The 53,098-nt window shown below is 45.1% G+C and overlaps 3 protein-coding genes across 5 annotated transcripts; 2 read left to right on the top strand and 1 right to left on the bottom strand.

Moving 5' to 3' along the window:
• Positions 1 to 319: 319 nt before the first annotated feature.
• LOC309830620 (uncharacterized protein C12orf76 homolog) lies at positions 320 to 5,542 on the bottom strand (the record flags this gene model as incomplete). The annotated part of the gene is made up of 2 exons (XM_082667244.1): positions 320 to 1,558; positions 5,410 to 5,542. The coding sequence occupies 2 exons, from the start codon at positions 5,540 to 5,542 to the stop codon at positions 1,473 to 1,475; spliced, it is 219 nt and encodes a 72-aa protein (XP_082523370.1). The 3' UTR covers positions 320 to 1,472.
• A 249-nt stretch (positions 5,543 to 5,791) lies between these two features.
• LOC309831304 (uncharacterized protein) lies at positions 5,792 to 17,943 on the top strand. Of its 3 annotated transcripts, XM_082668406.1 has the most exons (7): positions 5,792 to 5,878; positions 6,738 to 6,905; positions 8,285 to 8,380; positions 10,750 to 10,925; positions 15,029 to 15,136; positions 16,723 to 16,793; positions 17,532 to 17,943. In XM_082668406.1, the coding sequence occupies exons 3-7, from the start codon at positions 8,364 to 8,366 to the stop codon at positions 17,544 to 17,546; spliced, it is 387 nt and encodes a 128-aa protein (XP_082524532.1). In that variant the 5' UTR covers positions 5,792 to 5,878; positions 6,738 to 6,905; positions 8,285 to 8,363; the 3' UTR covers positions 17,547 to 17,943. The 3 variants fall into 3 exon arrangements, 1 of the variants encoding a protein (XP_082524532.1); XR_014297574.1 differs by lacking the exons at positions 6,738 to 6,905; positions 16,723 to 16,793 and having other exon boundaries at positions 5,793 to 5,878; positions 10,791 to 10,925; XR_014297575.1 differs by lacking the exons at positions 5,792 to 5,878; positions 16,723 to 16,793 and having other exon boundaries at positions 6,763 to 6,905; positions 10,791 to 10,925.
• A 13,910-nt stretch (positions 17,944 to 31,853) lies between these two features.
• On the top strand, positions 31,854 to 52,705 carry OASL (2'-5'-oligoadenylate synthetase like). Its single transcript, XM_082668093.1, has 6 exons — positions 31,854 to 32,245; positions 37,737 to 38,019; positions 39,442 to 39,617; positions 46,544 to 46,785; positions 49,022 to 49,169; positions 51,743 to 52,705. Exons 1-6 carry the CDS (start codon positions 32,048 to 32,050, stop codon positions 52,292 to 52,294), a joined length of 1,599 nt encoding a protein of 532 aa, XP_082524219.1. The 5' UTR covers positions 31,854 to 32,047; the 3' UTR covers positions 52,295 to 52,705.
• The last annotated feature ends 393 nt before the right edge of the window (positions 52,706 to 53,098 follow it).

Below are 53,098 nucleotides of genomic sequence, written 5' to 3'. Positions count from 1 at the left end.
GATGAGGAAACTGAAGCTCTAGAGAAGTTAAGCCTGTTTATAACTGGAGCTGGGACAAGAATCCAGGTCTTCTGGCCCCTGGCCCAGCCTGAGAGATTACTTACAGTCAGTTTTCTGAAATAATCAATAGCTTGCCTTGGGGCAGTAGTGTTATTTCACATATTAATTTAAAATTCCACTTCACAGTGCCTCAAGAGATTAAATCAGATTCAAGTGTGTGCACACGCGCACACACACCCCTACCTGCATTTTAAATGCCTGGAAAATAATTACTAGGAATAAAACAGCACATAAGATTTTACTTTAGTTTTAATGGACATTTTGCTCAAAAGCACGTTTCAGTGACTCAGTGTTAGGGTTACAAACAAAATCCTTAAGTCAGTTACTGTATCCCACATCAGTTATTTCACATTAAGTGCCGGTTGTTAAAAACAAAATCAGTGCTGTGCTTGAATGGAGCACAAACAAGACAAGCATTTTAATTTAACAACAAAGTTAAACCCAGCACCCTTAAAATAAAATAAATACTGTATGTACGAAAGTATTTCCATGGGGGAAAATTCCAGTTCACCAACAGTGCAAGTGAATAGCAGCATTTTCAAAGTTGAAATTAAACTGTGTAAACACACACCCACCCGCCACAGTGAACACACACTTCTGTAGCCCCTCCCCACCCAGGGCGGAAAAGAGGTCCTGCTGAGTCTCTTTTAGATTCCGAATCAGAAAAGCTGCCCTGACTTCTAGGCCAAGGGCTGGGAAGACTTTAAGTGCAGGACAAGGAGATCAACGTGTTTGAATGGGACCAATTCTTTTTCAGATAGGCCAAGTGCTAACACTTCCAGCCCCCCCCAGTGCCTCCCAGCCCAAGGGTGCCCGTGGTCACAGGCCTAGCTGGTGTGACCCCAACTTCAGTGGGGGCGTCTGAGTGCAGAGCTCCGTGCAGAGTGAGGAGTGGCGGCCTGTGTTCCCCACAGCTGACACTGCTTTGCAAACGGGGCATCTAGGCCAACTCGGGATAATTAAAAACATTTGGGATTCTTAACCCATTGTGACCAAATGGTTCTTAAGCAGGGAATGTCTACATGTTAAGTCTTACTCTTCTTAATATTTTCAAGCATTAATGATTATTCCTTTCCAGTGTGGATTTTACATCACTCACAAAGTCATGTTTTCTTTCTCGTGAACACTCCAACTTTACACTGAACCTTGGAGCTTCAGGTCTTACTTTCAACAGGTACAGCCAGATATAAAAAGAAACACTGAGAAGCAGGCTCAAGTGGCCAAATACTTGCATTACAGTGTTAGGATAAGGTAATGGCTAGATGTTTTTTCTGAATCATTCAGCATTTACCAACTGTCCAGACCGATGATCGTTTCCAAGCAGTTAAGTTCTGATTCCACCTTCTCCACTGACCCATGTGCAACACGACTTATTCTGCTCCCAAAGGCTCGTGGGAGGGCTGGCTTGGCCATCACCGGCGCCGAATCGGCTTGTAGACGCAAAATGCCATAAGGATCACGGTCACCAGCAGGATGCTGAAAATAGTTCCCATCAACACTGCAAAAGGAAAACAGGTTACCTCCTAATGGCAGCTTCAGGTTCTGTAAGTTGTCCACTTACAACGATCTGCCAAATGCCACTTGGTGCCAGGCACTGTGCCAGGTGTGGGGGAAGCAGCCATGACAGACCCTCTCTGGGGGTGTCGCCATGCACGTGAGGAGAGAACGTAAATGACAGCATTTCACACAGCTTTTAAGTGCCGTGAGGAAGACAGTAATGTGAGAGTGCTGGGAGTGGTGATGGAGGAAGCAAGTGAGGAGGGGACAGACAAACTGGGGCCTTAATGGGAGGAAGGAGCCGGCCATGTGGCGATCTGCATGCCCAAGGATCAGCTAATGAAAGCACCTGAGGCCAGAACAAGCCAGAAAGTCAATGAACAGGAAGGAGGCGAGTGTGGCTGTGAGGAAGGAGTGAAGGAAGAAAGGCGGGGAATGAAGCCAGAGAGGAAGGCTGGAGCCAGTTCATGCAGAGCCTTGTAGACCATGAAGGAAACATGGATTTTATTCTAAGTTTAAAGACAGGGTTGTAGGCAAAGAATGACATGATCTGATTTAGTCGGGAAATAAGATCCCTCTGGGACTTCCCTGGTGGTCCAGTGGTTAAGAATCCGCCTTCCAATGCAGGGGACGCGAGTTCGATCCCCGGTCAGGGAACTAAGATCTCATGTGCCACAAGGCAACTAAGCCAGTGCACTCTAGGGCCTGCATGCCACAACTACTGAGCCTATGTGCTGCAACTACTGAAGCACACGTGCCTAGAGCCTGTGCTCCTCAACAAGAGAAGCCACCACGATAAGAAGCCCACACACCGAAATGAAGAGTAGCCCCTGCCCGCCACAACTAGAGAAAACCTGCACGCAGCAACGAAGACCCGATGGAGCAAAAAATAAATTTAAAAAAAAGATCTCTGTTAAACAAAATCTATGACTTACATGAGTTAGATGTCATATCTCAAAATAGCCCTTGTTACCTAAATACCTGCCCTAATTTTTTTTTTAAACAAACTTATTTATTTTAATTAGTTGCTCCATGGCATGTGGGATCTTCCCAGACCAGGGATTGAACCCGTGTCCCCTGCACTGGCATGTGGATTCTCACCCACTGTGCCACCAGGGAAGTCCCTGCCCTAATTTTTTTTTTTCAGTACGAGGGCCTCTCACTGTTGTGGCCTCTCCTGTTGCGGAGCACAGGCCCCGGACGCACAGGCTCAGTGGCCATGGCCCATGGGCCCAGCCACTCCGCGGCATGTGGGATCTTCCTGGACCAGGGCACGAACCCGTGTCCCCTGCATCAGCAGGCGGACTCTCAACCACTGTGCCACGAGGGAAGCCCCTGCCCTAATTTTTAAAGTTCAGAATTCCATGAGTTTCTAAGGCTCTGACTACAATTGGACCTAAAGCTGTCTTATTCCATTTAAACCAATTTTTTTGCGTTTTGGAAAGGCTCTAAAAAAACAAAACAAAAACAAAAACCTCCAAAGCAGGAATGCAGGGGACTAGAATTGGAGAATGGAAGTCTTCTTAAAAAATACAAAAAATGAGCTTAAAACCAAGAGTTGTTAGGTACACGATATCCACTGGAATAGCTATACTTTTGGGCCTTGATCTCCCACTCTTCATCATTATCTTTTCTCCCTCCCTTTAGTTGCCTGAATGGCAGGCCCTCGCAGAACCGTTAAGACTACTTAGGTCCTTCCTTATGGTCACTTCCCCTTTTCGAGCCTCATTCTCTACCCTATAACATGGGGCAAATGAAACCCATCTCACAAGGCCTAAATATCAATGTCATTAAAATAATGAATTTCAAGTGAAATGTTTTTGTAGTGTTTTGGAACTACTCTAATACTGCATTTTTTTTTAAAGATTGAGTTAACACTGTCACATGGAATCTATTGTTTTAAGTATAATAATTAAAGTGGCCAGCATATTCTAAAAGAATCCGAAAATCTTAGCCTTGGAAGGGTCCCAAAAGACACTTGATCCAGCTTTTCACTGGATGTGAACATTTTTTCTACAATATTCCTGGCAGTTCCAACTCTTATTTGGAATACTTCTGTGACATTTGTTTGTCAACCAACCAAAATATTGGAAAATTAGAAAAGCATATCCACATCATTACTGTTTTATCTGTCAACTGTATCTTATTCAAATAAATCTCATTTTAGAGCTCAAAAATTTTTTCATATTTTTTATGAAAAGCGCTCAACCCAGTGCCGGACAGATAATAAGCACATGATAAATGAAAGCCATTATTACCACCAAGACAGGCAGTGCAGCACAGTGGTCAAGAACGCAGGGTTTGGGGTTAGACTGTCTGGGTTCCTGTCTACACTTACAGGCTACGTGACCTTACAGAAGTTACAGTCTCTCTGTGTCTGTTTCCTCTTCTTTAAAAATGGAGATAAAAATACCCACTGCACAGAATGGTCTAGGGCAGTGTTTCTCAAACAAAGCTGTGGTAAAGGACTAGTTTTTGTAACTTTTAGTCTGTCCCAGGCCACTACCTAGCCCTACTGTGTATGACTAATCAGCAGCTCCCTCTACCTAGAAAGCATTCCGGGTTAGGGACCTAGAAGTGGTTTCAAGTTGCTTGGATGTTGCAACAATGTCAAACCGTTAAATTTCTAAACAATCTCAAATGCTGTAAGACATCTCTTTGCAGATAACAAATAGTTTGCAGACTTCACTGCTCTGCCACCACACTTTGAATAGTACTGTTCTCAACCAGCGGGATTTTGCCCCAGTGGCAAAATCCATTTGGCAAATGTCGAGAGACATTTTGATTATCTGGACCGCGAGTGGGGTGTGCTACTGGCATCTAGTGGGTAAAGGCTGGGGACGCTGCTAAACATCTTACAGTGCTCAGAACAGTGTGTGCTCACAATAGTATGTTCCCCACCCCCTAACAAAGAATCATCTGGTCCAATATGTCAGTAGTACCTAGGTTGAGAAATCCTGTTCTGAAGGATTAAGCAGGATAATGTATGGAAACCACTTAGCAGAGTGCTACGGACACAGTTAAGTGGTCAATACATGACAATGAGTTCATGGAGAGTCAAGGTAATCCAGAAACAATACTATGTAGCAGCTTTGCAGATATACAGACATACCAATGACGTTCAGCGCAAAGAAAGGATTTGGGCAGAACAAGATTCAGAGTTATTGTGAAGTTTGCCAAGCTTTAAGCTCCAGGTCCCCTTCCAAAGCCATGTACGCCCATATGTATGTATGTATGTGTGTATATATATGTGCATGCTGATAACATCCTCCCAAAAGGTATGTTTCAAGCCCCACAAAACTTAGGTTCTCCTACTGGCCTCCACCACTTCCTAGCTGTGTAACCTTGGACAAAGAACTTCACCTCTGAGTTTCACTTCCCTTACCTGTAAACAGGGCTGAAAACCGTACCTTTCTGATTAACTTACTGTGAGGCTGAAATAAACTCACGTACGCAAAGTGCTTAGTACAACACGGTATATAGGAAATGCTCAACAAATGCCAGTTATCATCATGACTATGACTATTAGTTCCATTAGAAAAGAAGAAGGGATGGGGTACATATCATGCGCCGTATTGCCTAGCTTGGGCCCACACAGCCACAGAGGAGGGGACCCAGATTGTGACCCGGGTCATTCATGCAACCAGCATGTATCAAGCCCACCGAGGACCAGGCCTTCCGCTGAACCGCAGCTCAGGCCTCTGTCCCAGGCCTTCGGAGAGAGAGGGTCGCACCTGCACCGCCTGCCCCCACACGGCCCCCGCCGTCCACCCGCGCGTGCGAAGCTCCGGCTGCCTGGAACTGCAAAAGCGCAGACCCGACCCCGCCGCCCGCCCGCCCACGGCCGCTCACCCAGGTTCTGCCCACGCAGCACCGCATACGGCCGGCTCCGCTCCGGCGGCTCCACGGGGCTCGGGGCCTCCGCCTGTCCCAGCAGGAGGCTGCACAGTCCGAGGCAAAGCCACCGCCAACCTGGACGCAACATCTTGCCTACCCAGCAGTGGAGAGCTACCCACTTCCGCCGGAAGCCCCGCCCCGGTTACCTCTCGCGCACCGCCTTCCGTCGCACCGGGCGCGCGTCGTTGCCAGGGTAACTGTACGTCCCGGCCAGAGTTCGGCCCTCACCAAGCTTCCTCCCGGATCCACGTTCCTCCAGGACCAACGTTTCCGCCCGGGCCAATTTTCAGGGGGATCACCGTTCCGTCGCGGCAACGTCCCCTCGATCCCAGTTCCGCCCCGACCAAAGTTTCCCTCTTTCATAGAGTTCTAGGCGGGCCTCTTTGCAGAGAGGTTTCTTACGTCCATTTTGGACCTATCGAAGGTATTTTACAAATCCGTGTATTTTCTTACTAAATCTCCACCACAGGCCTGAGAAATAGACACTGTATTCCTATCTTACAAATGCCACCTTCTCAGGGAGTGTTTACCTGGACATCTTTTGCTGAAATTGCAGCCCTTCCACTCCCTCGATATATACACTCCCTACTCTTTTGCCTCTTTCATCCCCTCTTAACTTCTCCCCATTTACCCTATACATTTAACCTACATTTTGTTATTTTGTGATGTTGACTGGAGAAAAAAGAAATCACAAGGTGAGAGTTGTGAGTTAAGTTTTATTTGTGGCAAAATGAGGACCTGCTCTGAAGAGGTGGGGGGGCAGTTTGCTATATATATGATTTTAGTGAAGGGGGATAGGTGCAATCAAGCACACGTTTTGGCAGAAGGTTGCTGCCAGTCACGAGGAACAGATGTCTCTGTCAATGATTTTAGTGCTTTCCTAGATTTAAGATGCAAGAAATTGGGCTCATAAAGCCTTCTCCTGAAAAAGATCTAACTACCTGAAGGCCTGTTCTGCCAGTTTTTCCCAGAGCACAGAGTGCCACATTCCTGATCTCTTCCCTGAACTCCTTTCAGGGTGTGTTGAAGGTCAGTGACTGCAGTGGCTAGTGACGTCATCCTCGTAGAGGCAGATGGCGAGAGACAATTTTTAGTTGGCACTGGGTACCTGCTATCATCCTAGAATGTAAGGTCCATGAGGGCAGAGATTTGTTCTTGTGCACTGTTGTTTCATAGCCTGGAAGAGTAGCATATTATGTTCCATGAATGTTGGCTGAATAAATGAGGAAACAGCTTAGTTAAGTGTTTGGCCCAATGCTGCACAGAATAATACCTGGGTCAAGGTATTGTTGACCTAGGTATTGTTCTGCGTATTTTACCATTCGCTGAGACGATGAAACCAACACACAAGAAAGGAGCTCTGAGATGATTGCAGAGATGGAAATGAAGTCTGATGACACTGAGCATCTAGCCCCAGACACCTGGGCTAGACTTTGCAGTCACTTGACCCAGTAAATTTCTTTCTTCTTTCTTCCTTCTTCCCTTCCTTCCTTCCTTCCCTCCTTCCTTTCTTTTTTTGCTTTAGTTTCTTTGTTGAGTCAGGTGGCTGTGATTTTCACCCCAAAGGATCCTGACCTGGTAGACCTGCAGAAACCTGAGTTGAACAAGAAGTATCCCAACTATTTTAGCAAAGAGAGTGACTGTCTCAATTGTTGACCTGTCCTTTCAGCTAAAGTAGGACCCAGCCATCTTTGCTCTCACCTCCTCCCTCTCATGTCCTTAATTCATTTCAGTGCATGTTGACATGAAACAGGAATTCCACATATGACCTTCATGTCCTTTTAGACCATTTTTCTTACTTGGGCACTTGAGATTGCATTTTCAAAATGTTAAAACCCCAGGAGAAGTAGAGTGTCAAATAAGGACAAGAGACTGGCTTCCAAGAAACTTATATGTTTAAAATACAGCTGCAAAATGTATATTTTCACCTACATTTAGAGCAGGGAAGCAGCTGTCCTCTCCTGTACCATTTTTCCTTTTTATTGTTAATCAAGGTTGCCTTTTTCATTTTCCTCAAACAGAATCATGTTTATGCTCCTGTGTCCTGAGACAAGGTGAAATTTAGCTTCATCAACATTCTAATTTTAAAACCATCGACTTGGCAACTTTTGCCCTCCGTCATTTTGAGTACATCTACTTCAAGCACTTTGAAAGTTGCATCTATTTTTGTTTGTTTGATGACACTGAGTCACAATTCTATTCCAGAGAACTATGTTCCTGGCCAGGGGGATTTCTGTGTAAAGGAACATAAATGACCTTCCAAAGTTAGTGTTAAGACTCAGGAACTAACTCCTAAAACTAGTAAACCATTTGGAATCTGGGACTAAACACTTTTTTTAAAAATAAATTTATTTTAATTTTTTTTTTTGGCTGCGTTGGGTCTTCGTTGCTGTGCGTGAGCTTTCTCTAGTTGCAGAGAGCAGGGGCTGCTCTTTGTTGTGCTGCCGGGCTTCTCGTTGTGGTGGCTTCTCTTGTTGCAGAGCATGGGCTCTAGGCACGCGGGCTTCAGTAGTTGAGGGCTTCAGGAGTTGCGGGCTTCAGTAGTTGCGGGGCGCGGGCTTAGTTGCTATGCGGCATGTAGGATCTTCCCAGACCAGGCCTTGAACCCGTGTCCCCTGCATTGGCAGGTGGATTCTTAACCACTGTGCCACCAGGGAAGCCCATGTCACTAAACACTTTCAATCAACAGGAAACATTCTCCTCTCCCCCTAGTTCCAGGCAACCATTAATCTATGTTCTGTGTCTATGGATTTGCCTAATCTGGACATTTCATATAAATGGAATCATACGATATGTTATATATATTTTTTGACTGGCTTCTCTCCCTCAGACACATGAAGGAGACATGCTTATGTCCACCTGGAGGCCTGTACAGAATCATTCATCCTGCATTGTTCTGAGTAACCACCATGAGAAACGACACAGGGTATGTAAGACGTAGAGGAAGTAAACTTACTGTGCTTATACGTACAATGTTATATACTGAGACAGCAATTCAGAATAAATTCTTGCTTCTCATAACAACATCGATGAATTCCAGTACTATTCAGACATAATATTCAGCCAGATACAAAGGTGTTCATACTTGTGTTTCCATTTATTTGATGTTGAAAGCAGAGAAATATAAAGTATAGTGGTCATAGTCAGAACATTGGGTTCCTTTGGGGGGTTGCTGACTGGGAAATAGCAAAAACAATGCTGTCTAGGTGTTTCAGAAATTCTTTATATTGATTTGGATGTTGGCAGTACACACATTTATGTTTCTAAGAAGTCATCAAGTTGTATACTTAATATCTGTGCACCATATAATATGTAAAGCAGCCATCAAATAAAAAAAAATACCGAGAATATTTTTCTCACAAAGCAAACTTCTGGCCCTGGTGTCTTCCTCTGAATTCTTCCGAATATTTAAGATAGGAATAATGCCAGTCTTGAACACAATCTTCCAGAGAAGAGATTTAGAGGAACCACACCCATACTGTTTTTATCAGATCAGGAGAATTTTGATACCATCTTAGCAATAGACATTGCAGGAAAGGGGAATTACAGGTCAAACTCTTCTGAATGGTGATGCCAAAATCCAATACCAATTATTAGCAGCCTAGATTCAGAGATTTTTAGAAAGGAAAGAAAACTGGGATTTCATGGCAGGATTTCCATAAGGATCACTGGGTGTTTGGATGCTTCCTGGGAGAGTGGAGAGAAGAGACAGTCACGCCATCAGGTTAGTGGAATGAACATTTGGTGACCGAGGTTAGGAGGGCCTGGGTCATCCTCAGAGAAAGTCCTGGGGTAGGATCTCTAGGATGGGGCTATGGAGCGGTCCCTTTAGGAGGAGATGGGAGCCTGTCCTCTGCTACTGCAGGATCTAGGGACGATGAGAAGCTTGTAGGGCCTGGATTCTGGTGAGGAAGGATGAGCAGAAAAGGTGTGCACTCAGAGCCAGTGCAGCCGGGGCCCCTCCCCAGCCAGGCTGCTCAGAGAGTTGCTCACATCAATAGTCAGTGAAACACTGAGGGTCACAGACTCAATTCATTAAATTACCAATGCACCAGCCTAGATGCCCACTTTCCCAGTTAAGTCACATGAACTGCTCATCCAGGATTGGTCCGTTGAAAGGAAGTTAATTCTTGGCAGAGCTGTCATGTGACAGTTGGTTTGGAATGTCCTGAGTTCCGAGCCAGCTTGGGGGCCAAACAGACCACTGGTCATTCAGGGTAGTCCACACTGGTCATCAGGAAGGCTCAATGTGAGACAGCTGACAGTGGGAAGATGCTGGGGGAGGATGGACACATGGTTGTAATACTTCCCCTTGTCCTTCAGAGGGGCTCTGTTTGGAGGAATCTGCCATGTTTGGGGTCAGGAGTTGAAACTTAGAGGCAGGAGGCTGGGTCAGGGTTTAAGCCCTTCTTGTAGCTCAGGATCTCTTCCAGGGCATCAACTCTCTCCCACAGAAACCCTGGAGCAGGGTATTTTGGAAAAAAAAGAGGGAGAGGAGCCCTTGATTTGTATATAGGGCGAAATCTAGAAGTCTTAGGGGTTCAGGGATCTCTGTTCTCAAGGAACCAACTACATTCCTGTCCCAATTCCATTGTACATCATGTGACTGGACGAGGCACTTAAAATCTCTAAATTTCAGTACTGTGAACTACAGAATGTGGGTTTTACAGCTCCTGCACTGCCCATTCCACAGGGCTGACCTGGGGATCACAGGAGATGATAACAGATATTCTCCATGAGCTGTAAAGTGCCCTTCCCACGTAAAGGATGAAAAGTAAACATCCACCCTTCCCTGTCCTATAGCCATCCAAGTCCTCTCTCTGGAGGCAGCCCTACCTAGATTCTAACTTATTCTTCCAGACATTTAATGATCAAACACTTAAAGAGGATTTCTGAAGTACTCTTTCTTAATCTTTCCTTGTATTTAATCATTTCACGCCTCATACTATGATGCTATAGGTTCTATTTAAGGACAGTGCAGAGAACTCAGACACAGAAGGGTACATAATCTTCCTAGGTTCATGCAGCTTCTAGTGGGATTTGAACACAGATGATCAGGCACCAGCACCCATGCTCTCAGTCTATACTGTGCTGCCTTCCTATATTGCCCCATCTAAATAAAGGTATTTGCCCATGCAGTCTGTCTCTTGGGTGTTTTAAGTGCACGCCAAACTGCAAGATCTTCCTAAAGCCCAACTTTGATTCAGGAGGCTCTGCTAGGCAGCTGGTGAATAATGGGATCAAAATTTGAACTGTGAATAAGTTATCACTAATTTTCCTGTGCTCTTCTGCTAGCAAGGTGTCAGCCACTCTCTTTGTTGTGAAGCATTTCCCAGAATCTGGCCTGATGGATACAAGAAGAAAATTTGATCCTCATTCAAGAAGATATGCACCTCACCCCCAGAAGTGGGTCAGAAAAATGGGCATCCTGCCATACCCCAAAGTGCACCCTACAAATGAGTCAATTGAAGGTACTTTGGAAATTAAGTCATTAAGTAGATTGAAGAATAATGATTGAAGTTTATTCAGTGTACTATATGTAAGAGAAAAGTATAGAAATGCTAAGCCATATTCTTTTCTTTTTTCCCATGTGTGAAAATTTAGATATACTAAGTCAGTAATTGGTGCTATGACCAGAGAAGTAAAGATGCATTTACAACTCAGGTTTGGTTTACATTTAATAGTAAACAAGGTCTTAGCTAATGTTTGGGTATTAGCTGATTGCTGAACATTAGCAGAAGTAGGTCTTTCCATGGAATGGTGCAGCCAGATTTTTTTTTTCAGATTATTTTTTTAATTAATAGATTTTAGTATTTAGGACAGTTTTAGATTAACATAGAAAATGAGCAGATAATAGAGAAAGTTCTCATATACTCCCATCCCCCACCCTAGTTTCTCCTATTATCAACATCTTACATTAGTGTGGTATATCTGTTACTATTAATGAACCAGTATTGATATATTATTATTAACTAAAGTCCATAGTTTACATTAAGGTTTACTCTTTGTGTTATATGTTTCTATAGTTTTTGACAAATGCATAATGTCTTTATTCACCACTACAGTGTCATACAGAATAGTTTCACTGCCCCTGTGTTTCAGCTATTAATCCCTCTTCCCTTTCCAATACTGTCTCTATATTTTTGCCTTTTCCAGAATAGTCGGAATCACAGAGCATGTAGATTTTTCAGACTGACTTCTTTCACTTTGTAATATACATTTAAGTTTCTTCCATGTTTTTCCATGGCTTGATAGCTCTTCTTCTCTCTTTAAAATTATTGGATAATAACTCATTGCATGGTTGTATCAAAATTATTTAAAATAAAAAACCTATCCACCCATTGAAGGTATCTTGATTTAGCAGTCATGAATAAAGCTGCCATAAAATGTCCCGTGCAGGTTTTTGTGTGCACATAATTTTTCAGCTTAACTGGATTAATACCTAAGAGTGTGATTTCTGGAATATATAGTAAAAGCATGGTTTGCTTTGTAAGAATTTGGTAGAATTCACCAGTGAAATCATCAGGGCCTGGTGTTTTCTTATTTGGGGGAGATAACTCATTATTGATTTAATTTCTTTGGTAGAAATAGGTCTATTCAGCTTATCTATTTCTCCTTGTGTGGGTTTTGGTAGTTTATGTCTTTCAAGGAATTAGTTCAGTTCATTTAAGCTGCCAAATTTGTGGGCTTAGAGTTGTTCAAAATATTCCTTTGTTAACGTTTAAATGTCCGTAGGCTCAGTAATGATCACTCCCTCTTTCATTTCTCATATTAGTAATTTGTGTCTTCTTTTTTCTTTTTTTAAAAATTTTATGGACAGCCCAGCTAGAGGTTCATGAATTTTATTGTTCTTTGCAAAGAGCCAGCTTTGGTTTCATTGATATTCTCTTTTGATTTTTTGTTTTCAATTTCAGTGATTTTTGCAATAATTTTTATTATTTCTTTGCTCACTTTATATTATATGTCTTTGTTTAGCTTTCTAAGATGGAAGCTTAATGATTAATTTTATATCTTATTTTCCATTATGTTGCATTTAATTCTATAAATTTCCCTCTTAGGGCAGTGTTTCCATACATTTTGACAAACTGTATTTGCATTTCATTTGGTTCAAAATATTTTACAATTTTCTCTTGAGACTTTTTGTTTTTTTGGGGGGTGTGTGTGTCAGGTCTTCGTTTCTGTGCGAGGGCTTTCTCTAGTTGCGGCGAGCAAGGGCCACTCTTCATCGCGGTGCGCGGGCCTCTCACTGTCGCGGCCTCTCCTGTTGCGGAGCGCAGGCTCCAGACGAGCAGGCTCAGTAGTTTGTGGCTCACGGGCCCAGTTGCTCCGCGGCATGTGGGATCCTCCCAGACCAGGGCTCGAACCCGTGTCCCTTGCATTGGCAGGCAGATTCTCAACCACTGCACCACCAGGGAAGCCCCTTGAGACTTTTTACGACCCATGTTTTATTTAGAAGTGTATTGTTCAATCTATAAGTATTTGGGGATTTTCCTACTATATTTTTTGCTGTGATATCTAGTTTAATTGCATAATCAATTTCCTGACTTTGCCCATGTCTCCGTTCAGCTTTTTTAATATCTCAAGATAGTTTGTAGTAAATCTGCCATATTGTATTCCTTGAGGATGTTTTTTGTCGGGTTTTTTTTAGACAAATACTTTCTTGTTGGGCTTCCCTAGTGGCGCAGTGGTTGAGAGTCCGCCTGCCGATGCAGGGGACACAGGTTCGTGCCCCGGTCCGGGAAGATCCCACATGCCGCGGAGCGGCTGGGCCCGTGAGCCATGGCCACTGAGCCTGCGCGTCCGGAGCCTGTGCTCCGCAACGGGAAAGGCCGCAACAGTGAGAGGCCCGCGTACCGCAAAAAAAAAAAACAAAAACTTTCTTGTTTCTTCTTATGCCTTGTACTTTTTTTGTTGAATACTGGACATTTGAATCTTATAATGTGGTATCTATGGAAATCTGATTCTTTCTCTTCCGCAGTGTTGGCTGTTTTGTGTGTGTGTGTGTGTTTTAATTGTTATAGGGTGTTTCTGTGCTGGAATCACTCTGTGGTATAAGCTTAAGGTTTTCTCAGGTCTTTTCTGAGGCTGTGTCTTTCTCTGGGGATGTGCAGTCACTTTCTAAATTCTCCCATACATACGATTACTTTTGAATATCCTAATCTTTAAATATCTGGCTCCCACAAAAAGGGAAAGGAAAAAATGAAAGAGAGGAAAAAAAAAAAGATGCTTTCCCTTAAATACCCTGGAAGCCACTCAACTGGTGGGGTTTGAAACAATAGTGGCCTGCCTTTATGTCTGCACCTCCATTACAGAAAGCAGTAATCCACAGTCAGAACACAGATCCTCAGCGTTTAGAGCGCAAGGTTCTTATTGCCCATTGTAGCTCCCACAAGCTGATCTAGGAATGCTGGTATTGCTGCCTGCCGTGGGGGTCATGTTGGAGGATGAACTCATTAGTAAACTCTCTCACAGTTGTCTGACTAGTATGAGTATGGACAGCCACTAACCAATGAATACACGTAAATGGTACAGAACAGGAAGACTGGAAGCAAAAATATCATCTATTATTTGTGGCCCTTTTTAAATAGTAGGATGTCAGTATTTTCAAAACTTCTATAACTGATTGTATTTATGACAAAATGTTAGTGAATGAATATAATAGAATATTTTGTCTGGAATTAAATCCAGTCCCCCAATAAATGTTTGCTTTTCATCACTTGCAAAATTCTATACAACAGATGATAAATGTGGTAATAGCATATGTGATCCATGGAGGCTGAAATGGTTTTTGGAAGATGTTAAAAATGTAGCAGTAAAAAAAAAAAAAAAAAAAAAATGTAGCAGTAATTTAACTGGACTTCAAAACGGGCAGGATGAGTGATGGGACTCTGTCATGAATGATAGCATATAGTTTTGTAAATTGAATATTTCACAGTGATACAGGTTTCCTTCTGCTGAAAAGCCAAGGGCTGTGTCTTTCCCATCTTCTCTGCTCCTCTCCTTTGCCTTCCTTTGTCCACCAGGCAGGTGGCCCTGCGGCAGCTCTGTCCATGCTTGTTTACCAACCACATCCATGCAGCCTGTCTCCTTGCCCAAGTCAGCCAAACCTCCCTGAGGGCCTATTGGAGGAGCTCCCTCATGACAGAGCAGAGGAAGAAACCCTATCTAACACCAAGGCAGGGTTGCTTGATTTTGTCTGAGATCATTACGTTGCTTTGTTCATTTATTTCACGTTCAATTGAATTCATGTATTAAAATCTGACAATGAAGATTATAGATGGTATATACAGTTTCCATGCTGGGGAGAGTGTCACTTAGGAGTCTTTTACCAACTGACACGTGATTCAGGAGGGCATTCAAAGATGGTAGCGTCAATTACAGAACTCTGTGGTAGCAAGCATTTCCACCAGCAGCAATTTCTCCCCCTTGGACAAGAATTACGTAATTGCCAACTAAAATGGACTTTAGTGACATGTTCTCCAGGAAAAGCCAGTGCCTTTTGGCGTGAGGAGGTTTGGTCTGTTTTGCTTTGGTTTCCCTTGAGTCAACTGCTGTTTCCCATTTGGTTTTCTAGACTCACCAAGAGAACAAAAGAACTATGCAGGCAGTATACAGCATGATCTGACCCTCATAGCGTCGTCTTTTCTGTATTTGCAGTTGGCCTCAAGAACCAGTAAAAAGGGTACATTTTTTTGTTGTTGTTGTTTTTTAATTAATTAATTAATTAACTTTTGGCTGTGTTGGGTCTTTGTTGCTGCGCGTGGGCTTTCTTTAGTTGGAGCGAGCAGGGGCTACTCTTTGTTGCGGTGTGCGGGCTTCTCATTGCGGTGGCTTCTCTTGTTGCGGAGCACAGGCTCTAGGCCAATGGGCTTCAGTAGTTGTGGCACGTGGGCTCAGTAATTGTGGCTCACGGGCTCTAGAGCGCAGGCTCAGTAGTTGTGGCACATGGGTTTAGTTGCTCTGTGGCATGTGGGATCTTCCCGGACCAGGGCTCGAACCCGTGTCCCCTGCATTGGCAGGTGGATTCTTAATCACTGCGCCACCAGGGAAGCCCAAGGGTACATATTTTAGAATCACTCACTTGCTGAGGAAAAATCTAGAAGAAAAGGGAGGTGGGGCTTTCTTGCTGGTTTTAGTCTAGAAAGTCACCCTATTTCCAGCTTCCTGCTGGGATGAGGATTATGGGTGTGGGGTAAGGACCGAGTTTCCAGGTAGAGAACTATGGCCATGGTCTGCAGCCCCTGGGAGCAGCTCTGTTCCCTTGAGGTGGTGTGGGTCAGTGCCCATGGGGCTTTAGGGTTGTCTTTGTGTGGGTCTGTGTGATGTGATTGTGATTGTGTAGGCAATACGTACGGTTAAAAATACGTGTTTCCCCAGTAGATATGTCCCACTTAACACATCACAATCACAAGCGTCACCTTTCTCAAAGAAAGTCCTAACACCACTGCGCACTTTATGTACATTGTCTCGTTCAACCCTCCCCACAGCTGTGCCTGGGCATTGGCTTACTATCTCCACTCCCCTGGGAGAGAAACTGAGGTGCAGAGACGATTGACCCAAGCTCAGGAGCTCCTACATGGAAGAGCCAACGTGGGAGCCCGGGCATGTGGCTGGTGCTCTAGACCGCTGACCTGCACTTGTCACTCAGCCACGGGGTCATTCGTCTCAGGGCAGGAGCTTCGCAGCATCTGTGTACATCTACGGGGTCCCAGACACTGCCCACCATCAGGAGGTGTTCTCAGTGGGCACGGAGCCCAGGGCACTCTAGGTGCATTTAACAGCCAGCTTGGGCGGAGTCCTGAGTGTGAACGCACATCAGGAGCCTGGCGCTCCTGGTCAGTCCACAGCTTCTGAGAGGTGTGAGGCTCCATGTAGACGATGCAGGTCGGCATCTGTCAGTGCTGGGGTCACTCCCCAGCCTCTGGCCCCAAGCATATAAGAATCAGGGGTATTTTAGTGTATTCAATAATATTATCACCGCAAGTTCTGCAGGTGTCAGATGGTGTGAGCTTCATACCCTGGAACAGCGACAAATAAGAACTCAGTATATGGCTTTGTTATTAGCCTGGACCCTGCTTCTCATTTCTTTCCTGCTCCTCTCCTTTGCCTTCCTTCATCCACCAAGGAGGGTGGCCCTTAATGCCCAGTCCTTGCTTGTTAACCAGTCGCTGCCGTACACTCTGGCCCTGGGTCCACATCAAGCAAACCTCCCTGAGTGATTCCTGAACAGCATCACCAATGACTGACAGTCACTCTGCGTCCTTCCAGCTCTCCCCGAGGGCCTGGTGGAGGAGCTGCCCAGGGACAGGGCAGAGGAAGAGAGTCCATTTAATGCCAAGGTAAGCTCACCCTTCTTCGTCTGAGATAGAAGTGCTGCTTTCTTGGTTTCTTTCTTTCTTTTTTAATTCGGTTGAATTCACATATGAAAATCTGACCATGTGCATTAAAGGTGGGATTTATAGTTGCCTTGTCGGGGAGCGTTGAGTCTCTCCCCAGTGACCCCTGATTTAAGAAGCCATTCAGAAATGCCGCATCAGCTTATAGGTCACGCAGGGACCTTTCTTCATCAGAAATGTTTCCTCAGGGGACTTCCCTGGTGGTCCAGTGGTAAAGAATCTGCCTTCCAAAGCAGGGGACACAGGTTCGATCCCTGGTCCCCTGGTCAGGGAGCTAAGATCCCCCATGCCGTGGGGCAACTAAGCCTGTGTGCCACAACTACTGAGCTTGCACGCCTCAACTAGAAGAGCCTGCGTGCCACAGTGAAAAATCCCTCATGCCTCAGCAAAGATACAGGGTGCAGCAACGAAGACCGGACACAGCCAAAAAAAAAGAAAAAAAAAGATGTTTCCTCAGTGGATTAAGAATTTTGCAAGGGGCAACCAATATGCACTTGAAAGATTCATGGTGCAGGAAAAGCTTGTGCCATTTTCACCAGTGTCTCCTATAGTATCTTTTGGGACATTTGACTGGACAGTTTCCCATCTGTTTTTCTAAAGTCACCGATTGGATAAAAGATCCATGTCAACAACACACAGCGTGATCTGATACTCATAGTGTTTTCTTTTCTGTAATTGCAGGTGGCCTCAGGGTAACTGAAAATGGTACGTACTCTGGAATCAATCATTTGCTTGGGGAAAAAATGCTGATGATAAGGAAGGTGGGCTTTGTTTGCTGGCTTTCATCTGGAGAGCCACCCTGATTCTGAATTCCTGCTGGGAACAAGGGCTGAGGATGTGATGAAAGAAGCTGATTTCCCAGGCAAAGAACCATGGCCGTTTTTCAAGAAGCAGTTTCATTGCCTTTAAGTGGTGACAGGTTGTGTGCATAGCAGTGGGCTGTTGTCTGTGTGATCTGGGTGGTGTGATTCTGAGTGTGCATGTGCACATGTGTGTGTCTGTGTGTGTGTTTCCCTAGATTGCCTCCAGCAAGGCAACTGCCAGTGTCAGCTTCTAAATGAAAAATCCCATCGCTACTGTTTCATGTGATTATATCTGTTTCAAAATGTATCAAATTGTACACTTAAAATGTGTGCAGTTCTTGTATGGCAGGAATACCTCAATAAGCTCAGGGGAAAAATCCCATCACCAGCGAGGCAAATGTTCATAGGGTTCCAAGTGGACAAAAGTGTGTTTCAGAATCACTGTGATTGAGTCAATAACAACTTCTATTAATAATTCTCACCTCCGTCGAGCCCTTTATAGTGTCTTCAGGCAGTTTGATTGGTGGTGAATGAAAAGCAGCCATCATTGTCCTTATTTCACAGAAGAGAAAACAGAGGCTGGAGAAGGTGGGTGAATTATGGGGGGTCGCACAGCCCATGGGTGGGGAACTGGGTGAGGCAGTCTGGAGCCTTTGATCCAGAGCCTCTGCACTTTCTCCCACACGTCTGCTGCCTGGGAGAGACTGAAATTCTTTGAGTTTGGCATCAATTATGATTTTAATCCTTGTTCCTAAGCCTCTTTGTGTGGGATGCTCGCTGGACCTGAGATGCAGTAACCCCAGCCCTTGATCCCTCAGATACTTTAGTATTAAATGGATATTTCCCCCAATGATGCTTCATTCCTGCTTCTTCCCTTCTTCCCCCAAACCTTTAGATTACAGGCGGTCTCAGCATTAAACCTCCCCCATCTCGGCTATGGTGCTGGGGCAGGGTTCCTTCCTTTTGCTGGAGCCCCGGGGGGAACCCACATGTCACTCCCGGTTCTGAAGGAATCTGAGAAGGGAGCCTCCAGGAAGAGATTCAGCCCAACTTTCACCAACTGAGATCTCATATTTTGCTTCAGAAAATGTTGCCAAGAGTAGCAAGTGCCATTGTCGTGTGGAAAGTCAGAACCGTCGCTAATGCCAGGCCTAGTTTCTGTGTTCTGGGCATGAAACACTGGACAGAGATCTCCTTCAGGGACCGAGCGTCAGGAGCTCCCTTCCTGGGAGGATGAAGGGGAGGTTATGCGTTGCGAGGTGGGGAAAGAGGAACTCAGCAGTGGGATAGGAACTTCGCCACTCACGTCCCTGTCAAACCTGCCAGAGGAAATAGGGTCTGGGTTTCTTCCGAAGCCTTAACAAGTCAAGGGAGTTGTTTCAAGTCAATATAAAATGAGACAAAGTAGGGTTTGGGTTTCCTTTTGGATCATGAATCTTGTGTGGAATAGATTGTATTTTAATAGAATTTGATAGTCCTGTAGGCATCAGTATTTTTCCCTACAAAACAAAAAGATGAAACTGCTAGACTGAAAGATGTCACTGGTCAGATCAGCGGTGGAAAGGCTAGTAAACTACTCTGCAAGGAGCAAGCAGGGGACAGGTGGTCACATCTTCCCCCTCTTTGGATTCTAGAGCTGCACTGCCCAGTCTGGTAGCCACCAGCCAGATGTACCTGTTCATATTTAAATTAATTAAATTAAATCAAATTAAGCATTTGTTCCTTCATCACACTAGACACGTTTCAAGTGCCCAAGAGCCCTATGTTGATACAAATGAACTTATTTACAAAACAGAAACAGACTCGAAGACTTAGAGAATGAGCTTACCGTTATGGAGGGAAGGGTGGGATGGAGGGATGGTTAGGGAATTTGGGATCAACATGCGCACGCTGCTATATTTAAAACGGATAACCAGCAAGGACCTGCCATACAGCACAGGGAAATCTGCTCAATGTTACGTGGCAGGCTGGATGGAAGGGGCGTCTGGGGGAGAATGGATACATGTATATGTATGGTTGAGTCACTTTGCTGTGCACCTGAAACTATCACAACGTTGTTAATCGGCTATACTCCACTATAAAATAAAAAGTTAAAAAAAAGTTTTTGAAAAAAGCTATAGAGGGCTTCCCTGGTGGTGCAGTGGTTGACAGTCCGCCTGCTGATGCAGGGGACACGGGTTCGTGCCCCGGTCCGGGAAGATCCCACATGCCGCGGAGCGGCTGGGCCCGTGAGCCATGGCCGCTGAGCCTGCGCGTCCGGAGCCTGTGCTCCGCAACGGGAGAGGCCACAACAGTGAGAGGCCCGCGTACCGCAAAAAAAAAAAAAAAAAAAAAAAAAAATCAGCTTTTATTCCCTAATCAGAACTTTTCTTGGGGGGAATTTCCTTTGCTTACCTGAGTTGGTCTAATTATCCTATGTGTCTAGAAACATGGGCCTAATATTGATAGTAGGAGTTTTTATATTGTTCTGTGGTCCACTGATTAAAGATGTGTCCTCTCTTTAATGTGTTAGATTCATGAAAGCAGACACCATAGCTGTGTTTGCTCTTTAATATATGTTAGTCTAGATCATAACAAAAGATAGACATCGCATCTATTCTGTATCAAGGAAAAGTAATTTTATTTATTGCAGAATAATATTGAAATTATAAACTTTTTTTTCTTTACAATTCCCTTTCTCATTTCATCTTGCTGACTAAATTCCAGGTTTTCATTTTCCTAGTGTTACAACCAATGAATGGGTAATGTTAGGAGTCCTGAGACAGTGGGTTATCTTGGCCAACGTCAAGACAGAGCAAGAGGCATCTTTCCCAGCCAGTCAGAGATTTCCTTGGGCATGAGTAGGGATGCCTTTGGACCTCGATGGCAAATTAGAACTAGAACTTGCTCAGAGGAGAAGGGAAACTGGAGAAGAATGGCTTTCTGGACTGCCAGCATCTCCAGCTAGCCCTAATTATCAGAGTCTGGAGCAGAACTGCTTATTCTAACAAGACTGTGGGTGGAGGCACAGGAAGCTTCAGAAGTGCCCCTGTTGTCTGGAACAGTGCCACTCACTTTGTTAGGCTCTCTGATGATTGGCTCAGTGGAAGATGCTGGGACATGTCTAATAGACTGTGGGTTGTCAAGGACAAAATGTCTGGGACCGGTTTTGCTATCCCCAATACAAGTTTGCATGGAGCAAAGAGTAAACTCACTTAGAAAATCAACAATTCATTTTTCTCACAACTGATATTGTGGACTGGGGTATTTACCAAACATACATTCATCCATCACAGTGGTTGCCCACACCCAGTGTGGGTTAGAATCACCTGGGGACTGAGAAACATTGCAGATTCAGACAGTGGCGGTTTTGCTACTCTTCACGTGTGGTCAGGAACCAGAGGTATCATCCTGGGCTCATGTCAGCATGCAGATTCTCAGGCTAGTCCAGCCCTATAGAAACAGAATCTGCATTTTAAGAAGACCCCAGGTAATTGAATGCACATTCAAGTTTGAGAAGCCATAGTTAAACCAGTGCTTCTCAATAGAAATAGAACATGAGTCACGTGTAATTTTAAAGATTCTTGTAAACTTATACAAAAACGACTTCAATAAAATATGTGTTAAACTCAGTATATCCAAAATATTATCATTTCTCTATGGCACTACCCCTGTTTTGAGTGCTCAGTGGCCACCAGTGCCTACCCTATTGAACAACACAGATCAAGGCATGACCTAAATACTATATCCTCTTAAAAATCTCCAGGTGGTTCTAATTCATACTCAGTGAGAAACACCATTGTTTAGGGGATAAAAATTTAGGCGCCAGAATTCAAATAATGCCCATATTTAATGGAGACCTTAGCAGAGTTGCTTTTTCCTGGGTCCTCCATGGGGAGGAGTAGTTAGGACAGATGCCTCACCTTGGAGCTTTAGCATCCTTGGGTTAAACTGTGGAACATTACTCAGGTGGGGCTCTCGCCAGGTTCCTCAACTGACCATTTGTCTTGGTCTCATTCTTCTCAGTGAGCACAGAGCAGAACGGGCACAATGAACACTTCCAATGGGGCTTCCTCTGTGTTGAATTGATGCACCAGAGGCAGCAGACATATCTGCGTTTTAGGTACGTAGGTTTTTCAAGATAACCTAGGCAGATGAGACATCTACTTGCTTCTTTAAAATGTTTAGCCATAGTCACTTTCTGTGGAAAAATGAGCAAGTTGTTAGAGTTTCCATGAGTTGAATGACCATTAGTGCTTGGGGCTCTATCCTTTTTACTTGTATAGATACATCAGGTTCCTAATATGTGCCATCCATTGTGCTAGGTAATGACATAAAATGTAAATATAAGTATAAATATAAATATAACTGACCTTTGCCCCAGAACTTCTGGTATTTGGAGTGCTAGTTAGAATGAAAGACTCAATCCAGGGACTTCCCTGGTGGCACAGTAGTGAAGAATCCACCTGCCAATGAAGGGGACGCGGGTAGGAGCCCTGGTCAGGGAAGGTCCCACATGCCCCGGAGCAACTAAGCCCATGCACCACAACTACTGAGCCTGCGCTCTAGATCCTGTGAGCCACCTCTACTGAGCCAGCATGCCACAACTATAGAAGCCTGCATGCCTAGAACCCGTGCTCCGCAATGAGAGAAGCCACGGCAGTGAGAGGCCCGCGCACTACAACCAAGAGTAGCCCCCGCTCTCCGCAACTAGAGAAAGCCCACGTGCAGCAACGAAGACCCAACGCAGCCAAAAATAAATTTATTTTTTAAAAAAAGTTAAGTGCATTGATGGAGAGATGCATTACATTAAAGAAAAAAAAAGGAAAGGAAAGAAAGACTCAATCCATCATTTAGCTTTGACTTGCGTTAGTGAATGGACTAGACATGGGTTGTCCAGTACTGTAGTCGCCAACCACAGGTTGAAATTCGGCTTATTTGAACTGAGATGTGCTCTGAGTGTAAAAATGCACAATGGATTCTGAAGACGGAATAAGAAAAAGCAAATTTCAACTATCTTATTGAGATCTTTTAAACAATGTTTGTGTCGTCAGTGTAAATACCTGTTGAAGTGATAACATTTTGCTGACCAAAATTATTTTGACTTGTTTCCTTTTATTTTATTTAATGTGGCTACTAGAAAATTTATAATTAGATATGTGGGTTACATTCTACTGGACATCCTGGTCTAGACTCAGAGATCCTCCAACTCCCGCCAGCTGGTCCGACTCGGCTGTGGCTCAGGTCCCCAGCAGCAGGTGAGAGGTTGAATCAGTCAATGGGGGAAACTCGATTCACCATGTGGTAGAGGACTCCATCCAGGATCTGATTAAGGAAAAAGAGAATCATCTCTCCAGCCTGGGTGTTGAAACCTAGTCCTGCCTACAGCTCCTGGAGCAGAGGGCCCAAGGGTCCCTAAGTGTACACACTAGGTCTGGGATTGAGCTGGCCTCGGCAACACTTACTGTATTAATAAATTACTCCAGGGACTTCCCTGGCTGTCCAGTGGTTAGGACTCCGCACTGTCACTGCCAAGGGCACAGGTTCAATCCCTGTTTGGGGAACTAAGATCCACGAGCCATGCAGTGCGGCCGAAAAAAAAGAAAAATTACTCCATTCCCCAAAATTTGGCTGTCATATTTGCCTTTTGTAGAAAACTGAGAGGTAAAAAAGAAATTACGTAAGATTAGACTCACCTCTCCTCTACTAGATTCTCCTTAAAGTGACTCAGTTCTGGAGTGAGAGTCACCTACAAGGGGCTTTTTTATATTGAAGCATCCTCTTCCCACCCTATTCACAACAGGCCTCACCTCTTTAATCTGATCATATTTTGATTTAATTCTGGCAGAAATATGATTTACTAATGACTAAGAGGTCACCACAAATGTTTTTATTCAACATTGAACCAAAATTTCAAAGTGAATTGCATTTTCAGAAATTTTGTATTTGAGTATTTATAGATCTCAAGAACATTGCCTATGGCCAACAGTTATAATTTTTTCTTGGCTTTTAGATAAAATCAGACCTTTACATTTAATTTCATTAATATTACTCCATGTATATATGTGCATATGTATGTATATTAGTAAAAAATTCATGCTTAATTTCTACTCAATGGTAGGTAAAACTCATTTTAATTTCACTAATATTTTCTTAAGACCTAAAACCCTCAGCTTTACTGATTAATATTCACCCCTCACTAATACCTGATTAAACTCTCACTGGCTTTACCTCAACTATTTAGAATATGTGGGTCCAGGTTGATGGACACACAACCTATTTATTAAGGAATCATGTAGTAAGAAGGGAAGGTGAGATGGGATTTGGCCGTGCTTGATTCCCATCCTGTGAGATAGACTAGCCGCTTTCATTTTATTGCCAATGAATAACTAGAAAGAAGAAATCTGTTATTACTGTCATCGTGTTTTACCGCACAGTGAAATTTCAAAATGTAGGTGGATCAAAAATCATGACTCATTTTAGATGTTTTTGAGATTCAAAATATGGAAAGGTCCTAAATTGTACGTTTAAAAAATATCCTTGCTACCGAACCCTCAACGAAATCTGAGAGTTTGTTGTTGTTTTTAAACATTTTCCCACAGGGACTTCCCTGGTGGTCCAATGGGTAAGACACCATACTCCCAATTCAGGGGGCCCAGGTTTGATCCCTGGTGGGGGAACTAGATCCCGCGTGCATGCCGCAACTAAGACGCCTTTGTGCCTCAACTGAAGATCCCACGTGCCGCAGCTAAGACCCGGTGCAGCAAAAATGAATAAGTATGAAAATTTTTTTCCCACATATTTTGGCTTTTTCCCTTCAAATATAAAAAGCCTGGAGAGGCTTTAGTTCTTGAGTGACAGTTGCAGATATACTTAACATTTGATTAATGAGGTAATCATAAAAGACTCCAGCCATCTCCCAGCTACCCGCTAGGTGCCGCTATGTCGAAGTCTATGAAAGGATTTGGCTCTTCCCTGCTCTGATCCAGGTTTCCTGCCTCCTAGATTCTACTTTCTGAAATGCTCACCAGAAAGCAAGGACCCATCTGAACCTGTGACGGCTCAGTTTTGTAGACATTTCTGTCTCTTGATAAATAGGATATCCTGACAATCTGCTCCTCGCAAGATTATTAAAAATTACAGCAGTTTAGGGCCTCCCTGGTGGCACAGTGGTTGGGAGTCCGCCTGCCGATGCAGGGGACACGGGTTCGTGCCCTGGTCCGGGAAGATCCCGCATGCGGCTAGGCCCGTGAGCCATGGCCGCTGAGCCCGCGCGTCCGGAGCCTCTGCTCCGCGGCGGGAGAGGCCACAGCAGTGGGAGGGCCACGTACCGCAAAAAAAAAAAAAAAAAAAAAAAAATTACAGCAGTTTAAATTCATAGGTAAATGTTCAGCCTTCCTTCTTCCTGGAGACCTTTCCTTTCACCCTGAGTGACATGGCAAAACTCCGCCGCACCCAATGCCTGGATCAGCTGTTCCTTCTAGGAACCGTTCCTTTTGTCCCAAGACAAAATATTGCTTTATATTGCTCTCCCACGATAATTTATAAACATTTCTAATAGAATATGTTACCATTTTTATTTGGATTGGTATGGTCTTAAAAATTCTTTAATGAGACAAACTTAGTAGAAAGCTGAGTCTGTGGCCTTGATGTTGGATATGAAATACGAAGATATCCAGCAAAAAGTAGACAACAAACAATTACCGTTGGATTGACAGACAATTGTATGTAATAATTTGAAATCAATCTGACTTCCTTTATATTTTCTCCTGATTTTCATCCTCCCCACACTCTCCTGGCCCTCTAGGTGTCATCTAAAGCAATAAAAGAACTCAGCTGGCCTCATACCGCCAGACCCTGAGTAAGGAACCCAGGTTAGCCAGAACAGACTTCTGACTTACAGAACTGTGTGATAATAAATGGCTATTGTGAAAGAGAAAACCAAATATCGTATATTAACGCATATATGTGGAATCTAGAAAAATGGCTCTGATGAACCGGTTTGCAGGGCAGAAATAGAGATACAGATGTAGAGAACAAACGTATGGACACCAAGGGGGAAGCGGGAGGGGGGGTGGGGGGATGGTGGTGGTGCTGCTGGGATGAACTGGGAGACTGGGATTGGCATATATACACTAATATGTATAAAATAGACAACTAATAGGAACCTGCTGTATAAAAGATAAATAAACTATAAAAATTGGCTATTGTTTTAAGCTGAAAAAAAATTTGTGAATTAATAATGTAATTTTATTCATTGATTAAATGGGTGGTATTTATCTACTCATATTTATTTTATAACCCAGACAGACGTACTGTGCGTTACTTTGTCCATTGTTTAATTCATCAAAGACGCCTAGAGAAGACAAGGCTTGTTTTCAAAGCTTGACCATGGTGTAAAAAATTAATAAAGGGAAACCTCAATTACATAGAGCTGGGAGACCAGAGGGGGAGCTGTCTTGCCCTGTGACCATCGCAGAGCCCAACAGGAAGAAGAAAGACTCCTCTTCTTTCCTGGCAAGACTCAGCCAGTGAAAAGCTGTGAACTCTTGACTAGAGCCCTCCCAACTTCTTTGTCCCCTCTATAAAAGCATTCTCCTTCCCTTGCCGCTGGGGGTAGTCTATTTGTTTCAAGTCAGCACTTTCAGAATATATAAATGCCAAGGTTTTCTGATTTAGAAAGTACCCATTTTGGCCAATTAGTTTCTATTTATTGTCTCCTCTGATCCTCATTTTTAAAAATCTGATTATTTTTTGCTAAAGATGAGTTTATCTTTAAAACACATGTGGGGTTTCTTTGTACCTAGAGATTTTACCGTGGGATGGACTTTTAAAAACTGCAATAATAAACAAGTGCAGAGTTTTAAAAAATCATGAAACTGTAGCAAGCAAACTTGACTGTACATCATACAAAGAATAAAATGAAGGAAACTGATATGAGTTGTGGTACAACAATGAGAAGGGGAAATATTAAGATTATATATGAATTATTTGTGATTTCCTGAGAAGTAAAGACCACACTTATCATTATTCTTGTGTATCTTCAAACATTTCCAAACTTCAAATGAAAGCAAGTACAAAACACATAAAATGCCAACATTGAGAAACAGTGGTTACATTTGACTTTTACGTTCATTCTACCATATATATTTCCCAGTCTCTGTTGGAGAGTAGGAGCCTAACTTTGATGGGTACAAAATAGCACACAGAGATGTCCTAATCACAGAGAAAAACAATTGCAAACTCAGGAATAACTCAATGCTCTGGAAGCACCCCATAGATCAACCCCACCTCAGCACTGAGAAACTCTCCTGCCTTTTGTTTCAGTGAAGCTGAGCCCAGACTGAGTCCTGACCTTTCTCTCTTATTACTGTAGTCTTCAATATCATCTTCCTTCCCTATTTAACTTTTTTGGGTGCAATTTTTTAGATTAATTAATTAACTTATTTATTTTTGGCTGCACTGAGTCTTCATTGCTGTGCCTGGGCTTTTTCTAGTTGTGGAGAGCAGGGGCTACTCTTCCTTGCAGTACGCGGGCTTCTCACCACAGTGGCTTCTATCCTTGCAGAGCACAGGCTTCTAGGGACGTGGGCTTCAGCAGTTGGGAGATGCGGGCTCTATAGTTGTGGCGCACGGGCTTAGTTGCTCTGCGGCATGTGGGATCTTCCCGGACCAGGGCTTGAACCCGTGTCCCCTGCACTAGCAGGCAGATTCTTAACCACTGAGGCACCAGGGAAGTCCTTGGGTGCAGTTTTTGCTTTGACGAATGTAAAATGTATTACAGAAGTCTTACAGCAATATAGATTTCCTTACCCTTTGTTCTTTATGTTATAGTTGTCATATTAATACCTCAGCATGAACTGAACTTCACCTTCTGAGATTGTGGTATAATTTTTTCCTTCAAAATTCATACTTATAGTAAAAGAATTTAAGAGGAGAAAACTAAGCTATCTCATTTATCCAGATGCTACCCCTTCTGTGGCTCTTTCTTTCTTCCTGAAGATGTTCCAACTTTAGGAACTCTTGTGTCATTTCACTTCAGCCTGAAGAAGTTCTTTTCCCATCATTTTTTATCTAGCTACCTGATAATTAACTCTTTTGTCTTCTTTCATCTTCATCAGCCTTTGTTTTATTTTCATTTTTGTTTTGCCTTCAATCTTTAAGGATATCTTGGCTACATCAGTATTCTGAGTTGATAGTTCTTTTCTTTCAGTAGTTTATTTATTTATTTAATTTTTTTTTGTGGTATGCGGACCTCTCACTGTTGTGGCCTCTCCCGTTGCGGAGCACAGGCTCCAGACGCGCAGGTTCAGCGGCCATGGCTCGCGGGCCTAGCCGCTCCGCGGCATGTGGGATCTTCCCGGACCGGGGCACGAACTCGTGTCCCCTGCATCGGCAGGCGGACTCTCAACCACTGCGCCACCAGGGAAGCCCTGAATAACTTTTATATTGCCTTGCAGCTCATTATCTGTCATTATAAACATAGGACAAATGTTTGGAATCTCACTTTATTGTTGACTTTGGTTTGCGAAATTGCCACTGCTCTTTAAACTGTTATAATATAGGACTGTTTAAGGACCAGGCACTACCAAACTTTGAAAATATGGAGACTTTTAGAATTTATGTAATTAAAAATATGATTCTTTCCGTTTGGGGTTAGCCAGTTGGAAAGTTTAAGTTGAAACGTGTCATGATTGAGGGGTTTTTTTTTTTCCCCCAAATGGTATTTAAGACAACAAACACCCTCCACCCCACCACTTCCTCAGCTAACACCTGGTCTCTCTCCTCCCTTTCACGACAAAGTTCTTGAAAGTGTTATCTACACTCCTGGTCTCCATCCTCCTCACCCAACTTACTCTTCAACCCCGCACCTAAGATCTGGCTTCTGCTCCCAGCTGTCCCTTACATTTCACCCGCAATGATCACCAGTAGCCTCTTGGGTGCCTCTCAGACCTATATTCCTGAACTTATCGGAAGCATTAGGCAATGTGGACAACTTTTTTAAGCTCTCTGGCTTAAGCGGCTACCCTTCTAGACCTCCCCACTTCCCACTCCTCCTTGTGTCTTCCTCCCTTTGTTAATAGTACCCTCCATCCATTACCCAGGTACCCAAGCCGGAGAGCTGATAGTCATCCTGTCTTTTCCCTCACCTCATACCTATAGTCACCAACTCCTGTTCACCCTTCCCCCAAGGTAGACCTAGAATCCCATCCCTTCTCCAGCTCAGTCCGGGTCACCTTCCCTCTCACCTGGATCACTGTACAGTGTCCTGACACCTCTCCCTACATATCTACCCCTGCCCCCTGCAATCCATCCTCCCCACAGAAGCAGCCAGACCGGTCTTTCCAGAATGGTCATTTCACCTCTGGTCGCTCCTCTGATTTGCCACCTGCCCTCAGGACAAAGTCAGCGCAGATTCACCTGATATGTGACCTAGTGGATCACTTTCTCTTTCCTAGAACAATGTTTCCACTTGGCTATCAAAACACACTCCTGATTTTTCTTCCACCTCCCTGGCTACTCCTTCTCAATCTTGTTTGCCGGATGCTTGCCTCTCCCCAATCACTTAATACTATTAAGTGTTTCAGGACCCAGTCGTTGGTCCTTTTCTTGTCTTGCTCTATACTCACTCCCTTGGTGATCTCATCCAGCCTCATGGCTTTAAATATGTCTATGCTGGTAATTTGTATCTCAACCCCAGACTTCGTCCCTGAAATCCAGACTCAAATATGCAACTCCCTAGCCAACTTGGATCTCACTAGACACTCAAGTTTGCTTCCAAAGCTGAGCTCCCGACCTTCATGCTACACTGTGCCCTGGCCCGGTCTTTCCTTCTCAGTTAAGGACAATTCCATCCTTCCAGTTGCTAAGGCCAAAAGCCTTAGAGTGGTCCTTGACTCTAACTTTTCTCTCACATCACACTCTATCCATTAGCAAGACCTGTTTATACTCAAAATATAGCCAGTGAAATGATATGATGTCTGGGATTCACTTCCAAATAATACAGGAGGGGAGATGTGGATGGAGATATCATTGAAACAAGATTGTCTGTAGGTTGGGACTTCCCTGGTGGTCCAGTGGTTAGGACTCTGTGCTTCTACTGCAGGGGGCATGGGTTCAATCCCTGCTTGGGGAACTAAGATCCCGCGTGCCGGGCGGCCAATAAAAATAAAAATGGGCAGAAGACCTGAATAAACATTTAAAAAACTGTCTACAGGTTGATAATTGTTGAAGATGGGGGATGGTACGTGGAGGTTCATTGTATTATTCTACTTTTGTTCATGTTTGAAATTTTCCATAATAAGAAAATTGAATCATACCACTTCTCCCTACCTTTCACTGCTACCATTCTGATCCAAGGCGCCACATCTCTTGCCTGGACTGTTGTAGTAGCTTCTTAACTGAATTCCTGCTTCTGCTCTCACCTCCACTCCCCACCCTCTGCTTTTAATCCAATCTTCCCACGAACAGCCAGTGTGATACTCTTAAAATGAAAGTCCATCCATGTCCCTCTTCTGCTTGGAACTCCCCAGTGGCTCCCCATTTCAATCAGAGTAAAAGCCAAAGTCTTAGTGGTCTTCAAGATCCTACACAATTTACCCCCTACCCTTGTACTCAAACCTCATCCCCTCCCACTCTCCTGCCTTGATCATTCCATTCCAGTCACACTGCTATTCCTCAATCCCACCAGGCATACTGCTGCCACAGGGCCTTTGCACTTGCTGTTCCTTCTCCCATTCCTTTTTAATTTATTTTTATTTTTTAAATTTTTTAAAATGTTTTTTTATTTTTGACTGAGCCAGGTCTTAGTTGCGGCACACGGGATCTTTCATTGGGGCGTGTGAACTTCTTAGTTGCCGCATACAGACTCTTAGTTGTGGCATGCATGTGGGATCTAGTTCCCCGATCAGGGATCGAACCTGGGCCCCCTGCATTGGGAGAGTGGAGTCTCACCCACTGGACCACCAGGGAAGTCCTACCTTCTCTCATTCTTCCCTCTGACATACATACAGCTCACTCTTCGCCTTCTTCATGTCTTTGCTCAAATGTCTCCTTTTCAGACCTTCCCTAACCACCTTTTTTGAGACTGAACCCCTAAACGTTGCCACTTCTCATCCCCCACACGTAGTCAGTACCTTTTAACCTCTTTCCCTGCTTAGGACTTATCACCGTCTTAATTATTATAATGTTACTTATTTATCCTGTTTATTATCTGTCTCCACCATTAGAGTGTAAGCCCTCTGCAGTCCGAGAATTTTGCCTATTCACTGCTGTATCCCCAGGACACCTGCGTGGCACATAGCAGGCACTCAACAAATGTTTGTTGAATGAATGAATGAATGGCATTCCGAGTTTCAATCCCTGCCCACCTGTCCAGGCACAGCTCTCACCTCTCCCCTCCCTGCCCTCCAAGCCAACGTGGACCTGACAGCCAAGTCCTGGCACATACCTGGCACATTCACACTTCTCAGCCTTATCCTGTCTTGTGCCCTTTGTCTCCTGGCCACATTCCCAGTCTTTTAAGAGTCATCTCAAGCAGGTGTTTGCTGACACCACAGGTGACCCCAAAGAAACTCTTCTGCCTGAATTTCCACCAGGTTTCTGTGCCCTCTTTTCTCCTAGTACACAGGACACTGGACTCTCTGTGTCTCCTCTGTCTCTCCCACTGCTCTGGGAGCCCCTGGGGCAGGAACCACGTCTTACCTTGTCTTCTTAGCACAATGTCTGGCACCCAGCCAGCACTCACTAGATGTACAATGAAGGAATAACAATACTTGCATTTACTTAATGTTTTCTCTGCTAAATGTTCTCACGCTTAATCCACACAACCTATGGGGTAGGTATTATTCTTAAACCCATTTTAAGGATTATTTATGTGAGGGTCAGAGAGGTTACGAGTCTGGCAAAGGGCAGACGGGAATTCCAGAGTTCGTTCTGCGGAACCCTAGAATTCCCACTGTTCAGCCCAACCTCGAGTGAGTCACTGCTCTTGCTGAGCCTGTTTCGGGTGACAAGGTTGTGGGGATGGGATTGGTGGATACCATCCAACTCCCATCTCCTGGGGGAGTTGCCTTTCCCAGGGCCATCCTCAAGCCAGTTTCAGTTTCCAAATTGTAAAAGGGAAACTAAGAGGTGAGAAACGAAACCTACAGCAGAAAGGGTGATTAAAAGCCCCGCCTGTGAAGGTGGTTTCACACAGTGTCCCTCAGTACCCCAGCTGCAGTGAACGGCCTCCAGGAAGAGGATACCCTGGTCAGCCAGACGCCCCTTGTTTCCTCTCCACTCTGGTCCTTTGTTCCACAGCGTGCTGGAGGTCAGCTGAGGAGGAGTCCCCTTAAAGAAGAGTGTGTGTGCCAGGAGCTGGGTAGGTGTGTGGGTATATATCTAGCCACCAGTGGTACTCTCAAGACAGAGATGGCAGTGCTCCCGGAGCTGTTTGTCACCCCAGCTTCCAGGCTGAACTCCTTCGTAACTGACTGCCTGCATCCCAGCCAGAAGTGGAAAAAAGAGGTGCTGGAGACTGTGCAGACCGTGGAGCAGTTCCTGAGGGAGCAGAGCTTCCAAGGGGAGCATGGGCTGGACCAGGAATTGGGGGTGCTGAAGGTGGTCAAGGTGAGACTGGTTCCCTCCATCCCCAGGCCAGGGCTGGGCAAAATGCAGCTTGTGGGTCTACATCCCTGAGGATGCTGGGACCTGTTGCCTCATTATCTCTAGCCCATGCTACTGACATCTCAAGACACTCCATCCCAATGCACTGCTGCCTTGAGCAGAGCAAGTCCAGTAAGGAAGCTAATAATAATAGTGTACTTTTTTGGATGCACTAGCCTAACCCCTTAACATGTATTATGTCTAATTTGTGTACCCTGTGAGGTATGTACTGTTCTTTTCCCATTTTACAGATGAGCAGAATGGAAACTCAGTGATTTAAGATCCATAATGACCAAATGCAATGCAAGGTCTCTGATTGGATCTTGGTGTGAATGGACCATCTGTAAAATATAATTTGGGAACAATTGGGGAAATTTCAATATGGCCAGAATGTTAAATAATATATATAAGGGAATTGTTTTTTTAATATTTATTTATTTTATTTATTTTCTTGGCTGCGTCAGGTCTTAGTTGTGGCAATGCGGGATCTTTTGTTGCAGCGTGCAGGCTCGGGCTTCTCTCTAGTTGTGGCGTGCGGGTTTTCTCTTTCTAGTTGTGGCGCGTGGGCTCCAGGGTGTGTGGGCTTTGTAGTTTGCGGCACACGGGCTCTCTCGTTGAGGCGTGGGAGCTCAGTAGTTGTGGCACGCGGGCTTAGTTGCCCTGCAGCATGAAGGATCTTCGTTCCCTGACCAGGGATCGAACCCGAGTTCCCTGCATTGGAAAGTTGATTCTTTACCACCGGACCACCAGGGAAGTCCCAGGGAACTGTTTTTCTTTGAGGCAAAATAGTTTTGTGGTTATGGGGAAAAATGTTCTCTTTTGTTGGACACAAATGCTAAAGTACTTAGGGACGATGGTCCTTAGCGTCTGTAATTTACTTTAAAGTGGCTTAGTTGAAGGAAATATGGCAGAGTTTAGACTTGTTGAATCTGGGTGGATGTATAAGTGTTCATTGTATGCTCTTTCTATTTTTCTGTTTAAAGTTTTTGATAATGGAAATTTTTTTTAATGGAAGCTCAGAGAGCTGAGGTCACTTGCCCAAGGTCACACAGCTAGTAGTGAAGCTGGGATTTCAACCAGGATCTATCTTACTCCACTCCAGGCTGCCCTCACTGAGCTTTTTTTCCCCAAGCCCTTCCTGCAGCTGCATCATGTCACCTCCTGTCCTAGCTAGGATAATAATGCAAGAAGGTCAAAACTAGAAAGGTGTGATGAGGAAAACAAATTTTGAGGAAAACGATTTTGTTTTTCTGAGTGGCTGCCTAGGCATTTTACAGTATGGTGACCCGACTAACACCAAATGTTCAGAGTCTGGACTTTTAGGTAGGTTTAGGGTATCCCCACAGGTTCCTGCTTTGCCTTCCCCGGTGGAACCTTTTAATATAACCACTGAGTGGGCTTCCCTGGTGGTTCAGTGGTTAAGACTCTGAGCTTCCACTGCAGCGGGCACAGTTTCGATCCCTGGTCAGGGAAGTTCTGCATGCCGCACTGTGTGGCCAAAAAACATAAATAAATAAAACTTTTTTTAAATGTAGAGCTAAGAGGGTTTTAAAAAAAATTTTTTTTAATGTAAATGGATACAGCCACTATGGAGAACAGTATGGAGGTTCCTTAAAAAACTACAGATAGAATTACCATACGACCCAGCAATCCCACTACTGGGCATATACCCTGAGAAAACCATAATTCAAAAAGAGTCATGTACCAAAATGTTCATTGCAGCTCTATTTACAATAGCCAGGACATGGAAGCAACCTAAGTGTCCATCATCGGGTGAATGGATAAAGAAGATGTGGCACATATATACAATGGAATATTACTCAGCCATAAAAAGAAATGAAATTGAGTTATTTGTAGCAAGGTGGATGGACCTAGAGTCTGTCATACGGAGTAAAGTAAGTCAAAAAGAGAAACACAAATACCATATGCTAACACATATATATGGAATCTAAGAAATAAAAAAAAAAGGAGGTCATGAAGAACGTAGGGGTAAGACGGGAATAGAGACACAGACCTACTAGAGAATGGACTTGAGGATATGGGGAGGGGGAAGGGTAAGCTGTGACAAAGTGAGAGAGTGGCGTGGACATATATACACTACCAAACATAAAATAGATAGCTAGTGGGAAGCAGCCGCATAGCACAGGGAGGTCAGCTCGGTGCTTTGTGACCACCTAGAGGGGTGGGATAGGGAGGGTGGGAGGGAGGGAGACGCAAGAGGGAAGAGATATGGGAACATATGTATATGTATAACTGATTCACTTTGTTATAAAGCAGAAACACACCATTGTAAAGCAATTATACTCCAATAGAGGTGTTAAAAAAAAAAAACCACTTCGAGTTAAGCCTGTGAAAAGTTAGTAACCTCTGCCCCCAATCACCTTGTAAGTACTAGGTGCTTGCTACCCTGCTCTATCTCCTGCTGGCTTGTGACCTGGGGTGGAAGACTGCCCTTCCCCCGGCTCACTGTGTCCCCTTGCTTCTGGGATCTGTGAGTAATAAATCATTAAAAAAATTTTTTTAATTAATTTTGGTTGGAGTATAGCTGCTTTACAATGTTGTGTTAGTTTCTGCTGTACAGCAAAGTGAATCAGTTATACGTATACATATATCCCCTCCTTTTTAGATTTCTTTCTCATTTAGGTCACCACAGAGCATTGAGTAGAGTTCCCTGTGCTATACAGCAGGTTCTCATTAATTATCTCTCTCTCTCTTTTTTTTTTTTTTGCGGTACGCGGGCCTCTCACTGTTGTGGCCTCTCCCATTGCGGAGCACAGGCTCCGGACGCGCAGGCTCAGCGGCCATGGCTCACGGGCCCAGCTGCTCCGCGGCATGTGGGATCCTCCCGGACCGGGGCGCGAACCCGTGTCCCTGCATCGGCAGGCGGGCTCTCAACCACTGCGCCAGCAGGGCAGCCCAGTTGTCTATTTCTGAAAGTAATGAATCTTATGACGCTGCTCCCTTTGTGTGGGTGTATTGAAACTGCACCTTTCCTCCAGATGACCCCGGGAGTTTCATTTCCCCACAGAGGGAGTTTGGATGCTGAGGGAGCTACCTGCCCACCCTGTGTGGGCGGCTTGTGCCCCCGGCCAACGAGAAATTAACACTTTATTTGGGCTTTAAACCCTCCCCCCACCCCTGAAAATCTGGTAAGCTGCGCTGGTCCACAAGAGTGAATGCTTGTCCTTGGGTTTGAATAGGTTTGGACTGAAGCAAGTCATGAAGCCTGTTCTAGAACGCTCTTCCCTCTCTGCCTGTATCTTACCACTGGAAAAGGTGGGAAGGGCAGCACAGGCACAGCCTTCAGCGGGATGTGCTCTTCATCCGCACCCAGAGTGCCATTCCCAACCCTCTCACGTAGGGCAGAAACGCTGAGTCCGAACGCAGGTGGAGAAAGAAAATGGGAAAGGAAGAGGAAACAAAAGATGGCGAACTCCTGCACAGACGCAGGGCCTGCCACATAGACTTGGGTCACAGGGAAGAAAGAGGTAGAACCACCACACCTGGTGTTCTGACCCTCTATCTGACTGTGACTATCAGTCCTGGCTGTGAGCCCATGGCAAGTTGATTAACCCCCAACTGCCTTCCTTTTCTCATGTGTACAATGGGGATAATTATACTAGTCCCCCCACCTCAATTAATGGGGGTGAGGATTAAAAGACATTGTGTGTACAAAGGGCTTTCAGTGGTGCCAGGCACAGTGAGGGCTCAACTGGCGGCAGCTGGGTCATCATCAATGTTCCTTGACTCCACCCACCACCAGAGGTAGCCGACCTGAGGTCTGAGGCATCCCTGGCAATTCCACCTCCCGACCTGGAGTGAGAAAGAGAGAAGGCCAGAGAGTTGGGGGACTTTGTATACCGGAGGCCACAGCGCTGGAGAGCAAGTTTAGGATCTCAGAACATCAAAAAGACCCTTTCAAAATCATCCAGCTCGGGCTCCTTCAATTCAGATGGGGAAGCTGAACTCCAGGCAGCAGAAGAGATTATCTAAGTCGAGTAGAGCAGAAGGAAGAGAGATATATTGCTGACTTCCTGTGTGCCAGGCACCACGGCAAGCCCTTGGCACACATTGTCTCGTCGAATCCTCCCAATCAGCCAGTTACTCATGTGCCGTCATTACTCTGAGGTTCCAGATGAGCAGCGTTCAGAGGATGATGCAACTGAGAAACAGGGGCACGGGGCGAGGTCAAGGTCAGGCGGCCCCGTTCCCCAGCCCGCGGTTCTCATCCACCAGGCAATCCTGTGCCCCCCTTTTTATTTTTATTTTATTTTATGTTTTAGATATTTATTTCTTCATTTATTTATTAATTTAGGCTGTGCCAGGTCTGAGTTGCCGCAGGCGGGATCTTAGTTGCGGCATGCAGACTTCTTAGCTGCGGCATGCATGCAGGATCTAGTTCCCCAACCAGGGATCAAACCTGGGCACCCTGCATTGGGGGGGGGGGCGGAGTCTTACCCACTGGACCACCAGGGAAGTCCCTGTGCCCCCCTTTTTGTTTGTATTTTTTTTTGCGGTACGCGGGCCTCTGACTGTTGTGGCCTCTCCCGTTGCGGAGCACAGGCTCCGGACACGCAGGCTCAGCGGCCATGGCTCACGGGCCCAACCACTCCGCGGCATGTGGGATCTTCCCAGACCGGGGCAGGAACCCGTGTCCCCTGCATCGGCAGGCAGACTCTCAACCACTGCGCCACCAGGGAAGCCCCCTGTGCCCCCCTTTTTAATGTCATGAAATTATTCAGACATCCGCCCCCGCCAGAATTCTCCAACCACCACCCTGTGGAGGATGACTGTTCCCTTGGAGTGGGGATCACTCTGCAGATAAGGCTGAGTCTTGGAAGCGAGGCAGTGGAGTAAATAAGAAGCGTGGGCTGTGGAGTCTGGCTGCCTGGTTGGAAGCACCCACTGTGTGACCCTGGACGAGAGGCTTGCCTCTCCACATCCCCGCTTTGTCTCCTGTAAAGAAGGGATGTTAATACTCCCCACCCGGACTTCCCTGGTGGCACAGTGGTTAAGAATCTGCCTGCCAATGCAGGGGACACGGGTTCGATCTCTGGTCAGGGAAGATCCCACATGCTGCGGAGCAACTAAGCCCGTACGCCACAGCTACTGAGCCTGCGCTCTAGAGGCACCGAGCCACAACTACTGAGCCTGCGTGCTACAACTACTGAAACCAGCATGCCTAGAGCCCGTGCTCTGCAACAAGAGAAGCCACCGCAATGAGAAGCCCGTGCACCGCAATGAAGAGTAGCCCCCGCTCACCACAGCTAGAGAAAGCCCGCACACGCAGCAAAGAAGACCCAATGCAGCCAAAAATAAATAAATAAATAATTTTTAAAAAAGGAAATACTCCCCGCCCATCCCTCAGGGCAGTGGCGATCATCCGTGGAAAGAGCATCAGGGATTGCCTGGTCCAGGCAGTGGCCTCGGGGTGACGGGACTCTGTGTTCTGCAGGTGGGCTCCTTCGGGAACGGCACAGTGCTCAGGGACAACTCAGAGGTGGAGCTGGTGATGCTCCTGAGTGGTTTCCACAGCTTCCAGGAGGAGGCCAGGCACCACGACGACGTTCTGAGCCTGCTATGTGAAAAGCTCAGGTATTGCCAGGACCTCCTGAGCCTCCAGCTCCAGGACCTGAGGCTGGTCCAGGGAGTCCACTCTGCTGTCGCCTTCACCATCCAGTCCTGGGAGACTGCGGAGCCCATCACTGTCACCATCGTGCCGGCCTACAGGGTCCTGGGTAAGCGGAAGCCCACCAGACTCACACGACCACCCTCCCGGGGGACCCGCAGCTTCCTCACCTCTCCTTCGTGGCCACGTGCAGACACCTGTATTCACCCATTCAACCCATGTCCTGTGCTGGGTGCTGGGTGACCACAGTGCCTGGGACTGACTCAACTCTGGCTGTCCTGTGGCTCAACTTAGGAAACAGATTTATCAAAGAATCACACAGATAAATATATGATTGGAGAGGAAGTGAGAGCCATGGAGGGGAAGGAGTAAGAGCAACCCTGGGAGCTTCTGAAACATTTACCCCGGGGGCGGGGCCTGTCATTGTCTGTGCTTTCCCGGAAGCAGAGCCTGAGACAGGCATGTGAGGATAAGCAGTCCCAGGAGATGCTGGTGGGGAAGCAGGGGAGTGAGACGGAAGGCGGGGAGCACGACAAGATGCAGGTTGAACTAGTCACCGTGCTGAGCAGCTGGGCTTGTGCCCTGCAGAGCTCTGGGAAAAGTGCAGAGCACGTCTCCCCAGTGGGTTGTTGAGTGTTTCATCCACCAGCTTCTGCTTCCCATCAGCCATTGGCTGAGAGCTGCTTCCCAGGAGCACCGATGGCACTAGTAACGGTATCAGCTACAAGCTCAGATGATCCAGCTTTCATCTGGTGCACTGGCTCCTCTTAACTAGAGTGGCTGCTGGGAGTTGCTCCATGGAGAAAGTGTCAGAATTGGGGTCCCATCTGAGCCAGAAAGAGACAGTGGGAGGCATTAGTGTTAGTGATGTACGCCCCACCCTTCAGCAAACGTGCTCTCTGAGCCCAGCTTTCTTATATGGAATTAGTCCTTCCCTATGGTGATGGAAGCTTCATATAAATCGCTGAGAGATCCAAAACAGACATTAAGGGAAACTGAGGGTGTTGGGCACATCAAGAGAGGACAATAGTCCTTGAGTAGCCTGAGGAATAGAAAACCCACTTTAAAAAAATGTATTTTATTGAAGTCTAGTTGATTTACAATGTTGTGTTAATTTCTGCTGTACAGCAAAGTGAGTCAGTTATCCATAATATACACCATTATGTTTTATCACAGCATATTGAATCTAGTTCCCTGTGCTGTACAGTAGGACCTTGTTGTTTCTCCATCCTATGCATAATAGTTTGCATCTACTGATCCCAAACTCCCAATCCATCCCTCCCCCACCCACCCTCCCCCTTTGGTAACCATAAGTCTGTTCTCTATGACTGTGAGTCTGTTTCTGGAAAACTCACTTTTGATTCTCCGGAAGGACAACCAAGAAGGCAAACTGTTAGTCTCTTAAGCTATGTGGTCCCAGGTCTCCCTGGAGAGATACTCCAATAATTACCAGTCTTTCCCCCATGGAGTAGTCAGCAACCTGGGGCTTCCTGAGCGCTCACTCTCTCCCCTTCGCCTCCTCTCTCTTCAGGGCCATCTGTTCCCAACTCTCATCCCTCCCCAGAGGTCTATGTGAGTCTGATTAAGGCCTGCGGTTCCCCTGGACATTTCTCCCCATCCTTCAGCGAGCTGCAGAGAAACTTCGTGAAACACCGGCCCGCCAAGCTGAAGAGCCTCCTGCGGCTGGTAAAACACTGGTACCTGGAGGTGAGGAGGCTGCCAGGCTGGGGGCAGGAGCGGAAGATGGAGGAGGGAGGGGAAGAAAAAGGCAGGAACCATATCTGTCATCTCGGGAAACTGCACCAAGAGGCAATGGAGGTGGGGTGCGAGAGAAGGCTCACCTTTTTTTTTTTTTTTTCGGTACGCGGGCCTCTCACTGTTGCAGCCTCTCCCGTTCGGAGCACAGGCTCCGGACGCGCAGGCTCAGCGGCCATGGCTCACGGGCCCAGCCGCTCCGCGGCATGTGGGATCTTCCCAGACCGGGGAACGAACCCGTGTCCCCTGAATCGGCAGGCGGACTCTCAACCACTGCGCCACCAGGGAAGCCCAAGGCTCACCTTTTAAAATGTGAACATGGCAGAAGATGCAGATGAAAAAGGAGGAAGGAGAGGAGGGGGAGGAGAAAGAAACAGAGGAGGAAGGAGAGAAATAAGAAACATACTGTATTTCGAAGAACGAGTGCTTGTAATGGTCCAGCTAAAGTCCAGTGCTGGCTAAGGCCAACTTCTCTGGGCTCTCTGGACATTAATCTCAGCTGATTAAGGACTAACAAGCGGAAAAATTCGTTTAATTCCACACTGCACCAATTACCCCTCCAAATGATTGAGTTCCTGAGTCTCGTGATCATTACTGAGTGAGCACATCCACAGCAGCTACTTTTTAGATTTCACATATGATGTCTGCATGGTACCAGGTATATTTCAAACTACCCAGATGAACATGTCATCTGAACTTATGAAAGGAAGACTCAGAAACAAAAAATGAGAAAGAAAGAAAAAAGATGCTTTCTTATTTTTAAAAAAATGGTAAGGGTCAGCTTTTAGAAAGACCAGTCCAGTCCAAAAAGAAAAAAAAAAGTATTTAAAGATAAAAATCAGAATATTACCAAAGTTAGTTTATAGTTGGTATGTTTATGGTGGAAAAGCAGTCATTTTCTTACATGATTATCACTTCTACCAAGGTTGTGATGTATCTTCAGATGTTAGCATCACCGAAGCCAAGAATGAAATTGGTTTTTTTGGTCAGTCAGTCACTTAAGAGGGATTGATCCAAGGTTTTGTGGATTTGGAGAGCTAGAACTCAACAAAATGATCTGTTTGCTTTGTTTGTCTGTCTGTCTAAGTGTACAAAGTGTTTTCTTCCTGTATATGACTTGCACATTTATTGTAATGTCCACAGAACAACGTATCAGCTTTACTTCTATAGCCCTTTCTTTGTTCAAGTCTCTGCCACTAAGGGACTTCCCTGGCGATCCAGTAGTTAAGACTCCATGCTTCCACTGCAGGAGGCACAGGTTTGATTCCTAGTCAGGGAACCAAGATCCCCATGTGGCCAAAAACAAACAAACAAGCAAACAAAAAAACCCCAAAAGTTTCTGCCTCTAAGACAAGAATTTGTCTGCATATGGTTTTTTGAAGCAGTTTTTTGATTCAGTATTATTATTTATTTATTTATTTATTTTTGGCTGTGTTGGTTCTTTGTTGCTGCGCCCAGGCTTTCTCTAGTTGCAGACGAGCGGGGGCTACTCTTTGTCGCGGTGCGCGGGCTTCTCATTGCAGTGGCTTCTCTTGTTGCAGAGCACGGGCTCTAGGCGCGCGGGCTTCAGTAGTTGTGGCTCATGGGCTCTAGAGCGCAGGCTCAATAGTTGTGGCGCATGGGCTTAGTTGCTCCGCGGCATGTGGGATCTTCCCTGACCAGGGCTCGAACCTGTGTCCCCTGCATTGGCAGGCGGATTCTTAACCACTGTGCCACCAGGAAAGTCCCTGATTCAGTATTATTAATTTGATGTTTTATTTTATTTGAGAACTTTTATTTAGCTAAGTGTTACAAGATGTGTTTGTTGATCAATACTTAAGAACACAAAGAGTTCATATTGTATGTTAAACAAAACTAGAATCCCGTGATGCTAAAAAAGTTGATAGTTCATTTTTGTCTGGAAACGTAACATCACAGGAGTTGTCGTTCACTTTCATGGTTCAAAATTATTTTATGATTCTTACCAACTCATCTACTGGGGTCAGGGACCAAGGAACATGTAAGTGAGCTTCTCTGGGTTCTATTCACCAAATCTTAACTGTAAGAATATCACTGATCTCAGAGATGCCCAAGTTTGTGCATGCTCATGACAAACCAAAAAGTGTTACTTTGACTATCTATAATTCTGGGCTTTCATAAGCCTTGCAACAGTATCAGTTTCCAAGAGGGACTTTTGAGCATCATTTCCGCATGTGAAGAGCTGTCCTTGATTTCTTTTGTGTTTAATTTACCAACAAGCTGATGTTTATGTTCTATCTTTTGAAGTATTTAATTCAGTTCCATTTTGGGAAAAAGGTGGGGCTTTCCCCAGTGTTTTGGCTGAGATTCTGACATAAGTGTTTTGTTTGGTTGTTTTTTTGTTTTGTTTTGGAGGGTTTTTTGTCTTTTGCCATTTTAAGTGTACAAGTCAGTGGCATTAATTACATTCACAATGTTGTGTAAATATCACCATTATTTCCAGAACTTTTTTTTATCATCCAAAACAGAAACTATACCCATTAAACAATAACCTCCCATTCTACCCTCCCTCCAGCCCTGTAATCTCTATTCTACTTTCTATCTCTATGAACTTGACCGCTCTAGGGACCTCTTATAAGTGGAGTCATACAATATTTGTCCTTTTCTGTCTGATCCTTTTTTTTCCTTTTTGGCCGTGCCACGCGGCATGCGGGATCTTAGTTCCCCTGACAGGGATGGAACCGTGCCCCCTGCAGTGAAAGGATGAGTCCTACCCACTGGACCACCAGGGAATTCCCTGTGTCTGATTCTTAACCGTGGGATTATCATACCTAATTGGATGAAATTTCTGACATGAATACAAGTTTACTTATACATTTGATTTATTCTTTTTTTAAAAAAACTAAATTTATTTATTTATTTTTGGCTGCGTTGGGTCTTCGTTGCTACCCGTGGGCTTTCTCTAGTTGCGGCGAGCTGGGGCTACTCTTCGTTGTGGTGCGCGGTCTTCTCATTGCAGTGGCCTCTCTTATTGCGCAGCACGGGCTCTAGGCGCGCGGGCTTCAGTAGTTGTGGCTCACAGGCTCCAGGGCGCAGGCTCAGTAGTTGTGGCGCACAGGCTTAGTTGCTATGTGGCATGTGGGATCTTCCTGGACCAGGGCTCCTACGCATGTCCCCTGCATTGGCAGGCGGATTCTTAACCACTGAGCCACCAGGAAAGTTCCGATTTATTCTTGATTTATCTAATTCTATCCTGGTAGGAAGGAGGACAGATTTTTTGAACGTATGTAAACGCTACATATTCCTGAAAAGGAACTTAATAAAGACACTTTGTGAATATTAAGCCATCATTCTGAATAGTTTTATAAGCAAGGCCAATTTACATATGCTATTATTTTACAGAGTAATTATCTTTGTTTTCCTGAGGATTAGTTAGTTCGTAATCTATAATAGGTTTTTTTTTTTTTTTTTTTTTTGCGGTACGCAGGCCTCTAACCGCCGCGGCCTCTCCCGCCGCGGAGCACAGGCTCTGGACGCGCAGGCTCAGTGGCCGTGGCTCACGGACCCAGCCACTCCACAGCATGTGGAATCCTCCCGGACCGGGGCACGAACCCGTGTCCCCTGCATCGGCAGGCGGACTCCCAACCACTGCGCCACCAGGGAAGCCCTATAATAGGAATTTTTATAGGGATTTTTTTTATTCTGAGGTGTCAGTTGGAATAATATATCATTTACAGAATGTATCTTAGTTTGCACATGTATTTCCGTATATTGAGGGTAGGAGAGTAAGAAAGAAAGGGTTTTTTGTTTTTTTCTCTCTCTCTCACATAGTCATCAATAGAACATTAACCTGAGTAATTAATTCTCATTTTGTTAAGCAATCTGCTCTTATGAAGTTGCCTACTTCTGAAATAAAAGATTCTGGTGAAATTCTGACTCAGTCCCCTTTGGTGGCCATGAGTCTTTATCCACGAATTTATTACACTTCATAAATTTCCCATAGTGGAGTTGGGGGGAAGAGATTTGCTGGCAGATAGATTATATTGTAATCAGACCATTCTTTTATGAAATCCTTTTTTTTTTCATTTACATACATAAAAACAAAAAGAATTGGCAGCTGTGATTTTACTATTTTAATTACGGGTCCAAAATAAACACAGCATAAAATCTAACAGTCCATCAGCTCCTAATTTTACAGGGCTGTTTTCCAGGAATCATATGTGTGTGCGTGCACACACCGCACCCCTACCCCCCAATTTTTGAGTGATTTAAATTCATAATGGCATACAAGACAACAATAACAGGGCTCCCAGGAGATATCTGAATACTCAAGACAAACAGACCAAAAGAGAGCGAGAGAGAGCGAGAGCGAGAGCGAGCGAGAGAGAGAGAGAGAGAGAGAGAGAGAGAGAGAGAAACACAAAATACAATCAAACTCTTATCGACTGCCACTCAGCAGAGAATAAATTCCTATCATCCGTCTCCTGACAGAGACCACCAGATGGTCAAACCATAAAAGCAGAGTCACCAATTGTAGTCATCAGTGGGGACATAAGTGGCCCCATGCAAATAGGTACAAGAACCAGAATCAGACTTGTCCAAGAATCAGACAATCTAGAATCAGAAATAAAAACAGAGTAGAGGTGGGGAGGGAGGAGAGAAACATCAGAAGAATAAAAGCTATTGTCATACAAGATTCACCCTCAGAATTGAAAAAAGGGGCACATATGAATGTAAACAGCCCATGGGGAGCATTTCTCAGGCAACACAGTTTACTCAGCTTTGGAACAGTCTCAGTGGAACCTCCAGCTGCAACCAGAAACAAGAGGTAAAAAGTCATTCATTAAATAAGAACTTGCAGAGAAGTTGCAAGGGAATCAGACTGCAGAAGGAAAGGCTTAATCGAATAAAAAAATATATAATAGGCGTTTAAAGAAAAAACGATTACCAAGATTACTAGGTTTATAGTTCATCTCTGTTGATGGTGGAAAAATAGCAAATTTCTCACATGCTTATCAGATCTAGAAAGGTCATGAAGTATTGCAACTTCGCAAAAGTCAGAGAAATCCAAAATATGAAGAAATCAGAGCATCGCTAACATAAATCAGCACTGGAAGGGAACATACATCCTTTCTTCTGGTTTGCTCTTTTTTTTTTTTTAATGTACCATTAAATAGTCTATCAAAAGTCCTAAAAGAAATGAACGGCTCATTTTTCCTAAGGCTTACATCTTATGATTACAGGCATTCTGCATTTTCTTTGTCATGTAAATTTTAAGAATCTCGCTAGTAAAATTTCACTAGTATTGGAGAAAATAAATTGTCTTGTCATGAGTTTACATTCTTAGCAAAATTATAATTTTATTAGTTAAGATTTACAGCTTTGTGAGATGTGAATTCACAAAATGTTACAAAAACAAATTCATTAATGTATAAATAAGTTTGAAATCAATTAAAAACATTTTAAAGTCAAGGATAAAGTTGTTTTTGTTAGTTACAGGAAAGGCACAGGTTTCATTTATTTTGGGGACTGGAACTAGACCAGATGGCCTTGTTTCTGTTTGTTTCAAGGTCAAAGTGGGTTTTTGTCTTTTTGAGGGGTGTGATATAAAACTTATTTATAATGGCCACAGGACAAGATGTCAATTTTGCTTCCACAAACCAAATAGCTGGATGTTTGACAGAAATTTTCATTTCCTAACTCAATGTTAGAGAGGTTCTTTAGACAGGAGGTGACTGCTCTCCGTTAAGATGCTTTCTTTTTCAAGTAACAGAAAAACAGAAAAACCAATTCAAACTGGCTTAACCAATAAAGAGAATTATCAGCTTTTGTGTGAAAACCCACAGCAGTGGAGAGGAGGCTTCAGGCACTGTTTGATGAATGCTCCAGCTCAGTTTCTTTATAATACTCTCAGCGTCTCTCAATTCTATATGTCACCTTGGTCCACAGGCTGGCTTCCCTCATGGTGGCAGAATGGCCACATCTGTTCCTGCCCTCACATCCACATACAAGAGAGGACTTCTCTTCTTTCAACCACTGAACAAAAGAACTAGGCTTGACTCAAATTAAGCCAACTTAGATTACAAAGCTTCTCTTGAACCAATCACTTGGCAAGGGGAATAGGTTTATACTGGTGAGCCTATCCAGTCAGGGCCAACCCTAGAGAGGAGGATTGGGTCAATCCCATCCAAACAGCATGGCTACTATACAATGGGGAAGGAAGAAACGCCTGTTAGAGAGGCAACCCCAATGTTCACCATAGATTCTCAGCTGTTACCTAGTCCTATAGTCCCCCAACACACGCATACTATTTTTTTTCTCTTTAGCTAAGACTTTATATAAGACTTTTTCTTCTTTAAAAGAAATCTTTCAGGGGGCTTCCCTGGTGGCACAGTGGTTGGGAGTCCGCCTGCCGATACAGGGGACGCGGGTTCGTGTCCCGGTCTGGGAGGATCCCACGTGCCGCGGAGCGGCTGGGCCCGTGGGCCATGGCCGCCGAGCCTGCGCATCCGGGGCCTGTGTTCCGCAGCGGGAGAGGCCACAACAGTGAGAGGCTCGCGTACTGCAAAAAAAAAAAAAAAGAAATCTTTCAGAAGCCTAAATAGATTAAAATGGAGCTGCTTAGGCTGGGGTGCTGATGACAGAGCCCAACCTGCTCACTCCTTGGGACACCCCTTTATCACTCAATTTCCGGGAGTTATGTCAAGTACAGTTTGAAACCAACTGGAGTAACCTAGCTCCTTAATTCTAAAATGGAGAAACCCATTTAGGGCCAGAGAGGGAAAGTGACTTGGCCAAGACTACGCAGCCATTAGGTAGCAGAGCCGGGACCACAACTTGGATTTTTCTAGTTTCTGGCTCAATGTCATCCTTATAAGGAATCTTGGGGTCTCGCTCTCTCTTCCCATGTCTTTCAACAGTGCGTGAAATCCTGGTGCCTTAGGGCCGAGCTACCCCCTCTCTATGCCCTTGAGCTACTGACCATCTACGCCTGGGAAGTGGGTACTCAGGAGGAGGCATGTTTCGGGTTGGACAACGGCCTGGCCACCGTGATGAGACTGCTTCAGCAGTATAAGTTACTCTGTATCTACTGGACCAACTACTACACGTTCCAGAACCCGATCATTGAGGACTTTGTCAGAAAACAGCTCAAAAAAGAGAGGTACTAGATCACTGCATGCCAACCACATCTCAAAGAGAAAAGAAACAGAATTAAGGGAAAGGTGGTATCGAGTTTTCTGGGTGGGCTTTATTAAGTAGGAAAGCTGATATCTCACCCTGACACACTTGACATCTCAAGTTGACTGCCTTTCAAAATTGCAAGGACCTTAGGGGCTATAAGCCTTTTCCTTGTTCCTCGAGCCACCACCCCACCCTACCTTAGCCCTCTTGCCCTCAGAAGACCATTTCAGAAAAACATTTCAGAAAAGCTAAGCTACCTTAGCTTTTTAGTGACAGCACGGGAAACTGGAAAGAACCAGGGAGACCCAAGTGTAAGCCCAGCTCCACCATTTTCTCATCTCTATTCCTCATCTGTAAAACAGGAGTAATTGGCACCAAACATGCAGGACTGTTGGGAGAGTCAGACAAAATATTTGTAAAGGGCCTACAGTATCTAGCCTATGGTAGATGCCAGATAAATGTTGTAGCACATGCTGCCTGTACCCATTCGTATCCCCTGGGCCTTTACTGTTTCCAGGAAGGCTGGTTCAACCTCCAGCTGTCAGCACCTGCGTCCCTTGGCCTGTGGGTTTTCAGCTTCCCCCAGTGACTGGTGGAAGTTGGTGTATAAATACCCCAGCTCCCTCCCATCTCAGATGGAGGGACTCTCTTTGGGACACATGTTCTCTACTACTTTCCAGAGTCCAGCCTGGGGGACTAGCCCCCAGTTGCTCACAGTGGTAATCACCTTGACACATACCCTTTACTGGCATCCTTCCCTTCCCTGTCTCACTTTCCCACTCTCTTATTGGTGCTTCCTGGTATCTCCTTCCAAATAAATGACTTGCACTCAAATCCTGATCTTAGGATCTGCTTCTGGGGGAACCCAGCCTGGGACATCTCTTTACATTAGAAGTTTTAGGTCAATGCAAGCAATATCGCAAGGTTGTTTATTATTCCCTTATGTGAGTGTCGGGTCTTTTTTTACAACGGAGAAAAACCTGGCCTCCTAATGAAAAGAGGATTTATTGTAAGGATGCCCAGAAAATTGACCTTGGAAAACCACTGGGACCTGAGGCAAATCTATAGACTCCCCTTCTCTCTGTTGCTCACTCTTATTGCCCACGTGCTCCCTTTCCTCTCACTGCTTCTCTCTCCACACCTGTTCGGCTCCCCTCTTACTCCAAGTTGATGAGGAACCTCCATCATTCCTGGTCCAAACTCCAGAGGGAACAAGTCTGATCTCTGGGCACAGGGCCTGCATATCAGGTCACCTGGTGGGTCACTTTGGGTCAGGTGACCCCACCCCATAGGTCAGCGTGTTATTACTCTAAATGAGGCAGGACCATTCAGGGAGTCAGGGATGTTGGGAGTTGAGAGCATGGAGCCTAAGGTGTCTTGTTCATGTCAGTAGCCTGCTATCACATTGTGTCACTTAGATAAAAATCTCAGCTCCCACCTAAGTCAAAAGCTCCTGGAGTACAAGGGCCAGGTCTTGATCATGGGCTTGCCATCCAGCACATGTGGTCACCCCAAGCAACCCAAATAGGCTATTAGACCCCCTTCAAGCCAATATTCTTTAAAGTATTTATTCAACATTTACCTAGAGGAGAGATGCTTGGAGAGAGCCCAACCTCTCCTCTGTTGAGGCAGAGGAGATGGGTAAGAATCCCTAGGGATAACCTAGGGAGGTCTGTGCCTCAGTTTCCTCATCTGTAAAATGGGGGAAAATCATCATCACCATCATCATCATCATAGGCCCTACCTTATAGAATTGCTGTAGGGATTAAAATAGGTTAATTCACATAGGGTTTGAGCCCATGCCTCAATAAACATCAGTAAATAGTGGTGGTGGTGTTACTGTCATCCAAAGCAATTCAGCAGCTCTAGCCTTGAACTCACTTATGTAGCCTGTTCAGCAAAATGAAGGCTCTGAACTTGAGGCCCACCTGCCTGAGTGGGCCACTGTTACTGTTCCAGCATGCCTTTGGAGCTCCCACCCTCCGTACACCTCAAAAATTCCTTGCAAACACCTAAAGTACTCTGCCCAAGAGGAATTCTTGGAAACAGAATCCTCTCCATTCTGTTACTCTCCGGCAATGTTTTTGGGCCCTCCTAGACTGACAATCCTGGGCTCTGGACATAGCAGATGCTCAGATGATTGCCAAGAAGGTTTCTTTCTGGCTTGCGGGCCTCCAAACCAGAAAGAACCTGGGCGCCTTCTCTCTGTGTTGCAGGCCTATCATCCTGGATCCGGCTGACCCCACCCACAATGTGGCAAAAGGCTACAGATGGGACATAGTCGCTCAGAGGGCCTGCCAGTGCCTGAAACAGGACTGTTGCTATGACAACTACGATAACCCAGTCGCCAGATGGAACGTGAAGGTAATGGCTCCTCTCTGGGATGCCAGGAGCTTGAAGCTCAGAATGAGATAACTGCATAGTATTTAATTCTGTGCCGATGGAGCCAAGAGGACTTTGTGTCAGTTTGAGGCCTAGCTGCACCACCTACCAGCTCTGTGAACTTGGGGAAATTATTCAACTGTCTGAGCTTCAGGTTCTTTATCTTCAAATTCTTGTTTTCCTGTTTTTTCTTCTTCCCATAACCTACCAAAGAATCACTGGGATTCTTTGCTCTCAGTCATTCTCTGCATAAGCTGAGCCCAGGCAAGTCAATTCAATCAGGTGTTTTGTGCCAGCGCCAGGCTTGGGGTTGATGGGGGGTGACCACGGGGGCAACAATGGTTCAGAAATAAGACATGGCCACAACCCTTAAGAAACTTGCCAGATGGAAGCAAACTTGCACAAAACTGCTAAATAGAATCACCAGAGAAGATACTCAGAAAACAAAAAACTGCCATATAATATTATAATGTGATGCCAAACCCACAGTACAGGTAAAGAACATAATAATCTATTATGCTTTGTGCTTTATGATTTGCATAGCACTTGTTCAGGGACAAGTCTATAAAATAGAAAGGTCAAGTCGTAGTATTATCTTTATCGTTACTATCCCCATTTTACAGATGAGGAGATTGAGGCTCAGAGAGGTAAAGTGAATTAACCAAGGTCACACTGCTAAGAAGCAGCAGAGCCAGAACTCACACCCAGGTCTTTGTGGGGCTGCGGAATTGGAAAATAAATGTCATCATCATAAGTCACCAAGGAAGATTCCTTGAAGAAATTAAGGCATGAGGTGGGCCCTAAAAGCCAAGGACGGATGTAGACACTCAGAACAAAGGGTACTCCATCCAGGGAGAGGGTCAGGGTGGGGGATGAGGGGCAAAGGACTACAGTTGTGTGCAAAAGACTGAGGTGCTTAGAGCAGAAGGCAGAAGCAGAATCAGGGGCTCCCTAATAAGGAGCAGAGATTACAAACTGGGGGCCCACCAGCCATATGAGGCCCACAGATGGGCTGAAAAGTATATGCTTTTGGATTTTTCCTGAATATAAAAACCATCACGAAAAGATTTTTATCTTGACAAATCAGAAGACTTGGCAATGCTGGGCCTATATTCCTTCTTAAAAGGATCAGCTAGAGGTCGGCCCACCATTCCCCTCCCCCAGCATCTTCCAGATGTTGCTCTTCAGACATCTGGGGCTCTCAGGCCCTTGAGTGTGGCCTCCGGTGGTGAAGAACAGACTTTGGAGTCTGGCTGACCTCAGTTCAAATACCCGCTCGTGTGGGCAGAAGACCTAAATAGACATTTCTCCAAAGAAGACATACAGATGGCCAACAAATACATGAAAAGATGCTCAACATCACTAATCATTAGAGAAATGCAAATCAAAACCACAAACCTCACGCCAGTCAGAATGGCCATCATCAAAAAATCTAGAAACAATAGATGCTGGAGAGGGTGTGGAGAAAAGGGAACCCTCCTGCACTGTCGGTGGGAATGTGAATTGATACAGCTACTATGGAGAACTGTATGGAAGTTCCTTAAAAAACTAAAAATAGAACTACCCTATGACCCAGCAATCCCACTACTGGGCATATGCCCTGAGAAAACCATAATTCAAAAAGATACATGTACTATAATGTTCACTGCAGCACTATTTACAATAGCCAGGACATGGAAGCAACCTAAATGTCCACCAACAGATGAGTGCATAAAGAAGATGTGTCACATATGTACAGTGGAATATTGCTAAGCCATAAAAAGGAACGAAATCGAGTTATTTGTAGTGAGGCGGATGGACCTAGAGTCCGTCATACAGAGTGAAGTAAGTCAGAAAGAGAAAAACAAATACTGTATGCTAACGCATATATATGGAATATGAAAAAGCAGTATTGATGAACCTAGTGGCAGGGCAGGAATAAAGACGCAGACGTAGAAAACGGACTTGAGGACATGGGGGGTGGGGAAGGGGAAGCTGGGATGAAGCGAGAGAGTAGCATTGACATATATTCACTACCAAATGTAAAATGGATGGCCAGTGGGAAGCTGCTGCATAGCAAAGGGAGATCAACTCGATGCTTTGTGACCACCTAGAGGGGTGGGATAGGGAGGGTGGGAGAGAGGCTCAAGAGGGAGGGGATATGGGGATATATGTATACATATAGCTGATTCACTTTGTTGTACAGCGGAAACTAACACAACATTGTAAAGCAATTATACTCCAATAAAGATGTGGAAGAAAAACAAACAAACAAATACCTGCTCTGCTCCTCACTACTTTTGTGATGGTCAATAAACGGCATAACCCTGCTCAGCCACAGTTTCCTCATCTGTAAAATGGGCTAATAGCAGAACCAACCTCATAGGGCTGCTGTGAGAATAAAATACATTAAGAAGAGGATGAACGGCACCCAGCACAGGGCCTGGAAGGTGATTGGAACCCCCTAAATGTTTGCAGCTGCTGCTGTCGTTGTAAAGATGAGGACAGGTAAAGGGCACTTTTGTACTCAGACAGAGGGGTGTGGACTTAACCCCTCTTTGTCCTCTCCCTTCCAGGGGGCACGAGACATCCAACTGACAGTGGAGGAGTGGGGTTCCTCGGATTTCATCATCATGGTGAACCCTTATGACTCCATAAAGAAGGTTAAAAGGAAGATTCAGTGGAACCTGGGCTCCACATCCCTACAGCGTCTGTCCTTCCAGGAGCCCGGTGGGGAGCGACAGCTCCTCAGTAGCCAGTACTCCTTGGCCGATTACGGGGTTTTCTCCGACACTCGCATCTGTCTGCTGCAGACCATCTCCCCTGAGATCCAGGTCTTTGTGAAGAATCCCAGTGGTGGGAGCCACGCCTATGCCATTTACCCTAATAGCCTTGTCCTGAGCCTGAAGCTGCAGATTGAAGTCAAGGAGGGGCTGCTCAGAGAGAAGCAACAGCTAGAGTTCCAAGGCCAAGTCCTGCAGGATGGGTGGAGTTTGATGAGCTATGGTGTCCAAGACAGCACCACCCTCACGCTGAAGAAAGAAGGAAAGAAGAACCCAGCTAGTTCCTCTGAAAGACCTCTCTGTGCATTTCTGCCATTTAATCCAGACCCCATCAGTTCCACCTAACCTTGCCAGTAGGCAACATGGGACATGAGAGACTAGATATACAAACGAACAATGGCCAGACCATATTCGACAATAGAACTCTGACCCACAAGCTCTGCAGCCACCAGCCCGAAGCCAAACCACAATGCCTGCATCAATCAAGCCCAAACCATCAGGATTTGGTCAATAACTGCCAGCTTCCTTATTCCCTCCCTTCCAATTTAGGATCGATGAAAGAAAGCCAAACAAGCTCCCTAACCAATCACATAGGACAGCCTGCTTCTGCTTAGCCCGCCTCCAGCTTCCCCGTGCAAACAGCCTCAGTCAGGGTATGCCTGAAGCCTTCCCTTTTTCCCACTATAAAGCTGTCCCACCGCCCTGCTTGCATTGGAGTCTCTGCCAAAGGCAACAGATGGTGGCTGATTCCCTGGCTATAGCAAGTTGGGAATAAATAATCTTTGTTTGTTCTCTTTCGGATGGTCTTCATTTCTTTCCACAGATGCTAAGGCTGTCCTGGCATTATTGCTTAAACATTTGAGCCTCTCAACTCTGGAAAGTGAGGACTGTAGGGAAACTGAGATGAAGAAAAGCAAAGTCTGGGAGAGCGAGGATGATGTGGTGTTAAAAGTCCCCTTGGACTTCCCTGGTGGCACGGTGGTTAAGAATCTGTCTGCCAATGCAGGGGACACGGGTTTGAGCTCTGGTCTGGGAAGATCCCACATGCCACGGAGCACCTAAACCCGTGTGCCACAACAAGAGAAGCCACCACGATGAGAAGCCTGCACACCGCAACAAAGACCCAACACAACCAAAAGTAAAAATATA

This window comes from Grampus griseus (genome assembly GCF_964374135.1).
Source record: "Grampus griseus genome assembly, chromosome: 12".
Classification (NCBI taxonomy): Eukaryota; Metazoa; Chordata; class Mammalia; order Artiodactyla; family Delphinidae; genus Grampus; species Grampus griseus.
The sequence above is the reverse complement of the archived record's forward strand: the minus strand, read 5'-3'. Positions and strand labels throughout refer to the sequence as shown.

Excerpts from the sequence above, each read along its gene's own strand:
- LOC309831304 (XM_082668406.1), top strand. Across the intron at positions 10,926-15,028 it reads TACAAATGAGTCAATTGAAG|ACTCACCAAGAGAACAAAAG; the intron begins GTACTTTGGAAA and ends TTGGTTTTCTAG. Across the intron at positions 15,137-16,722 it reads CTCAAGAACCAGTAAAAAGG|CTCTCCCCGAGGGCCTGGTG; the intron begins GTACATTTTTTT and ends GCGTCCTTCCAG.
- OASL (XM_082668093.1), top strand. The coding sequence starts at position 32,048 with ATGGCAGTGCTCCCGGAGCTGTTTGTCACCCCAGCTTCCAGGCTGAAC. Across the intron at positions 32,246-37,736 it reads GGGTGCTGAAGGTGGTCAAG|GTGGGCTCCTTCGGGAACGG; the intron begins GTGAGACTGGTT and ends TGTGTTCTGCAG. Across the intron at positions 38,020-39,441 it reads GCCGGCCTACAGGGTCCTGG|GGCCATCTGTTCCCAACTCT; the intron begins GTAAGCGGAAGC and ends CTCTCTCTTCAG.